General features: G+C 39.0%; 3 protein-coding genes, 1 long non-coding RNA gene and 1 pseudogene across 4 annotated transcripts; 4 read left to right on the top strand and 1 right to left on the bottom strand.

The window, feature by feature from the left end:
• LOC112199559 overlaps positions 1-2,587 on the top strand; it is a 5,838-nt pseudogene extending 3,251 nt beyond the window's left edge.
• Positions 2,588-25,515: 22,928 nt separating this feature from the next.
• LOC112199550 (protein WUSCHEL) lies at positions 25,516-26,298 on the top strand. The gene is made up of 2 exons (XM_024340557.2): positions 25,516-25,692; positions 25,798-26,298. Exons 1-2 carry the CDS (start codon positions 25,516-25,518, stop codon positions 26,296-26,298), a joined length of 678 nt encoding a protein of 225 aa, XP_024196325.2.
• A 23,533-nt stretch (positions 26,299-49,831) lies between these two features.
• LOC112176443 lies at positions 49,832-51,642 on the bottom strand. The gene is made up of 3 exons (XR_002926936.2): positions 51,318-51,642; positions 50,433-50,559; positions 49,832-50,165 (listed from the first exon to the last, which is right to left on the bottom strand). It is a non-coding gene; the product is annotated as an uncharacterized LOC112176443 (long non-coding RNA).
• A 1,816-nt stretch (positions 51,643-53,458) lies between these two features.
• LOC112199530 (putative disease resistance RPP13-like protein 1) lies at positions 53,459-55,699 on the top strand. Its single transcript, XM_024340537.1, has one exon. It carries the CDS (start codon positions 53,459-53,461, stop codon positions 55,697-55,699), a length of 2,241 nt encoding a protein of 746 aa, XP_024196305.1.
• A 79-nt stretch (positions 55,700-55,778) lies between these two features.
• On the top strand, positions 55,779-57,594 carry LOC112199522 (putative disease resistance protein At3g14460). Its single transcript, XM_024340531.1, has 2 exons — positions 55,779-56,529; positions 56,621-57,594. Exons 1-2 carry the CDS (start codon positions 55,779-55,781, stop codon positions 57,592-57,594), a joined length of 1,725 nt encoding a protein of 574 aa, XP_024196299.1.
• The last annotated feature ends 11,876 nt before the right edge of the window (positions 57,595-69,470 follow it).

Genomic DNA, 69,470 nt, shown 5'->3' with positions numbered 1-69,470 from the left:
TATTTAGTAGGGTGAAAAACTGAAAATAGACGCACCCAATAAGAAATGTCTGTTGGAGGGAAAACCAACTAGAATATTGAGAAAAATATTTAATGTGGAAACAAATACTCCAAAACAAAAACACCCGGTATATATCTTGGTTGTTGCCGGACGGAACCAGGCCACGACTTAGAGTAGTTCAGAAGCGACTAGACTCATCGACGAAGGGTTCGAAGTCGAGCCCGATGAGTTTCCATGATTTCCGACAAGCTCGCCGCACACCGTTGAGTTTCAGATCACCTTCGCCTTCACCGATTGATCGAGGCCGTCCGGGATGTCTAGAGGGTGCGTCTGGCACCCGCAGGGCAACGATCGCCTCCTTCTCGCCGCTAGAGGAGGAACGTCCGCACTTTTTTTGGGTTGCGTATATCTGCTCTAGATCGTTCCTGTATACACACACACACACACGGAGTAGTTCCAAATAGGACGTCCGCACTTTTGCTAAAGTGCGGACATTGACGTTGCAGCTCGGCTAGGGGTGCGACGGAGGGGTGGGGCTTGCCGGCGGAGGCCAGGGGTCGGACGGATCGGTCTGCAGTCGGTGGAGTCGCGGGCGACATGGTTGCAGCGATGCCCAGAAACCTACAGTTGCAGGTGAGGTCGTTGCCCAGAAACCTGCAACCTCATCCTCTTCTGACCTCGATCGCTGCTCAGAAGCTGTCTGGGATACCTCTGGCCTCCATCCGGCCCGATTCGCACCGCCGTCGCGGCCTGAAACGCTGCAGAAGATCGATATATATATATATATATATATATATATATATGGGGTTCTCAGAAACGGAGGTTTGTTCCTTAGCTAAGGAATAGATTTCTTTATTTTGACCACTTTTTTATCATAAATTCACATCTTAACCGTTCTGTTTTTAGGTCCTAATGTATAGATCACTTCTGCAAAATTTCAGTCAAATTGATTATCGTTAAGGCATCAAAAACTGCAATTTACCATTATAAACACGAATAGTTCAGGTTGGAAAGATTATGTTCGTTCATTGATTTAATCAAGTTCCATACCTTAACGATCATCAAATTGGCTTAAAATTTGCAATAGACCTTTAACAAGCCTCTATTGCCCCAATATAATTTTTTTTTTTTCATTTTTCTTTCATTCTGGGCCTTCTACCCCCATTTTACCAAAAAAAAACAAAAGGAAGAAAGAAAGAAATAAATAAATTGATTCGGGCACCCAGAGAAAATCTCTGGGCACCTGGTTTATCGTTCTCCTCCGCCATCGGCCTGAGTCGAGCGCCAGAGAGCAGGTTCGAGCACCAGAGGTCAAGCGCCGGAGGTCCTGCGTCGAGCACCTGAGGTCGAGTGCCGAATCTCTCCAGAGATACAGAGTTCGCGAGCATCGGCGTGGAGGTGGAGCTACGATGTTGGAGGTGGAGCTGTGATGCTGGACGATCTGGGAAGCATTCCGGCAAGGATCTGTGATGCCAGAGTTCAGGTTTAGGGCCGTGCCGGAGGTGGAGATCGGTGAGAGAGAGAGGGGAGAAAGACAGAGAAACCGGCGGCGTGGAGAGAGAGGAGAGAGAGAAAATAGTGGGTGGATGCAATTTCTTAATTATTCAAAGGGTAAAATTGTCATTTTATTATAAAATGGGTAAGTGAGAATAAAAAACTGTTGCTGGGGTAAGTGGGATAACTTTGTCTCATTTTGGTGCTTTACGTCAATGACCTTTTAAAAAAAAAGAAAAAGTTTATACCTAGAGGTTGTCGAAGATTTCAATTAAATCAAATTTATGGTAAAAATGTAACAAGTCCAATAAAATCAAAGTTGGAGTAAGCGCGAAGCACAAACTAGAGATAGATAGTAAGGGCGGGAGATCGACCGGACAGTTCAATTGAAGCACTGTTGTACAACGCAGAGGAGGAAAAGCAAAGCATCATCGTTTTCTGCATTGCCATAGCTGCCTTCGAATCCCAGTGCTATGAAATTATATTTCTATTTTCTTTTTCAATTTCTAATTTTTTTTCAATTGGGAATTTTGAAACCCTAGACCTTTGGAGGGGCTGCCAGGGTGTCAGTTGCCACTGGAAGTGCCCTTATGTGATTAGTGGGACAATTGGGCGCAGAATCAGCTTATGGCTGCTGGCTCTGACTTGCTTGGAAAGGTCTATAATATTCAGGTATTCTCTATTTTTTTTTTTCCTTTTCATATTTTGTCAATTTATTTATGCATTGCTCTGATTTTGCTAATATAGGCATGAAATTTGGCATTTCTGAAGCAAAATTATTCAATTAGGTACTGTATCTTAGAAAATGCAATTCCTTTACCATATTAGGAACTTGAGAAGCTTTATTTGGTGGTGTGAGAAAATCAGGGGTAGCGTTATTACCTTGCTTTGAAACAAATAGTTGTTATTCAATCCCAGCATACTTCTCACTTATGGTGATGATGTTGCTCCAATGCTCTACCTATCAACCGAGAGAATGAATCTTGCACGGAAGGCCTTGAGATCATGCAAAAGTCGCCATGAGGCCATGATTTTTGACTGGGAGGCAATGAATCTAGCTGGGAAGATGAGGTCATGCAAAAGGTGGCCATGAGATCATGAATCTCGACAGGGAGGTCTTGAGATCGATCATGCCAAGTAGGTCATGAGATCATGCAAAAGAGGCCTTACATCTTGATGAGGAGGCAATGAATCTCATAGGGAAGGCAATAAGATCATGCAAATGTGGCCACGAGGCCATAAATCTCACCCAGGAGGCCATGAATCTCGCCGAGAGGATCTCAAGCAGGAAACAATAAATCTCACACGGAAGACCATGAGATCATGTAAAGGTGGCCATGAGGCCATGAATCTTGACAGGGAGGCCAATCTCGCCAATAAGGCAATGAGATTTTACGAAGGGTGACCATATGACCATCAATCTTGACAAGGAAGCTCAGAGATCATGTCAAGGAGGCCTTAAATCTTGACCGAGACGCTATGAAATCTCGACCGAAAAGACAATGAGATCATGTAAAGGTGGCCACGAGGCCATGAATCTGGCCCGAGAGATTGACATTGAGTTTTACTGGGAAGCATTGAGATCTCAAATAGGAGGTCATGAGATCATGCAGAGGAGACTTGAATTCCGTATGAGAGGCACTGAGATTTCGCAAAGGAGAGCTTGAGATCAGATAGAGGCCTTGAATTCCGTATCGTAGGCATTGAGATCTCGCAAAGGAGGCCTTGAGATCATGCATAGGTGCCATGGTGTCATGTTAAGGTGACGAAGAGAGCTTAGGCAAGAAAGATGACTTCATGTATGGGATCCCACAGACGGCTGTCATAACACTGAGACTAGGTAAAATGCATGAGAGACATAGAGATAAAATGTATAGTGGTTCACCTTGCTCCTGAAGAGATGTTACGTCCACTTAGGATGTTTCACTATAATAAGTAACCATTGTAGTGCTACAAGTGTGGGGAGATCATGGATCAAGCCCCCTAGATGAGAGGGAGATGGTCTCTTTTATAGATAAGGGAAGTCTCCTCTCCATTACATGTTTCCGATGTGGGATATGTAGAGTAGAATTGCTTTTCTTGAAGACTTTTGGAGAGCATGGGAATGTGGCCTCCCTGTGAGATACCCTCTTATCTCCACTATAGCAAGGTAGCTCGGGTGTCTAACTAGTATTAATTTATAAGTGCGCCTGAGCGGATATCATAGTACGCTAGGGCGCGTAGTGGTGTGTAACTTCCTCAAGCCACGCATTAGTGAGTCCATGTCGCCATTCTTAAGATGACGTTGGGGAAGGTTTCCTGCTTGCTACGAATTCAATTGAGCTGACTGATTCCGCATTATCTAGATTCACCTCAAAAGGATTTCGCCTCAAGCAATTTATCAAATAGGTCGGGCCGCCTCTCTCTTTGCTCATTTCTAGACTAAAACTCGATTTCGCCTTATTCAGATCCGCCGCAGAGGGATTTCCCCTCGAACTTACCAATTCTTCCTTACTCAGATTGAGTCTGAATAGATTTGTTCTTGAGGGAACTTCTAGAATAGATCGGGTTGCTTTTCCTCCAATCACGTACTTCTTGATTAGGAACCCATTATAATATTTTACGCTCCCACACGCACCTAATCTCTTTTTGTCCACCATTCTCAAAAAAAAAAAAAAACAAAAAAAAAAATCTCTTTTTGTCCACATTTAAATGGGCTGCAAGCCCCTAATCTCTTCTTGCCCACATTAAATAGGCATGAAAATTCTCCACATCCGAAAGTTGGCTGAGCCCAAAATCACCCAGTAACTTCAGTCAATTTTTGTTATTTAAAAAAAAAAAAAAAGTTATATCCTTCACATCCAAAAGTTGGTCTTGGCCAAAAATACCCAGTAACTTCAGTCAATTTTTGTTATTTTAAAAAAAAATAGTTATATCTGGTGGTCGCAAAAGATTTCAATTAATTAAATTGTTTTACAGCCACCACAGTGAAAATGGAACAAGACCGGTAAAATCAATGTTCGAGTAAGCGTGAAACACCAACTTGAGAGTTGAGACAGAGAGTGAGGGCGGGAGATCCACCAAATAGCTCAATAACAAGGTAATTTGAGCCAAAAGCCATGAGATCGGCACATTCAGGTCGAGTTTCACAAGGTAATTTCTTTTTGATAAGTTCATAATAGATCCAGAATCAGGTTTCAAAAAAATGGTTGATGTTGGGTGAGGGATTCCAGACTTAAGGTTAAATTATTACTAAATGCTTGATTGGAACCCTGTCATCTACTTTGATCAAGTCGTGGTGACTTTTTCTTGCAAGTGAAATACTGGAACTCGCAATTGAACATGGTAAATTGGCGATCATTATTCATCACATGCATGTTCTTACAGGGCTTCTGAACTGAAGGGCAAACATTTCTTACAGGGCTTCAACAAGTCAATATAAACGCTGATCACCTGCAATTGTGTCATTGGATTTTCCATCAGGACAGTATAAGTAGTAAATTGCATGAAATACGCATGTTATTGGGGGCAGTAATTATTCCATTGGGCCCCAATAATTCATTAAACGGAGCCTTTCATTCAAAGAGTTACATCAGTTTCGACCTTCCCCTTCTGGATTATTACTCTGAGGTCGTACTTGGTGATCCGGCGTAGAAGATCACTACTGATCCAGTACTCGGTTCTGGTCAAACAGAAACATTTGATTCCAAATCAGATGTAATCAGTATGAAATACAGAAATTGAATTGTTGTACCATATTAAGCCAGGCTGTGTACTTACATGTCCTTCACAACAACGTTGAAGAAGTCTTGATAGTGCCTTGCCACTGCCCAATGTCCTCCATGTTGGCTTATCGCAGTTGACACCCTTTATGTTGATCTTGTTCTCCATTTTTCTCTGGGCCTGCGGCATGATTCCAGCTTTCTTCGGTGCAGCTCTCTTCCTTATTTTTGCTTCTTCGGGAGTGTCATACTCCCATTCGTCTTCTCTAGCCTTCTTGGCAACCCTTCTATAAGTCTTCACATTCTTCTCTATTGAATGAATCTCTAGAGTTTTCTTCTGTTTTTGTTGTTCGATTTGGGCACCTACTTTCTCTTCTTCCTTTCAAACTTCTGCCATCACTTCTTTCTCAGTGATCATCCTTACTATGTTATCGAGTTGTTCTTCTTCTTCTTGATTCCCACCTTCTAGTTTCCAGGGTTGTTCTCGGCTTTCTTCTTATTGTTCAGGTACTTCCATTGATAGAGGAAATTCATTTGAGGTCATCGTCTCTATTGAATGTCCCACACTGGCTGCATAATGGGTTTCTTCTCCAACGCTTGGTCCAAAGTTTCAACTTCATCTTGAGGGGCTACTTTAGGCATGAAAGGAACTATTTGAAGCTGTCTTTGTGGTGGGGGGGGGGGGGGGGGGACCTCTCCCTTTTCCTTTCCAAGCCTAATGTACAAAGCCCTAATGAGGTTGTTCTTGGCCTTTTTTTCATTCTCCATCTCTTTAATCCTCTCATCAGCAACCTTTAGCTTGGCCCATAATTCTCTGTTCTGCGCACTCAGGTCATCGTTTGCTTTGGCAAGCCTTCCTAGCTTTGCCTCCATTTCTTTCGTTGGCTTTGTCTCACCAACGGCTGCCTCTATTTCACTGATTAGTTCTTTGATATTCTCGGTTAGCCTTTCATTTTGTTCCTGTTTTGCTTGGCTTGCCTGTGGCACTGGCAAATAATAGAACCAAAACATGTAAGTTATTAGGACCCAAAATTGTGTTTACTGAGGGCCAATAATAATATTATTGCTTCCCAGTAGACCACCATAGATGCACCCACTACATAGATTTACAAGCCAATTTCACATCTAAGACCTAATTTAAGTTATAGCAGAACCAATGAAATAACATTATTGGGGGCCAATAATTTTTCTATTACCCCTCAATAACTGACAGTAGACAACCTCAGTTATGTTACTCACCCAATTATCAAAGCTTGGTGTATCTTGCACCTCATCACCCAGGTCGAGGTCTTCCAATCCTATATTTGCAGACAATGGTCCAGCTTTTATTAGATTATGTTACAATCAAAAAGTCAGTTCGATGTAATAATCAGACATGTAAATGCATGTAAAGTTATCGTGTTTTGCTTACTACTTCCAGGTTCTCATTCCTGTACAGCTGCTCCAGGCTAAATATTTTGTTTATCGACCATCGGATGAATCTTGGAGTTTCATGCTGCTTTCCAGGTATCCAGGTCTTCGCCTTGGTCTTCTCAAGAAACCAGTAGTAGATGAGAAGAAGACATCCATTCATTGTAGCTGGACTGTTTTTCCTATACTTTTGGAGCCCTTCCATCAAGAAGTCCAGAATAAGCCTTGGCCAATTGTACATGTTTATGGTTCCAATTCGTTCACATATGGCAACCATATCCCATGTGATCTGAGCTCCAATTCTGGTGAAGAGATAGGTTATCATCAGCACGGCTATCTTACTGGTGTCTTTCTGTTTTGCCGGTTTTGTTAACTCAGCTGCCAGCTTCTTTTCTACATCTGTTCTCAGGATAGCTTGCTTCTTCAAAGGGCTGCCAAATATTGGGGACACTTCCATCTCATCCCTCACCACCCTCCTGTTCACATTGAACACTTCTCCTTCAGCCGGAAGATGAAATAAAGCCGTGACATCCTCCTCTGTTATTTCCATAAGAACATCCCCAAACTTCCACTTGTTGTCTGTGCGGTCGAAGTGCTTCATGATTATCTCCAGGTCCGCTTCATGCTTGTGGAGCTGGATCTCGGTTATCTTGTCTTCCCAGAATGGTTCGATCATTTCACCAAAATCTGTGTCCCTCAATATTTCCTTCGTTTCTTCTAGTATTCTCTCCTTGTGTGCATCTACCACTCTCCGGAAGGAACTGAGCATGCACTTCTGCTGCTTCCACTCAATCTTCACTTTTTGGACCTCTTTCTTCTGCACTTCCTTCTTATTTGTCCATTTTCTTGGCTTCTTGGCTTTACTCATGTTCGGTTTAACATTTCTCCTTTTCTTTGTTTCTTCTTCTTCTGAATCCTCTTCCTCTTGAATTGTTTTCCTTATCGGTTGTTGCTTGTTTTGATTACAAACCTATTCGTTGTCTGTTCGCCCTCTGATTCTGATTCTTCTTCAATCGATTGTTCTGAATCTTCATTGACGTCCTCATTAGCAGATTCTTCATCGGAAATTACCTCTTCCTCTTGTCGCTTCCTCTTTCTTATTTGGTCTAATTTTTGTTGCAGAGGCTGGACAAATGTTGACTCTGTACCTTGGTCAGAACTCTCTGAACTCCGGACATCTGCTTCGGAGTCACTGATCAGGTTGAACTTTGGTCTAGCCATTCTGCTCGCAAGCAAAACCAAAATGATCATCTTTTAATAAAAAAGAAAACATTACTTACAACTAAAAAACTCATTACGGGGTGGCAATAGTGTCTCTACTGCCCCCCAATAGACCACCAAAAATGCACCATTTTGTTGGATTCACAGAGAATTAGACATTATTACACAAAAAACAACAATTAACTTATCAAAACACCACACTATATTGATCCCTGTCCCCCAGTTCAAAGTCTACTGGGGGTCAATAATGTGTCTATTGCGCCCCAGTAGACCAACAAACAAACACCACATTTACATTGCAATATCAGATTACTCACATTGTTGAACAGAGAATAGATCATTGGCCCCCAATACAAAGTCTAATGTCTCTACTGCCCCCCAAAAGACCACAAAAAATACACCATTTTGTAGGATTCACAGAGTATTTAACTTTACTACAAGTAACTTATCAAAACAACACACTATAGTGATCCTTGTCCCCCAGTTCAAAGTCTACTGGGGGCCAATAATGTATCTACTGCCCCCCAGTAGACCAACAAACAAACACCACACTACATTGCAATATCAGATTACTCACATTGTTGAATAGAGAATAGATCATTGGCCCCCAATACAAAGTTTACTGGGAGGCAATAAAGTAATATCTTTTATGGGTAAAACTCCACAATAGGCTTGTAATCAGTCTGCATGTTCACTCAATTTACACTTTATATTCAAAAACCAACTTTCATAACTGTATTTTGCAAGTATTATCCAGAAACCCTAGATTTCACATATTTCCGCTCATCCAAAGTCAGTTTCACAAAACATGGACCAAAATTAAGCTATTAACAAGTTTACATTGAAGATTTATGTAATAGATTCCGCAGAAAACATGAAATTCTGAAAAACAAAGTCAGAAACCAAAGTTTTACCTGTTTTGATGTCTCCGAAACCCAAAAAAGGGAGAACCGTTGCAGGACCTGGAAGAGTAGTCGCTGTTCAACGGTGAGTATTCAGGTCTGTGTGACAGAGACGTAGCTAGAGAGAGAGAGAGAGAGAGAGAGAGAGAGAGAGAGAGAGAGAGAGAGAGAGAGAGAGAGAATCGGGTATGGAGGGACGAACCGTTTTGAATCAGTTTGACGTTTGTGAGAGAGAGGTAACTGACAAGTCATGCGGTTTTAGTGTAGCGGCACTACCGTAATATCATTTTTTTTGGAGCCTAGATCAGTCATGACACTGTTGAATTGGGTAAGTGGGCACAAACAGTTGAAGGAGGAGTGATTGGGGAAATTATGGCCCAATTATGGGTAAGTGGTAAAATTAGTTTCGATGGGCATTATGGTAAAACCAATACTATATACCTACAGCAGATGTTTAAAAAAAGAAAAAATAAAAGAAAAACTGCCATAGCAACCATACACACGAACTTTTTCACGAATGAAGACTTTGGACATAATGGGAGATGATCCGAGAAAAGATGGATTGAACTGTCATATACAAATTATATAAAAGGAGATTGAAACCCAATGAGACGGAAAAGAGGCATATTCAAACCTGGAAGAAGAAAGAGGAGGAGAGTACAATTATGGGTAGGCCGCGCCTTTACTGCTAATAGTTGGTTCATTGTTAGATTTGTTTGCCAGTTTGGATTAGGGATTTCCTCGGTTGAAACATCACCTTTTCACTATTTCAATTTGGTCTTTATATAGTAATTGATTGTTTTTTGGTGAAGATACGTAGGGAGTTTATTTGTTTGTTCAAATGGAAGAGTGAACAATAGGTATCCCTTAATCTTGGTTCCATATATGTATTCATATTTGTACTGTTGTAGTTTTCTCTTTTCTCCTCTGTTTAATTGGACTAGCCTTCCTGCACACACATGGCCGCGCTCGCGCGTGCGTTTTTTTTGTTTCCAATTGTTATTATGTTTTAGTATTAATTAGCTGCTATTTATTTACAATTTTTTTTAAGATTAATGTTTTTGCTGCATCTATTTTGAGGTTGGGTTTTCGTATCCTAGTTAGGGAAACCTCGACGGTGCGAGAAATTTTTTTATTAATAATAAAAAGAAATAGTACAGTTAGTCATGGGGACATAAAAGCCTTAATCCTTGCTAGAAATTGAAATTAGAAAAAGAAACAACCATCTTAATCGTTCACGAAGTAAGACTACAAATATGATATTGATAATTAAAAGATAGAAAAGTGCAGCCATACTCATAGAAACAACAAACTAAACACAATTACCGAAACTAACTAACGCTCCTTATATAAGGATGAATAATAGTAGAAATGATTATTGTCACCCAAACAGGTAGATTGATTGATGTACATGCATGTTACCCATGGTGTCCTGCAAAATGTGAACACCCCTTCCTCACCTTCGAATGAGCCTTTCTTGACCAAAACTTTGGTGGTAGCCTCTGAAACTCCTCTTGATAAAGCCACATATAACTGCCCGTGACTGAACACATGATTAGGAAGGTAAATACCCACATTTGGTATTGTCTGTCCTTGTGATTTGTTGATAGTGAGGGCAAAACTCAACTTTACAGGGAATTGCTTTCTTGTCATCTCAAAAGGGAGTCCTGAACTTTTGCACTCTTTAGAGCAATTCTTGGTAAGAAGACTCTTGTTCTCGCAAATTGTCCAATTAGAATCTCTGCATCAATGAGGTTGTTATATAATCAACGGCAAGTCAATCTCGTACCACTACACAGCTCCATATTTGGGTCAATATTTCTCAAAAGCATAATAGGAGCACCTTTTTTTTTTATCATCAACTGATAGGGTGGCATACCAGAAGGTGAAATTGAATTTAAGAATTCTTGTTGATACAAATTCCTCATGCCACAGAGTCGAAAGAGTATAAGATGCGCTCTGGTCCCGGAAACCGCTTTATGATAATTTCATTGAGTACATCTACATCATCATTTTTTGGAGTAATTATTGCCCTTTCAACCATATACGAAGCATCATTTACATGATAATCCAAATTAGGAAACACTTCATTAACCAATTGGTTGATTGATTTTTCACCTTCCCATGATATGACTGTAATAACCGCAATTTTCATTTTTCGTCTCGTGAAGTTGTGCGGATTGAATAAAGTGCTTTTGCACGAACGTTGCTCGAAATAATTCATTTTTAGAATTATCGAAGTTCCGAAACATTTTGTTTTAACAAAAAGCTCGAAATATTCGATTCAAGAAATCGACTTTTTATACGTACGGAATTTGGGAAAACTTCCTTCATGAAAGTTGTAGAGCTCGTCGATACGATCTCGTGCATATGTGGTATGCAAAAATTGGAGTTCGTATGAATTAATTATGATTTTTTGAAAAAGTTTCCAATTTAGTATAAAGCTTCCATTTTTGGAAATTTCCAAAAAAATCATTCGGTTTCCCTTTTTGGAAACCTGCAACTTCTTCCATTGGTTTCGTCTGGTCCTTGGCCTCTCAAACCCGACGGAAATGGCCTCAAATCTTCCACCGGCCATATCTTCCTCCTCCGGCCACCAATCCTCACCAAACTTCTTCCATTGGTTTCGTCTGGTCCTTGGCCACCTGTTTGTGGCAGCTTTTCACGGCGGCGAGGCCTGTAGAGGCGGCGGGAAGCTCGGTCCGATTTGAGCTCGATTTTGAGTCAACGCCGATATCTCGAGTTCTAGACCACTAATCTTCAAGATTCTTGGACTGGTGAACTCAAATTGAGGATCTGAACACGTTTCATGAAGGGATCGAGCCGAGTGATTGAGCTTTTTACGTCGAACGGAGGCCTCACCGGTTTCTGGAAAAATTCCGGCCAAACCCGAGTGTTCTAGGTAAATTTCGACCACTTCCTTTCGTTTTCAGACTTCATGCTAGTTAGGAAAGTGGTTGGGCTTGATGAGATGAAGAGGACCAGCCTGGCCCCGACACCATTGGCGGTGGTCGACAGCGGCTCTGCCCCTAACTCCGGCAGCCGTTTCCGGCCACCTCCGGGGGTCAAAAATGTGATTTCTTTACATTTTTAGATTCTACATTTCAATATGATTATTTCGATATATTATACACATTTTTTGGATATCTTATGATTTAGTTATGAATTTTACGATTTCGATTGTTTGATTATTGATCTGTGAAGATCGGACCGTCCGATGGACTTGTAGTTTTGATATGTTGATCGTATGACTGTCCCAGTGACCTTGTGTGGTCATGGGCGAAGATATGACCGTTGGATTTTCTTATAATTACAAAACAGTGATTCGGAATGTGATTCGTGAGAATCCGATCGTCAGATTTTCATAAAATTTTTTGAAAATGTTTATAAGGACGATTCAGGAAGATCCGACCGTTGGACATTTTGTGAACAGTATCTGACTGGTTAAGCTCAATAGTGGAAATACAAGGCAAAAAAGCAGTGAATAGTCTTGACCGGTCAAGCTCAACGGGTGGACTTGCTCTTAGAGCTCTAGTCTGTCTGCCATCATATGTCATGAGAGTAACATGTGGGTTACTTGGGATCATGAATACGAAATTTGTTATTGAGAGGATGTTGAGTGTGAGATATTGTGTGGGAATGGTAGAAATTGACATTGATTGTTTAGAATCGTGTTAAGAATGCTTTGAGTTATTGTTGTTAACTTAAATTGTGCAATTTCTAAATTTACTCATACGAGCTTTCAGAAAGCTTACCGGGTTTTGTGTTGTTGCAGTCTCGGTATACTATTCAAACGGTGTAGCAGATAATCCTGCAGGTAAGGAGAACCAGGGTGGTGATCGTGCGGTTTAGTGTGATAGTATTTGATTTACAGCATTTTATTGTGAGGTGTATTATGCTCATTTGAGCTTTACAATTTGATTTGATGAGAGAGTGTTGTAATAAGTATTTTGAGGATTTGGTTTGTGTATTATTGAGTGGTGTGAGGTGTGGTTGTTTAAAAAAAAAATTTAGGACGTTTTTTGTTTGGGTTGTTTAATTCATGTTTCGGATTTGAATTTATTATTCAAAATACGGGGCGTGACAGATGCTACCTGGCATGAACCGGATTCGAGTGGTCTAGGAGTGGTGATTAGGGATCATGTGGGGAAGGTGATTGGGGGAGGAGCCACTGTAGAATCGCTGAAAATCTGTATGTAATTAGGATTTTATTTAATTAGAATATCCTGTAATTATGGAAAGATTGTTTCCTATTAGAGTTAGACTACTCCTTTGTATTTGTATATATATATATATATCCCCATTGTGGGATGAATACATTTATCGAATTAACCCTGAATTGAAGTATTCTTTTCTACTTGGTATCAGAGCCAAGTTCAATCCTTTGAACTTGCGCTGCATCCTTTGAATCCTGAACCCTGAATCCCGAAGAATACCACAAACCGTTGCGTACCACCACCATTGAAATCAAACCATCCTGAATTTCAAACCACCATCACCCTACCTTTTTTTTCAAAACATTCATATCCATCTTGAAACCCTTGAAAATCCAATCCTGCGAAAATCATGAATTTCTCAATGATGCAATCAGAGAAACAGGCTATGGGGCATTCAGTAACTACCGAATTTTCTGTTATGGCCCAACGCAACCAGGGTCCTCCTCCAGGCTTCTCAGGACCTTCTCCACACCGTCCTCTAGGTAAACCAAATCCATATGCAAACAAAAGGTGCATTATCTGTGGGGAATTAGGTCATAGCAAGGAGTGGTGCTATGAAGTGATTGGTTACCCTGATTGGTGGGACTTCACCAAGAAACCGCGAAAGAATCTGGGCAAGGCCGCTGTTGCTACTAAAGAGGAAGTTTACCTAGACAATGGCTCCGCTAATGTAGCGCAGTTAGGTATGAAGGGTAAGGTTACTTTTAATAGTACATGGATAATTGATATAGGTGCATCTGACCATATGACCAATGACCCAAGTCTTGTGAAAAACCTTAGACTTTCCCCTCAAGACGTTGTCTCTACTGCTGATGGTACTCCAACTCCGGTCACCGGAGAAGGTTCTATTGCTTTATCTGATACCTTAACCCTAGAATCTGTCTTAGTTGTTCCATCACTAGCTTATAATCTCCTGTCTGTTGGTCAAGTTATTTTAGCTCTTGCATGTATTGTGACCTTCTATCCGTCTTTCTGTGTGTTTCAGGACATTCTAACTCGACGGATTCTTGGTTATGGTGTTAGAAGGGGGAAATTATACTATCTGGATCTGACAGAGACTGGAAAGAAACAGAAGCATCTTTTGGGACAAGCTAATCAGATCAACGGGGTAGAGAATGCGAAGGAAGCTGTATGGTTATGGCATCGCCGTTTAGGTCATCTATCCTTTCGTTATCTTAAGAAGCTGCAACCTCAATTGTTTTCAGTTGTTAGTGATTTGGATTTCCACTGTGACATCTGTGAACTGGCCAAGAGTCACCGTATTTCATATTCACCAAGTCTTAATAAAAGTCATGTTCCTTTTATGAAGATTCACTCCGATGTCTGGGGTCCTGCGAAAATTCCTTCTCTTTCTGGAGCTCGGTATTTTGTAACATTTATTGATGATTGCACTCGCATGACATGGGTGTCATTACTGAAGAATAAGAGTGATGTATTTGGAATGTTTACAGAATTTCACAAAATGGTGGCAACTCAGTATCAACAATCCATCAGAGTGTTTCAGTCTGACAATGGTGGAGAGTTTGTGAATGGCCCTATGATTGAGTTTTGCCGGTCACATGGAATTCGTCATCAAACCTCCAATTCTTATACTCCTCAACATAATGGTTTAGCAGAACGGAAGAACAGGCAGTTGATGGAAGTTGTTCGTGCTTCCTTGTTTGGCATGAATGTACCTCGGTCCTATTGGGGCGAAGCAGTGAAATCAGCAGCATATCTTATCAACCGTACTCCTTCCCGGGTGATTGAGTTTCAGAATCCTCATCAGAAGCTTCATACACTTTTGACCATCCCTTCTATGCCTAATTTGGAGCCCCGGGTGTTTGGGTGCACAACTTATGTTCATATTCCCAAGCCTCAACGTAGCAAGCTTGATCCCCGTGCCCGTAAGTGTATATTTGTTGGTTATGCTGACTTCCAGAAGGGTTATCGATGTTATGATCCTCTTACTGGCACTATACATATATCTCTTGATGTCTCATTCCGTGAATCAGAGCCATATTACTCAGGAGGAATTTCTCAGTCTTCCCTTCAGGGGGAGAGAGGTTATGAAGGGAATCATTGTTCTATTATTGATTTTGATGTCGTTGAAGACTTGGAAGATTTGGAGGAACGATTTGAAGGTAGAAATTCCGAAACAGAAAATGCGACTGCCGAACGGAGTAATGCGACTGCCGAATGGAGTGTTGTGAATTCCGAAACAAGGAATGCGACTGCAGAACAGAGTGTTGTAAATTCCGAAACAGAAAATGCTACTGCTGAACGGAGTGTTGTGAATTCGAAACAAGGAATGCGACTGCTGAACAGAGTGTTGTGAATTTCGAAACAGAGAATGCAACTGCTGAAACTGCCGAACAGAGCGTTGTGAATTCCGAGACAGAAGAGAAGACTTTTCTGGATAATTTGAAACAAAATCAAGACGTATCTGAAGCTCACACACAAGATATTCCCCCTTCTGCCTCACCAACTGAAGATCCCAGTCAGAATGATCCACCTCAGGTACCCCTAAACTTTAATGAGACTTCTGGGTTAGAAAGTGTCAAACCTAGGAAATCACAAAGGGTTACCAAGGGAATTCCTAAGAAACAATATGAACCAGATATCAAAGCCAAAGCTAAATACCCTATAGCTAATTTTATGTCTAACCATAGGATTTCTGGGTCACATGCACTTGTTGTTGATCAATTATCTACTGTATCTATTCCTAGTAACGTGCAGGATGCATTGACGAATCCAAAATGGACCAAGGCGATGAATGAAGAATTGGAAGCTCTTCAGAAAAATGCAACATGGGAGCTAGTACCTATGCCGGTTGGAAAGAAGACTGTAGGATGTCGTTGGGTATTTACTGTGAAGCTTAATGCAGATGGAACTATTAATAGATACAAAGCGAGGTTGGTTGCCAAAGGATATACACAACGCTATAGGATTGATTATGAGGAGACTTTTGCACCTGTGGCAAAGATTAATACTGTCCGGATTCTAATCTCACTTGCAGCAAACAAAGATTGGCCCTTGCACCAATTTGATGTGAAGAATGCGTTTCTTAATGGGAATTTGGAGGAAGAAGTGTACATGGATGTGCCCCCAGGTGTTAAGAATTACCCAAGGGTTACAGGAGATGATCCAAAGGAGATAAATGAATTGCAAAAGTATTTGTCAAAGGAGTTTGAAATGAAGGATCTGGGACAACTAAAGTATTTTTTGGGTATTGAAGTTGCAAGGTCTAAGAAGGGGATTTCACTTTCACAGAGGAAATATGTTCTTGATTTACTTGCTGAAATGGGGATGCTGGACTGCCGACCCATTGAGATGAATCACGGACTTGCTATCTATCCTGATCAAGTGCCAACTGATAAAGGGAGGTATCAACGTCTTGTAGGAAGGTTGATTTATCTTTCACATACTAGACCTGATATTGCTTATGCTGTGAGTGTTGTTAGTCAATTTATGCATTGTCCTAGTGAAGAGCATATGGATGCAGTCTTTCGTATTTTGAGGTACTTGAAGAGGGCGCCAGGTAAAGGGTTACTGTTTCAGAAAAAAGATGAATTGGAAGTTGTTGGGTACACAGATGCAGATTGGGCTGGTGATAAAACGGACAGACGTTCTACATCTGGGTACTTCACTTTTGTTGGAGGGAACCTTGTCACTTGGCGTAGCAAAAAACAAAAAGTCGTTGCCAGATCAAGTGCAAAAGCTGAGTTCCGAGGTATGGCACATGGAGTATGTGAAATATTGTGGATTCGTAATGTCTTGAAGGACCTGGGTTACAAGCTTAAAAAGCATATGGATTTGCATTGTGATAATACAGCTGCCATTGAGATTGCACATAATCCAGTTCATCATGGAGGTTGACCGTCATTTTATTAAAGAAAATCTTAACAGAAAGGTTATTCGCTTTCCATTTGTAAACTCAGAGGAGCAATTAGCTGATGTTCTTACTAAAGGAGTGTCTAGGAAGGTATTTGACAGCTCGGTTGACAAGTTGGGCATGATAGACATCTATGCACCAACTCGAGGGGGAGTGTAGAATCGCTGTAAATCTGTATGTAATTAGGATTTTATTTAATTAGAATATCCTGTAATTATGGAAAGATTGTTTCCTATTAGAGTTAGACTACTCCTTTGTATTTGTATATATATATCCCCATTGTGGGATGAATAGATTTATCGAATTAACCCTGAATTGAAGTATTCTTTTCTACTGCCACTTCTTCTCGTGCTTGCTCATCAGATGTGGCTGAAGTCCAAGCTCTTCTCTTGGGCATGAACCTGGCCGAGGAATTGAACCTGAGAAGTATTAGAGTTCAATTAGGTTCTCTCAATCTAATATCTGATTTGAATTCGAATGGTCCCTGTAAAAATTGGAAGACTCACCTGATCATTGATGAAATCAAATGGAGAAAGAGCTTTTTAACCAGGTACATTGGGAATGGATTCCCGGGGAAGCAAATCAAGCTGCTCATGAAGCTGCTATGCTTGGCAATCGGACGTTAGGTCTATGTAGATGGGCGGAAATGCCACCACCGTCTCTCTCGCTAGTACTAAGGAATGATGGACTGCCATGTCCTCATGCTACCTCTATGTGATCGGAACCTTTGGAGTTCTGAGTTCTTTTGAGCCATTGGTCTCCAGTTCCTCTCACTGTCTAGTTTGAGATGGAGGGCCTGGCTGTACTTTGCTGTATCTTCGGGCCTCATCTTTTGATGGGTCTGGTTCTGGGTTCTTGCTCAGTTTTAATGAATTTCCTCAGTCCAAAAAAAAAAGCTGAAGCTTCAATGAATGAAGAAACTTAGACGTTGCCTTGCAAGGTCGGCCCTGAGGCGGGCCTCCATCAATATTTTTTTTAAATCTTACATATTTACATTGTATAGTTTTTTTTTTTTTTTTTTTTTTTTCCGGTTCTTTCCCCATTACTCAGTGGTAACAAGGTTTTGCTGTTGCTTGTAGCACCAAGGTTCGAAACACAGTGGCCCCTTTTTCTTGTCTTCTTTTTTCTTTCTTAATTAGTTTCTTTGTAATTAAACCTTTTTTTTCCCCTTCTTTTTCCAGCTTCTATGAAAAGAATATTTTGGAATTGAATACTAATGTTTTTTTTTTTTGGTTACATGAATACTAATGTATTTGCCTTTGTTTTTCATTAGTTTCTTTTGTAATTAAATATATTTTCTTCTTTAGGGAAATGCTGGAAAAGGTCACATGAGAGTGTGAAATGATAAAAAGGTCACCTAGTTTCCCACTTGATAAAAAGGTCTATTATAAATTGTTAATAATATTAATTTAGTCCTAATTAATAATGAGGTGATGTTAAAAATATCAGTTTTTAATTTTTTTGATTTTGATTCTGCCCTTAAAGTTAATCCACGTTTGGAAAAACTCTATGAGAGAATCTTCATATCTAATTCCTCCTGATCTTTCCTCTCTGTTAATCTCACTGCATTATATCTTCTTCACTTTCCTCAGGTTGAATCAGAGGTCGGAGATAAAATTCCTCAAAGAAAAAAATTCACGGTCTTTTTCTCTCTCACTCTCTCGACATCTCAAACAATTTTGATCGGTTTCTTCTGCCGTGATCCTTCGAAACACGTCGCCGTAGGCGTGAATGGAAGGACTCTCACATCTCTGGCGACAATGCCTTCACCACGATCTGCAACAAGTACAATGGATACGACATCGACAAGTAGAAGGACCCTGACGTCTCCGGCGACGATGCCTTCGCTAGCCTCTACTCCGCTGTCGAGTCTGACATTGAAGTTGCTCTTCAAGTTCAGTCTCTTTCTTAGTTTCTTCCTGATTCAAACTGTGTGTTTCAGAGTGATGAAATCTCTTTGAGAGTTCAGAATTTCGAATTCTTTGAAATTGACTAGAATTTTAGTTATGATTTGGTCCTATTTTTCAAATTGAGACTAAATTTTGAGTAATTTTGATCTGCAGAAAGCGGAGCTTGCTTCAAAATAGAAAAGTAGGGCATCTGCAGTTGATCTGAATGCTGAGATTTGCCGGACCAAGGCTCGATTGCTTAAAGAGGTTCCCAAGTTGTAGAGATTGGCTGTGAAGAAGGTTGGCCTCCACTGTTTGAATCAATTCTATTATCATGCTTCTTCATAATTGTGCATTTCATAAAAAATTTTGAGAAATTGATGTTTAGTGTGCTACATTCTACTCAAAAATGAAAATTGAAAGATGATTGCACTCGGACACAGTATTTTAGTACTAGATAGTAAATTGAAGTGGAAGAACATAAAGTCATTGGCTTCATTAATAGGATCTGAAATCTGAACTTGCTACCATCCTCTTCATCTATTAGATTGCTTTTGGAAATTGAATGGAGATGCAGCTCAAAGGTTCAAATAGTTTGGATTTTATTTGCTATTTGCTTGTGATTGGTGAAACTGTGATATCTGATATTTTGTTGGTTAAAAATTTGCAGCGCACACATTTTGTTTGCTTACAGAAAATGCTATATTTTGATCTTTATATATGCCACATTGTCTTAAGTGTTATTGGAATGACATGGGATGTTAGTAACTTGGCTGAATGCATGATATGGTCTGCCTTCTGATTGGTTTTACTTGGCTGAATGCATGATATGAACTGACAAAACTTGTTTTAACCTAAGACATTGTGAGATGACATCAGTTAGTTGCAATAGTTCGATATCTATGTGAATGAGCCATTTTGAAATTGGTTTTTCTGAAGCAATAGAAGAGACTTGATTGTTGTTTTTTTCTTTTTCCTCAACCATTTGAGCTCTTTAAAGCAAATCTGATCAATTAAATGTTTCTAATTGCAGACTGACGTGTTCTTAGTACCATAGATTGCTATAGCTACAGCAAGGTTCAATATAAACATGGTAAACTCTATTCCATTTCTATATTCTTTTCCTTGGCCGTTAATTTGCTTTTTGACTTTAGAGCACCAATAGTTTCCTCCTGATCATTTTATTTTGAGAATTAGGAGCTTTGCATTCTCTGTAAATTCTATGAAATAACTTCAGGGTTAAACTGAAATAGTAAATTTTGTAGCTCTTTATTAATGTCTTATCCCAGTTCCAACTTCGATGAGGAGACAAGAGGCATCCGTAAGTGTTGAAATTTATCATGAAGATCCAAAGTGAAGCTGTTTTCTTATGAAACAAGATGTATTTGAAGTGGAATGTGTAGTGAATGTTTGAGGCAATCCACCTCAGCGGCTTTACACTACCACATATAAAGCAAGCTTGCATATTTTAATCCTATGTAATTTAGGTTCATTTTATTTGTATTGGTTTTGCTATAAGCTTCATTTGTGATTACTTCCACAACATTTATTTGTATACTAGCTCAACTTTTTATATAAGTGAAATTTCTCTTATGAAATTGCAACAAGCAAAGAATTAGACAGACTTGTTATTATTTTTATTTATAAAATTTTTGGGTGACATTGGAACAATAGAGAATTGATTTCTTTTTTATTTAAAAAAATTGAATTTGCAGCATGCAAAATTGAATTGACCAATGACTTGTCTAGCGACCTGGCCAGTGACCTCACTGGCCAGTTTCATTATATCATCCTATAAAGTATGCATTTGAACTAGCAGCACTACCATTTTAGTAAAGCATACAACCTAAACAGCATCACACACAAGGCATAATGAAATGTGCCTTTGCCTTGTAGTTACATGATCAATTACATACATTATAAGTGATGGTCAGTTACATGATTAGTTACATAATCTGTGACATGAGGTTAACACACGTTGCCAAGGAGTTGGCCCAGTGAAGTCACAGGCCATGTCAATGACAATGCCAGTGACATGATCAATTACATGGTCAGTTACATACATTGTCAGTTACATGGTCAGTTACATAATCTGTGACATGAGGTTAACACACGTTGCGAAGGAGTTGGCCCAGTGAAGTCACAGGCCATGTCAATGACAATGTCAATGACATGATCAGTTACATACATTATAAGTTACATGATTAGTTACATAATCTATGACATGAGGTTAACACACGTTGCCAAGGAGTTGGCCTTTTCCAGTGACTTCTCTGGCCAATGACTTGTCTAGCGACCTGGCCAGTGACCTCACTGGCCAGTTTCATTATATCGTCCTATGAAGTATGCATTTGAACTAACATCACTTATATTTTAGTAAAGCATACAACCTACAACATCACACAGAAGGGATAATGAAATGTGACTTTGCCTTGAAGTAACATGTCATTGACCATGTTACTTCAAGGCAAAGTCATTGGCCATTTATTAAGGCATCACCTTATTAAATGGGGACTTGGCCCGACCAATGACTTCACTAGCCAGTGACCTCATTAACTATGGACTTGAGGTTATGTCACGCCCCGGATTTTGAATAAAAAATTCAATTCCGAAACATAAATTATACAACTACAACAATCAACGTTCTGAATTTTTTTTTCTCAGAAACAACCACACCACTTGCACTCAAATTTCAAATCTCGAAACTTCGAGTTAATTAATACAACTCACTCGTACAAAGTAAAATTATAAAGCTCTAAACGACCATAACGAACCTCACAACAGAAATTCAGAGTATCACAAGCAGCTACTCTACACAGCTCGATCACCTTCCTAATTCTCCTGTCCTGTAGGATTACCCGCTACACCGTTTGAATAGTGTACCGGGAATTACAACAACACAAAATCCGGTAAGATTTTTGCAAAGCTGGTATGAGTAAACAAGAAATCAACGATTGATTTATTAAGTCACAAATCATTTAATTCAAGTAAAACAATCCAATAATCCAAACACACTCAATAACCCTAACAATTAAATCACCAACCCAACTCACGTGGTACTAAGTACTCACGATGCAGTTACCCAGTTACCACCATGACCGTACTTCCACAACAGACTAGAGCTCTATCTGAATCGTTACCTGTCACCTTGGCCCAGGTGCAAGCATCCGATATACTTCGGTTAATACTATAACCGTCGAACTTTGGACATCTCTGCCCGCAGAACAAATACTTCGTTTATCACAATGATAACTGTCGAACTTTGGACATTTCTACCCTCAGAACTAACCACTGGTTATGATAACCATTGAACTTTGGACGTTCCAGTCCGCAGAACAAAATATAACATAATCCCTCCTGATTCGCAATATCAAGTCTCCACCCAAATCACACTCACAACAATACCAATTATCATAATAATCATGGTAATAATTCTTCCATTCAAGTATACAAATGAAATCATCAACAATCTATGTATTTCAAAGTCATACCATTCCTTATAAAATCACGTAAATATATATATATATATATATACGTGATCACCCACTCAGGAATGACCACTAATACCAACTATAGTTCACACAAGAAAATCGTGAAATTCATTTTGTATAATTAAATCATTTTACTTACCTATGGACCGTAGTTGATCAAGCCCATGCATTTCAAAACAAATATTCATTTCTGTAAAACATTTTCAATCCATTACGATATAAGTAAAGTAATTTTGGTTCGTAATATGAACCATGTGAGGTTTACTCACCTCTAATCCAGCTGCATTTTCTTAACAGCTCACCAACGATTTTACGAATCGTCCGCCAAATCAACCCGTCGATCACCTAATCCAATACGATCTTAACTTAGCCAACAACTCATAAACAAAATTAAATGACGATCCAACGGTCGGATCGAAAATAAATGATAATCCAACAGTCGGATTCTCACGGATCGCCTTTAGGATCATCCTCCTAAATTATCACGAATATCCAACGGTCGGATCTTCCTAAATCGCCTTTACTAACATCTCCACAAATTTATATGAAAATCTGACGGTCGGATTCTCACAAATTGCCTTCCAAATCCCTATTTCACAATTATACGAAGATCCAACGGTCAGATCTTCTCCCATGACCACACAAAGTCACTAGGACAGTCATACGATCAACATATCAAAACTACAAGTCCATCGGACGATCCGATCTTCACAGATCACAAATTGAACGATCAAAATCGATCGAAAACGTAAAAATTCATAACTTAATCATATGATATCCAAAAATTGCGTATAATATATCGAAATGATCATATTGAAATGTAGAATCTAAAAATGTACAGAAACCATATTTTTGACCCCCAGAGGTGGCCGGAGTTAGGGGCAGAGCCGCCGCCGACCACCGCCAATGGTGTCGGGGCCAGGCTTCTCCTCTTCATCTCATCAAGCCTAACCAGTTTCCTAACTAGCATGAAGTTTGAAAATGAAAGGAAGTGGTCGGAAATTACCTAGAACAGTTGAGCTTGGCCGAAAATTTTCCAGAAACCGCGTGTGCTCCGTTCGACGTAAAAAGTTCCACCACTCAACTCGATCCCTTCATGAAACTTGTTCAGATCCTTAATCTGAGTTCACCAGTCCAAGAATCTTGAAGATTGGTGGCCTAGAACTCGAGATGTCGGCGTTGACACAAAATCAAACTCAAATCGGTCTCGAGCTCCTCTGCCACGTAGCCGCCGTTTGGGGAGGAAAGGAGACCACCAGTCCACTCATGGGGAGAAGGCGAGCTGATTTGGGCTTAGTTTCACGTCAAAAGCTCGCCTGAGGAGGCAGAAATCGCCCAGAGAAAATTGAGGCGATTTCCAGTCGGGGTAGGGAGGAGAGCCGACAGTTTCCAATTTTGGAAACTGAATTTTATTTTTGAAATTTTCCAAAAGTGGAAGCTTTATACTAAACTGGAAACTTTTTCAAAAAATCATAATTAATTCATACGAACTCCGATTTTCACATTCCATATATGCACGAGATCGTATCGACGAGCTCTACAACTTCCATGAAGGAAGTTTTCCCAAATTCCCAAATTACGTACAATTTCTTGAATTGAATATTTCGAGCTTTTTGTTAAAACAAATTGTTTCGGAACTTCGATAATTCTAAAAATGAATTATTTCGAGTAACATTCGTGCAAAAGCACTTTATTCATTCCGCACATTTTCACGAAATGAAAATGAAAATTGCGGTTATTACAATGTACCCTCCTTAAAGAAATTTCGCCCCGAAATTTAATCGCAAGTCAAATTCTCCCGATTAAGGTTTTATGTAATTCATACAGAATACTAACCAACCACCAAATGTGGTCACAATAATTTCTACTTCAACTATACCACGCTTGACTATACTATCTCCATCGTAAATTTCTTCTTCAGCTTAGGCTCAATCAAAATGCTTCTCCGTAAGGATTCTAGAATAAAAGGTTAACCTAACCATCGAATCTCCATCTTTAACAAAACTGTAGTAATCTACGGTAAAACTGTAGTAATCTACAAAGCTACTGCCCTATGTATAAAAATACATCCCAATAGCAACTAAGTCAATTCATCACTAATGTAAACCCACCCAACAAGAATTCACAAATGAAACCCTCATTTCAACTTAAGTCATCAACATAACATTCCTTCACAGTCATCATTTCTCCAAGTCACAACCAAGGAAGCATCAAGCAACCTACCACTCTCAACAAGTTCTCCATGTATTATAACCACACAAAACAATGTGAGGAAAACAATGCTTCACTAAATCAGGAATTTAAAAAAAAAAATTCAACACCTCCACAACGTCTTCTTATTCAATATGGGCCACTTGGGCCTTCTTGTGGGCTCTGGAAGGGTCCACTTGCACGCGTTCACCCCCAGTGATAATGGTTTGGGCTTGTTCAATCCTTGGGTTAAGCACTAGGGCTGACGATTTGGGCCAAAGAACCGAACCAACCACATTTCGAACTTGCCCGAACCAATTTGGGCCAAAAACTTGGCCCACCGACTTTCGGCTCGGCTCAGCCGTACTGTTTGGCTGTCTTTGGCTCATAAAACTTGTAGGAGACAAGGTTCGAACTCCAGACCCCAAACACAAGGGTTTTGCTCCCAACCACTGAAGCAAGAGCTGCTCCCATTAATATGTGTACACATGTTATATTTATTATGTGATAAGCGAACATAATTAAAATAAAAGGGAGGCAAGGTTCGAACCTCAGACCTCATGTACAAGAGCTTCGATCTCAACCACTTGAGCACAAGCTGATCTCGTTGTTATCCATACAATTCCTTTTATTTAAACCAAACTGTTTCAACAATCCGGCCCAAAAATATCCAAAACTGTTTCAGCAATCCGGTCCAAAAAATACCCAAAACTGTTTCAGCAATCCGGCCTATCGGGCCTCCAACCACAACTACAGTTGAGGGCATTGATCGTGACGTGCCCTTGCATAGTCCACATGCCACGACTTGTCTTTTCCGTGATTTACGGAAATCAGGTTTGCTTTCGACTGAAGCTTGTCGGTCACAGCTCCTCAAGATTCGTTTAGTTCCCTTACGCGCTCCCTACGCGCCAGTAGTCATTACTTTTCCGTGTTTTAGGGCAACTTGAATCTGACGCGTAGTTTGACTCTTCGAGACTGTCCATCCAACGGTGGAGATTTGCATGCCTTGCTCCTTAAATAGGTGCATTCTGGGGAAGAGACTGTTCACGCCAAACAAAAAAAAACTTCCTTAGAGATTTAGCCCTTCTCTCTCAAATCTTCAGTCCTTCTCTCTCACCCATCACCAATGGAACCACAATCCCAGAAACTAATGGAACTACAAACCCAGCAACCAACCGAGGATGGAGGAAGCAACCAAGCAGCCGGAAGTAGTGCCAACATGCCTTTCAGGCAGAGTAGTATCCGGTGGACTCCCACTCCAGATCAGATAAGAATCCTCAAGGAGCTTTACTATGACAAGGGGGTTAAGTACCCAACTACAGAGCAGATTCAAGAGATCTGTCTCCATCTGAAACAGTATGGGCAAATTGAGGACAAGAACGTCTTTTGTTGGTTCCAGAACCTCAAGGCTCGAGAGAAGCAGAAGAAGAGGTTAAATCAGGGTGTTCAGGTGCCCAAGGTAACTAGTTCTTCTGGTGTTGGTGGATCCATCGATCTCAATTTTGGGTCCACTAGTTCTACTAATGCTGGTGGATCCATTGATCTAAATTTTGGGTCCGCTAGTTCTACTGGTGCTGGTGGATCCATTGATCTAAATTTTGGGTCATGGGTCGACTGCAGTGTTGACCCATATTCCTCCTCACCCTTCAACACTAATACTACTACTACTTCATTTGGCACAAAAGAAGAACAAACTTTCATGGAACAACGAGGAGAAGACCACCAGGAGATTGAAACTCTTCCTCTGTTCCCCATGCACGGTGAGGACATCCTTGGTAACCTGAAGACTACTTCCGAGGGAGGTAGCGGCTATGGCTACTATTCCTGTGGCTCAGGCGGCTACAACGGTGGCTCTCACATTTCCCTTGAGCTCAGCCTCAACCCCTCCGGAGCTGCTGACTTGGCTTAGTATAGTGTAGTCCTTTTTTTTTTTTTTATTGTAAAGTAGCTGAATCAATAAGACTGTATGTATGTAGTCTTTTTTTTTTTAAACCAACAACGACACCAAGGATCGAACCTTGGTCACCCATTGCTCTTTCAAAACGTTGGCCAACTCTGCTGCACTCGTACTTCTAGTAATTCCTTGAAGCTTTCTAGATTAGTCTCTACCCCTACGTAAGACATATCTTGTTTCACCAATCGGTACTAGTAAAGCACCTAATATCTCACCCTGACTACACCACAGTTCAAAATCCTATCCTCACAACAATATCTGTTCCAACACCAACACTCATAGGGTTGCAAAACAACATTATCACCTCAGCTCAAATGCTAGGACAATGCCTTTAAGATAACCTTCAACTGTCACGCCCCGGATTTAGAATAACAATTTCAAATCCGAAACATGAATTAACAACTTTAATCAAATAAACATTCTGAATTTTTTTCTTTCCTCAGAACAACCACACACATGCCACTCAGATTTCAAATCTCGCAAACCTCGAGTTAAATTTTACAACTCACTCGTACAAAGTAAATTGGTAAAGCTCTAATTAAGCATAACTCACCTCACAATTTACAAAAGCTGTAACACCAAAATAAATACTCTAACCCGCACGATTTCCGCCCTGATTCTCCTAACCTGCAAGATTTCCCGCTACACAATTTGAATAGTGTGCCGGATTGCAACAACACCAAACCCGGTAAACTTTTGACAGCTCGTGTGAGTAAACAAGAAAGAACTGTTGATTTATTAAATTACAAATCATTTAACTCACGAAATCAACCAACAATAACACGCCTGCAAGGAGACATCAATCAACTCTCAGAAAACCATGAGGGATACATTTTCACAATCCTCAAATCACAATACACCACTTGGGTTCTAGAAACACTCAACCCCACATAACACCACTCTGGTCTATCTTGACCACACGTTAGAGCTCTAACTACATCGCTACAGTCACCTTGGCCTAGGTGCAAGTAAACGACATATTCCCAGGTTAACTTAATAACCCTCGAACTTTGGGCTCTCAGCCCTCAGAACAATATACTCCGGTTAATAATAACCGTCGAACTTCGGACACCCTCGTCCTCAGAACAATATACTCCGGTTAATAATAAACCGTCGAACTTCGGACATCCCCATCCTCAGAACACAAACACTTCGGTTATCCTTAATCGTTGAACTTCAAACATCCCCGTTCTCAGAACACAAACACTCCGGTTATCCTTAACTGTCAAACTTTGGACATCTGTCCTCAGAACCCTACATTCTCCACTCTATACATCCTCCAATATAAATCAAGTTCATCACATATAAATATGGAAAATTACATTTCAATCCATATAGATAAATCATCAACATTTCACACTCTTCAATGTCACACCAATTCGTATATAATCATGCAATTATATATATATATATGTAATCACCCACTCAGGAGTGACCACTAATACCAACTATAGTTCACACAAGAAAATCATGAAATTCATTTTGTATAATTAAATCATTTTTACTTACCTATGGACCGTAGTTGATCAAGTCCATGTGATTTAAAACAAATATTTATTCCATAAATATTTTCACACAATTACCGCAGAAAATAAAGTAATTAAAAGTACTCGGTTCGTAATATGAACCATGTGAGGTTTACTCACCTCTAAATTCCCGCTGCGTCTTCTTAACAGCTCAAACAATGATTCACCATCGTCTGCCAAATTAATCCATCGATCACCTAATCCAATACGATCTTAACTTAGCCAACAACTCAAAAACATAATTAAACGACGATCCAACGGTCGGATAGAAATTAAACGATAATCCAACGGTTGAATCCTCACAGATCACCCTTAGGATTATCCTCCTAAATTATCACGAAGATCCAACGATCGGATCTTCCTAAATCACCTTTACTAACATCTCCACAAATTTATATGAAAATCCGACGGTCGGATTCTCACAAATTGCCTTCCAAAACTCTATTTCACAATTATACGAAGATCCAACGGTCGGATCTTTGCCCCTAACCACAGAAAGTCACTGGGACAGTCATACGATCAACATATCAAAACTACAAGTCCATCGGACGGTCCGATCTTCACAGATCATTAATCGAACAATCGAAATCGATCGAAATCGTAAAATTCATAACTAAATCATACGATATCCAAAAAATGCGTATAATATATCGAAATGATCGTATTGAAATGTAGAATCTAAAAATGTAAAGAAATCACATTTTTGACCCTCGGAGGTGGCCGGAAAGGGCTGCCAGAGTTAGGGTCAGAGCCGCCGCTGACCACCGCTAATGGTGTCGGGGCCAGGCTGCTCATCTTCATCTCATCAAGCCCAACCACTTTCCTAACTAGCATGAAGTCTGAAAATGAAGGAAGTGGTCGAAAATTACCTAGAACACTCGGGTTTGGCCGGAATTTTTTCAGAAACCGGTGAGGCCTCCGTTCGTCGTAAAAAGCTTCACTACTCGGCTCGATCCCTTCATGAAACTTGTTCAAACCCTCAATATGAGTTCACCAGTCCAAGAATCTTGAAGATTGGTGGTCTAGAACTCGAGATATCGGCGTTGACTCAAAATCGAGCTCAAATCGGGCTCGAGCTCCTCCGCCGCGTAGCCGCCATTTGGGGAGGAAAGGAGACCACCAATCCACTCATAGGGAGGAGGCGAACTGGTCTGGGCTAGGTTTCACATCAAAAGCTTGCCTGAGGAGGGAGAAATAGCTCAGAGAAGAAAGGTGTGATTTCCGGTTGGGGAATGGTGCGGACTGCTGGGTTTCCAAATTTGGAAACTAAAGAATATTTCTGGAAGTTTCCAAAAATTGAAGCTTTATACTAAATTAGAAACTTTTTCAAAAAATCATAACTAATTCATACAAACTCCGATTTTTGCATTCCGCATATGCACGTGATTTTATCGATGAGCTCTACAACTTTCATGAAGGAAGTTTTCCCAAATTCCATATGTATAAAAAGTCAATTTCTTGAATCAAATATTTTGAGCTTTTTGTTAAAACAATTTTTTTCGGAACTTCGATAATTCTAAAAAATGAATTATCTCGAGTAACATTCGTGCAAAGGCACTTTATTCATTCCTCACAATTTCACGAAATGAAAATGAAAATTGCAGTTATTACATCAACACTTGGTTCATTCGTTCAATCCGTCCAACAATCTACGGATAAATGCTGTACTTGCACTTTGAGTACTTCATTGTACTTCTAAGAATAGCCTATACTCCACGAATTAAGGCAAGCGTAGATTGACTAATTGATACTAGTATAATACCTTGTATCTCGCCAACGACACACTCCACCACCCCACTTGGATGTAACCCAAGTACTTTTAAAATTGAAAGAGGACCCTATCACTTTAACTGCAACTGTTGATATAATGTCCCTTCGAAGTTATCCTATTAGGGAATTACATGAAGCTTTCCATAGACCAAAACCCTACATAAAACTCTATCACGATATCAACGGATCATCTAATCGCTCCTTACAGGTGTCCTACCACCTTAGAATACAATCAAGATAAAGTCTAGCTTTATCTAGCCCCCACACAATTCTTTGTCACACAAACTACCACTCAAGCACTGCCATAAAAACTGCTACAAAATCACTACTGGCACTTCCACAAAGGCTGCCATATTCACAAGTCTACTAGAGACATCAGGGAAAAACCCATGCTTTTACTCATAACTTTTCCTTCTAAAAGTTCATCGCTTAGTGTACATAGTGTCACCATAAAACCTTCTCAATCTATACTAATAACTCAATCTCACACAAGATTAGCATAGTTACCTCAAAACCGCTTTAAACACATCGCATAAGCTATTTACTAAAACTACACTAAGACATCTCGTTACAAGGCAAGATATCTAACCCTTGGTACTTACATTCCATCCTAAAAACATCTGCAATTCCAACTTAAGAATGCAAAATTACTATCGATTAATACTCACTACTACAAAAAGGTCATCAGACGACGGTGGATTTGTGTTGTGTGATGACCAAGCTCACCGTGGTCTAAGTGAGTGTTGTGTGATTGAATCATCAGATAACGGTGATTTCACCGTTGTGTGATAGTGCTTTGCTCAACAGAATACTAGTTTCCGTTGTGTGAATTCTGCGCAGGCATGTGCCTGGCATGGCATGCGCGGGTATGCCGCGGCACTGTCAGACAATAGAAAAGGAAATTTTCCATTGTCTGAGATTCATAACACACAACAGATATAACTCATTCTTTGTTGTCTGAGATTCATAACACACGACGGATATAACTCATTCTTTGTTGTCCGAAACTAAGAATAGACAATGGATATAACTCATTCTTTGTTGTCTGAGGCTAATAACAGACAACGGATATAACTTAATATTTTTTGTCTGAGGTAAGTAACACACAACTAAAGTAAAATTATCTCCCTTGTCTATTGATTACTCAGACAACAGTGATCATTTTATTTCTGTTGTATGTTATGAATGTCACACAACAGAATTTTGTTTTCTTTTGTTGTTGGTTGTTTGTTCACACAACAACTATATTTGGTTATCCGTTGTGTGAATATTGTAATCAAATTGGGTACCAACCAGTGACTGTTGTAGGAGAAGCCTCAATTTTGAACTCTTTTATCATCATACAACACATGGTTTTGTCTTGTGTTGTATGACTTAACCTTGGACAACTTGGATTGCCTTAACAAATTGTATGAGGTTCTCTCCGACAACATATTCTTTTTATCAACTGTTGTGAAAACATTATAAACCAGTTGTGTGATTATTTGAGGTTGTGTTGTCTGAGCTTGCTTCTCACAACTTCTTGTGAACTGTTGTGTGTTCATTCATTACCTAGCTAGCTAGCTTGGAACAATTTTCCAGAAACAATGCAGCATTACAAAATGAACAGTACATATAAAGCCAAATGAAGAAACAATGCAGCAGTACATATATTACCAAATGAACAGTACATATAAAGCCAATGCAGAAACAATGCAGCAGTACATATAAAGAACAATGCAGAAACAATGCAGCAGTACATATATTACCAAATGAACAGTACATATAAAGCCACATTGATCCATATAATTAGTGTAACTATATAGTTGCATTTGTCAAGTACAACCAAACATCTAACTAGATAATTAAACTACTAGACAAACAAAGAAAGTATTCCTAGTCTAGCTAGACCGATGCATGAATGAATCAAAAGCTAATAATTTTTTCATGTGATATCTATTAGCACAAGCAAAATTTCATCACGCTTTCCAAAAACATCAGCTAGTGATGGCTCCTACACGTATCTATTAACCACAAACCTAGCCCACTCATTCCTTATCTCATCGATATCCACTTGGGTATAAACAAGGCTGCTTCTTCTCTCCCACTGAAAAGAATTCAAGTGACCCATGTCAAAATTACCATAAAAAGCTCATTGGAACATAAATAGAATAAACAAGCTTTATTGTACCTTGTTAACAAATGAAAAGTCTTTATCCTCAATGATGTCTCTCATGTATCGCATGACAAAGTAGCCACACTCCTTGTTGTTCGATTGAGGAGGAATACCCTAAAAGAAGTGAATCCAACATCGCGAAAACAAAAGAATCCAAAATTAATAATCATGGAACCTAATACAAAGTATGAATGTATAACTTTGACTTCAAGAATAACAGCTGAAAAATAGATTTAAACATGAATAACATATTTAAACAAGAATAAACCATCAGAAGGTACAAGCTTCAACCTTGTAAAATTAGAACTCTGAGCAGACCAAGAGCTCCAGTGAGGTTACAGTCAGTCCATCTATTAATCTGCAGAGTAGTATATCTATATACCATAGGCTTTTAGTATTTCTAAAATTAAAGTTAACTATCCAATAACAAAACCACTAGATAGCAATCATTCGAAGACAAAATAAATAACAACGAACAAATTGGGTAACAACTAGTGATGCAAACCTTTATTATCTTGGTTTTGATCTAGGAGAAGTTCCTTTGCCTTGGTCCTAAATGCTATCTGCAAGCATCATTGTATATATGAGGATAAGAGGATATATAAAGCAAACAAACAAACAAACACAAAAAAGAAATAACTCGGTTACTCTATGAAGCTCTTTTATGACTATCAGAGAACCATACTGTGATTACTACATACATCAGCCCTTCTATTTTCAAATCTTTCATTAAGAGGGAAACGATTGTTTTCAAGAACTTGTAAGTAAATATAGGACCATAATCTCTCTCTCAAGAAAATAATATTTCCCAACTTGTCCTATCAGGTCTAGATGCATGATAAAGAAATAGCACGTATGGTTAAAAGTTTCGCTGCATTAATTTAGTTTAACGTGCCTAATGAGGTACGTAGTAAATCAATATTGCTCTCAGTGCAAGTGACCAAAATATCACATGGAAGATGGTATATTCACCATCATATGTAGGATTCCAAATCAAAAAGGGCATAGGATGTTGACAAATAAAAACTAACATAATAGAAAACAAACATAGGGAGACGCTAATTAAACAACATATGATAACAAAATCTCAAACATAGATGAAGGACACACTAAACTTCTCTGACTAGCATTCTTCAAGCAAAAGCAATATGAGTTTACATTTTGAAATGAATTCTTAGCGATAAATCCTCAATGCTCAGCTTTAGTATGAAAGAAATATATCCATCAAGAGTTGTCATAGTTTATTGACCAAGTCAATAATGCAATCAATTGACATCCTAAAATATGGAAAGAAAAATGTACTTCACGATGTATATTGAAGTGATTACATGTCATCCAACAAACAAACATGCCAAATAAATAGTTAATCCTTCAACAAACTAATATCACCAGTTCAATCAATCAAAGACTATCCAATTAAAAGAACAAAATGTAAGGCATACACCTTACCACTCCTCTATTGATAATTAAGATAATCCACAATGTCAAGATGACCATTAGCAGAAGCCACGGGTAGTGCTGCATTCAGATGTCAATGTAACTAGGTCAAACATAGTTAGATAGATAAGCTTGTATAAATGTCAACCATAAGTATATAGTTCATTCATATAAAGATTAATATCACCATCTGAATTTTTAAATGTCAACCATAAGTATATAGTTCGTGCATGAATAACTAAATGTTTATGTTGTTTCTATGCACAAATATTGTAATGGACAAAGAAGAAGCTTGATGTAAACCCAATAGAAAAAACATACCACTTAATCCTTGAGCTACAGATTCAAACTTATTTAAGATCCAAATAAGCCTATAGAAGCCCATATAAGTTTTAAATGGCAGCACAAGTCCTTAAGACTTATTTCATATTCAAAGAAGCTCAGACCAAGCAAAAAAAGAAACTAAGGAGTTGCTTCTTCAGTCCAGACCATACTCGAGAGACAAGAACAACAAATAAAAGTTCTTGAAATTTAAAAAGCATCTCAGAAGTTGATTACTAAGTTGTCTGGACTCACATTCTTTATCCCATATCTGCAAAGGTTTGCTCCTAATTATCCAGAAAAATGCACAGCTTAAGCATCAAAATTACAACAAGTATGATAAACGAAAACTAAAAACACAAGAGCGAAAGACGATGAGGCATACCCAAGGCTACATAGAATGGAGAGAAACCCAGATTGGAATGTGTTCTTGAACATATTTAACTTGCTTCTAAGTCAAGCTGCAATCAAAGCCATTTACACAATGAACCATTTGAATGATAGAAAAAGGGTAAATAAAACTAAAATAACAAGGTAATAGTTTGATCTAATATCCAATCCATCTCATTAGAAACAAAAAAAAAAGAAAAGAAAACAAACAAACAAAGCCATAAAAGGTGTCAAGAAACTGCCTTTGGCGTAAATTTTTGCCAACCTAGTCAACTATGGACAACGAAAAGCACTAGACTCCTTTTGCTAGATAGCACATTCTATGTAAATTCATGTAAAACTATAATATAGTTTAAAGATAGAACTCATCACACAAATTTTAATGGCCCATAGCATTAATACTCTTATATAGTTATGTGGCAAAATCATACAGCTTTCATTTGTGTTTTCTGCAATGTAAAGTATCAAATTATCACTGCAACCTAAGGGCCTGAATGGAAATGAGGTAATATAGTTTGAAACAAACCCTAAAAGCTTAACAACTAGATTGAATGCAATTCCTAAGTAAAGCTCCACCAATTCAAATTTATGTAATTGATTAAACAATTCCAATCTACCTCTCCTACAATGGCAGAACGATCAAACACGAGTTATTTGACACAAAAAACCTACAATTGACCTCATAAAAAGTAAAACAAAAAAGAAAAAGAGAGGTACCATCATCCGAAGAACCATTGCAAGGAGAAGAGCCCTGTGATTTTGTTGAGTTTTCAACATGTCCTTGACCAATAGAACAAAAGCTCATTAAGTATTCAGATACAATCTCAATTCAAGTAACTGCAATGAGTTCTGATAATGCATATATGATCAGCTTTTTGGTTAATGAAACTACGACTGCTCCAGATACTTATATATAAACTAAACAGAGGACAAAAATGAAGAGACAGCACCATCTATTGAATGCTATCCAGGCATTAAGCTTTGCTTCTCTATAGCAACACTGAAATCAAATTAAAATTTTAAGTCTGGACTTTTTTCTTTTCCTGCAATTATTGGCAATTAAACACGACATTAAAGAAAAAGAGTGAGTGCCCAGAAGAGGAAGAGTAACGAAGCTTGATGAGGGAAGCGCGAGACTGAAGGTAAATTCTAGATTAACTAAAACACATCTTCAATATCATTTCCTCTCAATTCCATTAATCACAACACAAAATCCAAAATGAACACATCAATTAAAACTTGACCAAAAAAGCACCATACTTTGAAAAAGAAGGAAGAGATAAGCTAGTACATACCTTCTGGAGGTGGCCTTGCTAATCCAGTTTCGGCATCAAAATGCTCTCGTAGGCCTCGTTCCCGCCGTCCTTCACTGGCGATGCCTTGTCGTTCAGCCCAAACTGGTGGAGCCTGGACGACGACAGGCATAGAATGAATCTGTTGCTGCACATCGAGGTCTTCAACGAAGATGACCAGAGGCTCGAGATTCCCCAAACGAGTCGAGTCGCAGATGGCTAGACTCAACCCATCTCAACGCTAGAAGAATCGGAAATTTAAACTCTCCGGGTTATTGCTCATCTCACTGCTACTCGATTACTTGGAACCCTAGAACGTTCAATTCGCAATCCGATTTTTTCAATTGAGGAAAAATTTGGTATGGATTTCGAAAAATTGAGAGGAAAATGGGGAAAATTGAGGGATTGAATTAGTGGTTTGGATTAGAAGTGAGGAGGGCACAGGAATTTCATTTTGTATAAGAAGCGGAAGAGAAAGTGGTGAAAAAGATGACTGAGAGGGTTAAGAGCTGGTCGAGAGAGGTTTTGTTTTCTTTCTTTCTATAGAATCGGAGAAACTGAAGAGTCTTCTGCATCTCTTTGGATTTGGAGGTGAGGAGGAGAGATAAAGTGGATCTAGGTCACTCTATCTCCTCCATCGCTAAAGAGGATTTGGATTTCAGGAGATAAAGAATAGAAGCAAGGAAGTTGGGGTAGGCGGACCTAGGAGTGGAGGAGGCGGTGAGAGAAGGCTTGGCGAGGGACGACATCTTCCTGGAGAGGAAGGTGGCGAAGGTGTGAGGGAAAGGATAGAGTGAGAAATAAGGGAGTATTGAGAGAGAGGGCAAGAGAGAGAAAGTCAGGGAAGACAGAGAAGTTTATTGAAACGTGGTTGTGGGTAAGCTAGTGATTTTTTTTTTTTTTTTAAGTCTGTCAGACAACGTATGGTTAAGAATCTGTCGTGTGAATGTATATAGGTAAAAATTTAGACAAACAAGGGGAGGGAAAATTGCCGCCTATGCCTACATATGTTTGATTTGAGTGAAACTTTGCCGCGCTCTGCAACCAAGTTCCATGATCAGACAACAGATCTTTAACAATCTGTTGTACAAATTTGTGCATCTTGCACAAGGTACACCTAGTAGGATTTTTCGAACTTCATACAACATTCAATTACACAACGAATAAGAAAAAACTGTTGTGTGTAGAGTTCAAATTCCATATTGGTGAGCTTGTTCTGAGAGGGAATTATGAGCTCAGAATGGAGGGAAATCAGCTTCCCATTTACACAACAGAAACGTCTTAACTCAGTTGTGTGATATCTTCCTAATTTTTTTTTTCAATTTGCTTACATTCACACAACAGAAACAGAATTGTACCGTTGTCTGACAGAGTTTGTGTTAACACACAAAAGTGGATTTCTGTTCCATTATGTGATGAGTGTTGTGTGTTTCGATTTTTGTAGTAGTGACTTGTATCCATATTAGATACGTGCATAGGTCAACACCATACCTTCAACCAAACACTTCAACATACAAAAGAACCTCACTTCCATAAACAATCCTCATTGACTCAACAGAGTTAAATCCAGAGGTTCCCATTCCTCAAAGATTGTAACTCGCGGCAACTAAACTTATTCTAATACGAACCTACAAGACAACTCTAAGGTTCTAAGTACTACCCCTTCGAATGCCCATCACCTAAGATGTATAATATGCTTGGTTAATACACGTATAACACTTAAAACACAGTATAAGTCAAATACAAGTCCACATTAACCAAGTCAATACTACAGGGAAGGTATTCATATTCCTAAAATGATTTAGCAGCCTAAACAACTCCTAACACTCACACATACCCAATGACATTGCCAATACCGGAGAGCACACGATGGGGATCCGTTGTAGATAGGCCATCACTCGGTAAGTATTGACATATCACCAAATATGTACCTTACGCTCTAATACCAAACTGTCACGCCCCGGATTTTGAATAAGAAATTCAATTCCGAAATATGAATTATACAACTACAACAATCAACGTTCTGAATTTTTTTCCCAGAAACAACCACACCACTTGCACTCAAATTTCAAATCTCGAAACTTCGCAGATGCAGTTACCCAGTTACCACCATGACCGTACTTCCACAACAGACTAGAGCTCTATCAGAATCGTTACCTATCACCTTGGCCCAGGTGCAAGCATCCGATATACTTCGATTAATACTATAACTGTCGAACTTTGGACATCCCTGCCCGCAGAACAAATACTTCGTTTATCACAATGATAACCGTCGAACTTTGGACATTTCTGCCCTCAGAACTAACCACTGGTTATGATAACCATTGAACTTTGGACGTTCCAGTCTGCAGAACAAAATATAACATAATCCCTCCTGATTCGCAATATCAAGTCTCCACCCAAATCATACTCACAACAATACCATTATCATAATAATCATGGTAATAATTCTTCCATTCAAGTATACAAATGAAATCATCAACAATCTATGTATTTCAAAGTCATACCATTCCTTATAAAATCACGTAAATATATATATATACACACGTGATCACCCACTCAGAAATGACCACTAATACCAACTATAGTTCACACAAGAAAATCGTGAAATTCATTTTGTATAATTAAATCATTTTACATACCTATGGACCGTAGTTGATAAAGCCCATGTATTTTAAAACAAATATTCATTTCCGTAAAACATTTTCAATCCATTACGGTATAAGTAAAGTAATTTTTGTTTGTAATATGAACCATGTGAGGTTTACCCACCTTTAATCCAGCTGCGTCTTCTTAACAGCTCAACAACAATTTTACGAATCGACCGCCAAATCAACCCGTCGATTACCTAATCCAATACGATCTTAACTTAGCCAACAACTCATAAACAAAATTAAACAACGATCCAACGGTCGGATCGAAATTAAATGATAATCCAACGGTCGGATCCTCATGGATCGCCTTTAGGATCATCCTCCTAAATTATCACGAAGATCCAACGGTCGGATCTTCCTGAATCGCCTTTACTAACATCTCCACAAATTTATATGAAAATCCGATGGTCAGATTCTCACGAATTGCCTTCCGAATCACTATTTCACAATTATACGAAGATCCAACGGTCGGATCTTCGCCCATGACCACACAAAGTTACTGGGACAGTCATACGATCAACGTATCAAAACTACAAGTCCAGCGGACGGTCCGATCTTCACAGATCACAAATCGAACTATCGAAATCAATCGAAAACGTAAAAATTCATAACTTAATCATACGATATCCAAAAATTGCTTATAATATATCGAAATGATCGTATTGAAATGTAGAATCTAAAAATATACATAAACCATATTTTTGACCCCCGGAGGTGGCCGGAAAGGTCCACCGGAGTTAGGGCCAGAGCCGCCGCCGACCACCGCCAATGGTGTCGGGGCCAGGCTGCTCCTTTTCATCTCATCAAGCCTAACCACTTTCCTAACTAGCATGAAGTTTGAAAATGAAAGGAAGTTGTCGGAAATTACCTAGAACAGTTGATCTTGGCCGGAAATTTTCTAGAAACCGGCGGGTGCTCCGTTCGACGTAAAAAGTTCCACAACTCAACTTGATCGCTTCATGAAACTTGTTCAGATCCTTAATCTGAGTTCACCAGTCCAAGAATCTTGAAGATTGGTGGCCTAGAACTCGAGATATCGTCGTTGACTCAAAATCGAACTCAAATCGGTCTCGAGCTCCTCCGCCGCGTAGCCTCCGTTTGGGGAGGAAAGGAGACCACCAGTCCACTCATGGGGAGAAGGCGAGCTGATCTGGGCTTTTTTCACGTCAAAAGCTCACCTGAGGAGGGAGAAATCACCTACAGAAAATTGAGGCGATTTTCCGGTCGGGGGAGGGAGGAGAGCCGACAGTTTCCAATTTTGGAAACTGAATTTTATTTTTGAAATTTTTCCAAAAATGGAAGCTTTATACTAAACTGGAAACTTTTTTTAAAAATCATAATTAATTCATATGAACTCCGATTTTCGCATTCCGCATATGCACGAGATCATATCGGCGAGCTCTACAACTTCCATGAAGGAAGTTTTCCCAAATTCCGTACGTATAAAAAGTCGATTTCTTGAATCGAATATTTCGAGATTTTTGTTAAAACAAATTGTTTCGGAACTTGGATAATTCTAAAAATGAATTATTTCGAGTAACATTCGTACAAAAGCACTTTATTCATTCTGCACAATTTCACGAAATGAAAATGAAAATTGCGGTTATTACAGGTTAACAGTGACTTGACCAGAGATTGACAGTGACATTTAGTGACTTGAGGGTAACAATAACTTGATCAGGGATTAACAGTGACTTAGCCAGTGATTGACAGTGACATGGCTAGGAATTGACAGCGACATGGTTAGTGACTTTGCGGCGACTTGAGGGTAACAATGACTTGATCAGGGATTGATAGTGACTTAACCAGTGATTGACAATGACATGGCCAGGAATTGATAGCGACATAGTCAGTGACTTTGCCCTTGACTTGAGGTTAACAGTAGCTTGACCAGGTACATAGCCAGTGACTTGTCTACTGACTTGTGATCAACATTGGACATTGTCAGTGACTTGACTATTAACTTGAAATCTAGAGAGACAATAGGGATTTACAGTGACATTGTCAGGGATTGACAGCTATTTTAGCTTTGTGGTCTTCATCTTAGGTCAAATGATCAAAATTACTTTTACAGGTAAATTGGTTCAATCCTTGCTCCTCACCCAGATTCCTTTTGAGGAGATTTCTACTCACCTAGATTCGCCTCGAGAGGATTACTTCTCACCCATGTTAGCCTTAAGGGGATCTATCCTCACAATCCTCATAGAGATTCATCTTTAGGGAATTACCTTACTCCTCATCCAAATTTACCTGAAAGGTATCACCCAAATATCTCCTCAAGGAGATTACTCTTCATCATATTGGCATTGAGGAGATTTCTTCTCACACAGATTCCACTTTAGGGAATTACTTACTCCTCACCCAAATTTGCTTTGAGGGGATAGCTCCTCACACATATTTCCTTTGAGGAAGGAGATTACTTCTCACCTATATTGGTCGTGAGGCTTTGAGGGGATAGCTCCTCACACATATTTCATTTGAGGAAGGAGATTACTTCTCACCTATATTGGTCATGAGGTGATTTCTCCTCAAGATGTGGTTAGTGACATGTGTATAACAGTGATGTGGTCAGTGACATGTGATTGACAGCGACTTGGCAAGTGACTTGAGTCAGTTACATGGTCAGTGACTTGAGACAGTTACATGGTCAGTGACTTGACCAGTGACTTGAGACAGTTACATGGTCAGTAAGTTGACCAGTGACTTGTGATTAATATTGGACATGGTTAATGACATTGACTAGGTGAATTCGAAAGATGCCTAAAACTTAAATGTGAAAGACCAGGACTGGACATTCACATTGACACGCGAATCACTTACTAACAACCCAAAAAACGTAATGTTACAGAATTAATGGTGCGTCTCATGGAACTTTTCCATTTTATGCTTCCTTTTTCTAATTTTAAGAATCAAGTTTTGAAGACATCAAACAACCAAAAAGAGAGATTCCAACATATAAATCAATAAAGAGATTAAAAAGAAAACAAATACATTTACTGTTCGCAGGTTAAAAGTGACTTGGCCCTGATTGACAGTAACTTGAGGTTAACAGTGACTTGGCAAGGGATTGATAATGACTCGGTCAGTGACTTTATTGGTGACTTGAGATGGACAGTGACTTGGCTATGGATTGACAGTGATATGGTCAGTGACTTTGCCGGTGACTTGAGATTAACAATGACTTGACCAGGAATTGATAGTGACATGGTCAGTGACTTAAGACAGTTACATGGTCAGTGACTTGAGACACTAACATGGTCAGTGACTTGAGACACTAACATGGTCAGTGACTTGACCAGTGACTTGAGACAGTGACATGGTCAGTTACTTGACCAGTGACCTCACTAACTAGGGTCTTGGCTTGAATAATGGCTTCACTGGCTAAGGATTAACAGTGACATGGCTAGTAACTTGGCCAGTGACAGTGACCTCACTAACTAGGGTATTGGCTTGAATAATGGCTTCACTGGCTAAGGATTAACAGTGACATGGCTAGTAACTTAGCCAGTGACATAGCCAATGACTTGAAGTTAATAGTGACATTACCGGTTACTTGAGGTTATGTGACATGGCCAGGGATTAACAATGACATGTTTATAACTGTGACATGGCCATTAACTTAGCAAGTGACATGTGATTGACAGTGAGTGATCAACATTGAACATGATTGGTGACCTAACCAGTGACTTATGGAGTTTAGCTATATTCAACCATTCATTGTATAGGAACATGCCAAGAGAGAATACAAGATTCGAAAAAAGAGTAAGGCATGAGAACTCAAACACTATATTGACAATAGTTCTAATAAGTAATAACCACAATATCGGCCCACAATGGAAATCACCACACATCACTCTCATAAAATATAATAAATAACCCCCACAACAACACAACCACAATTTAAACACGAACAAAGTTACTGTTTTAAAGAGAACTAAAAAAAACTCCTCGAATGAGTTAGAATAACATTAAGGCATCTAGGTAATGACCGATGCTCAGGGGGAATGTTGTGCCATGTTTTTCTGCCCATTATAATTGCATTCTTTTTTTTTCAGGATCTGATGTGGTTACAGTGACATCCTTAAGAACTTGACATCAGAAGGAAGTCTCCAAGGCTGTTTCCCATCCTTTCCAATACCCATTTCTCGAGTTGCAACCACAACAACTTAGTAATTCCTCTGTGGATTCAGCTGGATGTTGTCATTACCATTTTCATTTGCGGTCACTACTTCACCAGCCATTGTTGAATACAAAGAATGACACAAGCTCAAAGTAGCAACTTCAAACAAGGACTGCACAGCCAATTGTTATGGAAGTGGGGTAAAGCCTACGATAGTAAGATAAATGTCAAAATATGAGTACACATGTGGTTGGGTAATCAAGACAGAGAATGAGATTAGTGAATTGAAGTATTAATCGGGAAACCCTATGTTATCATTATATTTATGCACCAACTCATGTCATTTGCATGCTGGACATAATCAATAAGAGATACAAAGTTAATATTATATGCTACTTACTTAAACGTAACAGATATGCAGATATGTAAAACTTTAACATGGCATACCTTTGTAATTGTCCAGAACTTTGCTTCTTAACCGGTGACTTTCCATTGGCATTTTCAGCAAGCTCCCTCTGCTTTTCCTTCACTTTAAATAGCTTCTTCATTATTCCTACAGTACAACATCAAAATAACCATATACAGCTCATAAAATAGTTACATATTCGACATCTTGCAAGTTAATATGATAAGACAGCAACCCAGCAAAGCTTCAAACTTGCTCTAAAAACCGATTCAACAACCTTGAAATATGAATAATTGTAACAATTAGATAAGAAAACCTCAAATTCGTGATTCAGGGGAACAGAGTTGATACATAAGAATCAAAATATTGGGATAAGTATGCACCTAAACACATACGAACCAATAGAGATTATCAGTCAATTCAAGTATGAATTACACGTCACCAACACAATAATTAACAACAACAACAAGCAAAAAACAAGTGCGTTTAAGAAGCAAACCTTGACAAAGTTTCGAGAGTCTTGGTAGACCCCCTGGATGAAGTGAACACATCATCAATACCAGCAAATTGGAACACCTTCTTGGGAACCCTAGCCACCACAATACCAAAACCACGAGGAGCAGGCACCATCCCCACGATAACAGAGGCACACTTTCCGGTGACTTTGCAATGCATGGTGTGGGGCTTTCCAATCTTGTAACCCCTCCTCACAAGAATCACCCACAGCTTAGCCACAATAACGGCTCCACGAATAGCAGTAGCAACCTCCTTGCTGCACTTGACGCCGAGTCCGACGTGGCTTTTGTTGTCGCCAACGACGACAAAGACCTTGAAGCCTTCGATTTCGCGGCCGAAGCCTCCACGCTTGCCAGTGGCGCCGCCTCCTCTTTCATCCATAAATTCGAGGAAGACGCCAGCTTGAATCGAACAGACAAAGTCGTTTGCCTAGCTGGATGGAGTTGCTGCCTCTCGAACCTTCCACCTCCGCCATTGTTCACAGCGGCTGCTGCCGTTACCGTCAACGAAGATCTCAACGACGAAGAAGCCATCAGTTTCTGAGCTCCGCGAACGAACAGAAAATCCAGATGCAGAGAATTTGAGAGAGATAGAGATAGTTTTCGGTAAGGGTCGAGAGTCTGAATGAATAGGGGTTCAGACAGGCTTAATTAATGGGAGGCAGAAAGAAAGCTGTCGGTGGCAGTTTTTGTAATTAAGTTTAACTCTAGTGGCAGGTTGTAAAGGGGTGACCTTAATTATCATGAGAACATTTGTGTTAGTGGAATTACATTAAGACACTTCAAAATGACCTCTTTTATCATTGACCCTTATTCTTTGTTATTTTTTCAACTTATGAGAGAAAAATTCTTCTTTATCAAAAAAAGAGAAGTTTTACACACCCCTAATTACTTAATACACACTCCATACTTAATACACCACCCATTTAATTTCTCATTATAATACTTTACTAAATACACAACCCAAAGTACTTAAAATACCATTAATCTCAAAAATCATGAAATATCCTACTTTTTGACTATATTAAGGTTACTATTTAATATGATTAGTATATTCTAGTATATTGATGTTTTGTAAATGACCATATTGATTACTTGCGTTAGTTATTGATGAGAAATCCATAAAAATTTATTATTGTTCCCTTTAAATAGATGCATATAAATAGGCCGGGTTTTGTGTTATTTGAGCTCTCATCCACCAAACACCATGTTAATCAAGTATAAAATTATGAGTTGAACATTCAACCAAAACTATACCAATAGTTTCTCAATCATGGCGGAACTATAAAGTTGTTATTAAAGGGGCCAAACAAATTAACAATTACAAAGTTTTTTCACCTGTGATGTTTTATATTAAAAAATAAATTGATTAATCATAACTCTTAGAACAAAAAAGGAAATTAACTAAAAAATGGGAGTAAAGCGATATGTTTTAAAAATATTTAATGCAATTGAATTTGAAATTCTAAATATTTTGGTTTCAAACCTCATTTAATTACAATTTATTTAAGAAAAAAAATTAGGTTATAAAGTTTCTAACTTTATTCTTGTATTAAATTGGGAGGCCATGTATAGAAATTTGTTGTGTTTATCTAACTATTTATACATAAATAGAATAATATAAGGAAAATATGACTATTTTTTTCTTCTTCTAATGCATAGATGTCTGTTTTGGTATTTTAACCTACCTACAAAATCTAATTTGAAATATAAAATAATAGGGATATGTATTAAGTGATTAGGGGTGTGTATTTAAAATTGGGACAATGATAAAAGAGGTCATTTTGAAGTGCCTTATTATAATACAGTTAACACAATTGTCCCCATGATCATTTAAGTCACCTCTTTACAACCTACCACTAGAGTTAAACTTAATTACAAAAACTGCCACCAGCATCTCTCTCTCCCGAGATGTCCAAGCCCATTTGAACCCTTATGGCCTTATCCATACCAAAATATATCTCTCTCTCCAATGGCTCCCAGTACGTCTCTGACCTCTACACTGTCACCGCCGGGGCCACAACGAGTCCAGGCTCAACTTGCCACAAAGGAATGTCGCTCTCTTCCGCAAGATCATCCCTCCGCTCACCAAGTACTTGCCGGAGATCATTTTGCTGATTGTGTTGAATCCGGTACTTTGCTGAGGTCATAATCCGGTCGACCGTCCATCAGTTCGATTCGCAACCATGTTCGAAGCACATGTAAGGCTCTTTCTGATTTTTGCTTTCTCAATTTTGATGGTTTAGCGTTGAATTTGACTATCTGTGTTGCTTTGATTGTTGAAATTTGATGAAAGCCCCTTCGGCACTGTCCTTTGCTTGATTGTTATTGTTTATGTGTTATCTCTCACAAATCTCACTCTTTCGCTTTACGAAGATCAAGTCGGCCTCGTCGATTGGTAAATTTCAATCTCGTATAGCTTAAGCGATTTTGATTTTCGATTCTTACTTGCTCGATTTCTCTAAATGAAATGGAAGTTGATTCTTCCCTTATTGAGCTTTGAATTTGATCATTTTGGAGTTGAATATCTATTTTGTTTTCAATCCGAGCTTGAATTTTATGAACTTCATTGAATATGCTTGGAATTTGAAGTTGATTGGTTTGTTATCTTTTTCTATGAACAGTTGGTGTGTTGCCTTTTTCTATGAATCCGAGTTTGAAGCTTGAATTCAAATGTGAAAATATGTATGTGGATCTTTCAAACCCTGTGAACGATTGGTTTGTTGCCTTTTTCCATCTATAAGAATATTGTTCCAAAAGCTTTTTCAATTGTTGCCTTTTGGACTTGCATTAGCTCTTGATCACCAAGTAGGATCATCTTCATATTGCAGATTCAGAACGTAAAGGCTAAGATATTTAAGTAATATGAAGATAAAGAAACTAACTCCTATCTCATAAAAAATGTCTCATGCAGATCCATTGGCTTTTCGATTCCAATCTCTCCAAGGCTCCAACTCTCTCAATCTCTTCAAAATCTTAATCCAAACTCGATCAATTTCTAAGTTTTTTTTTTTTCTTGTAGACTCATTGGCTTTGGCATGAAAACTCATAAAGAACATTTCAAAGTTTCTAGTTTCTTGAAGTAATGAACTAGTGAACTGTACTGTTGCTGATTTGAAATTTTTATAATTATGTTATTTGATCTTTTGTGCCTTTTTGATAGTTGGAATGTGATATTTAATAGATTATATTGCATTGACATTCCATTGAAGCGGGGCAGGGCGATTGTGCAGGCTGTGACCCATTACAATGACCAGAATATACTTGCTGATGTGAGCTGTGGATTGGGTGAGGCTATGGTTGGACTGAATTTGAATGATGCCAAGGTCGAAAGGTTTGTGAATCATTCCAAATAAGTGTGAACTTTGTTTCTTTGTTCACCAAGTTCTTTTTCACATTTTGTTCTTAGTATTACAGTTCTATTAGTGGTGATCAGGGAATAGTGTTGGGCTTGGTGGGTTTTACTAGTTTAGTAGTTTTACATGTAAAACAAAAAAGGAAAATTATGGTTATTTGAATTTGTTGCTAAGAATATGAAGTTCTGTTTCTTCGTCCATCTGCTTTTTTGATTTCGAATTTGATGTTTTGAACATCATTTTGCACTATCCATGCTTGAAATTTTGGATAGTCTAACTAGCATAGCAGCAAGTTTGGTTCACTTTGTAGCAATTTGTTTGGTTCATTTGTTCTTATCATAATTATAGTTCTAGTTTTCTGGTAATGTTAATTAGTTGGATGTGGATGGTTTTTCTGCAGCAGGAATCAATTACATAAGCATTTAGGTGACACTGGACATGCTTCACTGAAGAGGTGAAGAGCCAATGATGGAACCTTGCTGAATATTGGATTGATGCGAGTAAACTATGAACCATGCTTCAACAGATTATCTGTCCTAATATGCTACATGAGATGACACAGGCCTTGTCTTGCTCCTCTTGTATCAGTACCCAATCTCGTTTGTCTTGTTACACCCCATTCTCGACATAGAAAATGTCTGTTGAAGATGATTGCATAATAATCTGTTGAAGATGAATTTGTAATAATCTGATGGAACTTGTAGCCTTACTTCTTATTTTTCTGGTCAAACTACTTTGATAGGCAAGTATTTGATATTAAGGAAAAAATAAAAATGAGAAATGAATTCGGCATAGATCAAGTTACTGTCCAGGTCACTGGTCATGACCAATGTTGATCACAAGTCAGTAGCCAAGTCATTGTCAATTACATCACTCGCCAAGTCACTGTTATATCCATGTCACCGGCTAGGGCACATTGCATGTCACTGATCAAGTCACTATTATATACATGTCAGTGACATTGTCAGTAATGTCACTGACAACTGACAAGTAATGTAACATGGTCAGTTACTTAGTTAATGACATGTGATTAACAATGACTTAGCTATCAACTTGTGACTTAGTCAGTGACATGGTCAGTGACTTAGTCAGTGACATGGTCAGTTACTTAGTCAGTGACATGTGATTAACAGTGACTTGGCTATTAACTTGTGACTTGGCTACTGACAGTTACTTCGTCAGTGACATGATCATTTACTTAGTTAGTGACATGTGATTAACAGTGACTTGGCTATCAACTTGTGACCTGGCTACTGACAGTTACTTCGTCAGTGACATGGTCAGTTACTTAGTGATATGTCATTAACAGTGACTTGGCTACTGACAGTTACTTGGTTAGTGACATGTAATGTGACATGGTCAGTTACTTAGTTAGTGACATGTGATTAACAGTGACTTGGCTATTAACTTGTGACTTGGCTACTAACAGTTACTTGGTCAGTGACATGGTTAGTTACTTAGTTAGTGACATGTGATTAACAGTGACTTGGCTATTAACTTGTGACTTGGCTACTGACAGTTACTTGGTCAGTGACATGGTCAGTTACTTAGTTAGTGACATGTGTTTAACAGTGACTGTCAGTAGCCAAGTCACAAGTTAATAGTCAAGTCACTGTAATCACATGGCACTAACTAAGTAACTGACCATGTCACTGACCAAGTAACTGTCAATAGCCAAGTCACAAGTTAATAGTCAAGTCACTGTAATCACATGTCACTAACTAAGTAACTGACCATGTCACTGACCAAGTAACTGTCAGTAGCCAAGTCACAAGTTAATAGTCAAGTCACTGTAATCACATGTCACTAACTAAGTAACTGACCATGTCACTGACTATGTCACTAGCTAAGTAACTGTCAGTAGCCAAGTCACAAGTTAATAGCCAAATCACTGTTAATCACATGTTACTAACCAAGTAACTGACCATGTCACTAGCCAAGTCACAAGTTAATAGCCAAGTCACTGTTAATCACATGTCACTAACTAAGTAACTGATCATGTCACTGACCATGTCACTAACCAAGTAACTGTCAGTAGCTAAGTCACAAGTTAATAGCCAAGTCACTGTAATCACATGTCACTAACTAAGTAACTGACCATGTCACTAACCAAGTAATTGTCAGTAGCCAAGTCACAAGTTAATACCCAAGTCACTGTTAATCACATGTCACTAACTAAGTAACTGACCATGTCACTGACCAAGTAACTGTCAGTAGCCAAGTCACTATACTAACTAAGTAACTGACCATGTCACTAACCAAGTAACTGTCAGTAGCCAAGTCACAAGTTAATAGCCAAGTCACTGTTAATCACATGTCACTAATTAAGTAACTGACAATGTCACTGTCCAAGTAACTGTCAGTAGCCAAGTCATTGTTAATCACATGTCACTAACTAAGTAACTGACCATGTCACTAACCAAGTAACTGTCAGTAACCAAGTCACAACCAAGTAACTAAGTAACTGACCATGTCACTAACCAAGTAATTGTCACTAGCCAAGTCACAAGTTAATAGCCAAGTCACTGTTAATCACTTGTCACTAACTAAGTAACTGACCATGTCACTAACCAAGTAACTGTCAGTAACCAAGTCACAACCAAGTAACTAAGTAACTGACCATGTAACTGATTATGTAACTGATCATGTCACTTCCAATGTATGTGACTGACCATGTCACTGACCAAGTAACTGTCAGTAGCCAAGTCACTATTAATCACATGTCACTAACTAAGTAACTGACCATGTCACTAACTAAGTAACTGAACATGTCACTGACCAAGTCACTGTTAATCACATGTCACTAACTAAGTAACTGACCATGTCACTGACCAAGTAACTGACCATGTCACTGACCAAGTAACTGTCAGTAGCCAAGTCATAAGTTAATAGCCAAGTACTGTTAATCACATGTCACTGACCAAGTAACTGACCATGTCACTGACCAAGTAACTGTCAATAGCCAAGTCACAAGTTAATAGCCAAGTCATTGTTAATCACATGTCACTAACTAAGTAACTGACCATGTCACCACCAATCACATCTCACTTGCCAAGTCATTGTAAATCACGGCACTTGCCAAGTCACTGTTAGATCCATATCACTGGCTAGGTCGCATTGCATGTTACTGGTCATGTTACTATTATACACAAAGTCACTGACCAAGTCACTGGCTATGTTACTGCAGTCATTGTTAATCTTAAGTCACTGGCTATGTTACTGGCCCTGTCACAGTCATGACCATGTCACCAATCATGTAACTATCAAAGTCACTGACTAAGTCACTATCAATCACATGTCACTTGCCAAATCACTTTTAATTACATGTCACTTGCCAAGTCACTGGTTATGTCACTGGCCATGTCACATTCATGATAACAAAGGGAAGAAAGCGACTATAAGAGGTATTAAAATGGACAAACGAAACAATAGATATTATTGGAAAGACTACAAGAGGGCTTAATGCAAATCAAAGAAGGCTTGATTGCGAAAATCATAACTATACTCCTCTGATTTAACAAATATACATACAAAAACGAGAACAAGTAGGAAAAAGACTGCTAGATTTTCAATCAAAACCATATACCACAACATTGGCCTTATAGATAGTGAAATGACAAACTTTTTAAAACAAAATCTAGAAAAATCTGAATCACAATAGTTTCTCATGATATAGTTATTTGCGGTGGCCATTGCTTCAAGATCATTTTCTTGAGAGAATAGGCGCATCATAAGCTCCTGTAGATTTGCCAACTTCTCAGCAGAATATGCCAAGTCCAAGTCCACTTTTGTCAAAACTTTCATGGAACTCTCCAACTCTTGAGCGCTGGATTCACTAACTGACATCCATTGATGTGTGTAGCCTATCTCCAACTTTGGACTGCTAACATTAACATCACAGATAGCTTAGTCTTCTACCCAAAAGCTCGGTAGTACTTATCTCTTCTAAGACTCTACAATATTCCAAAAAGAAAAGGGTGGGAATTTGTCTCAAAGTTCAGTTCTCGGTGGTACATACTATCAATCCATATAATTGCCACCAAATATAGAATTCAAATAACTAACTACTGAAACAATGTCTGACATGAATGTAGACTAAAATCAAACGTGAAACTATACAACTCAATGAAATACTATCATCACTCACATCAAAGGAATGCCAGTCCATTATATTGTGAAATGAAAAGGGCACAGGCAAGAGCTACTCTCATTCTCCATGCTCCAGAAAATGTTTTAGTTACTTTTTGCTACATCTCTGGAGAGTAACTAAGACCCTGTAAAATTCCTCGTCAGTAATAATCAGAAAATAATAAGTTGAAATTCCATACATCATGCACCCAAATGATAAACACACGTCCATAACATCTTATCCATAGAGTATTAATCATTTGCTACTACAATAAAATTATATTTTCCTCTTGTATAACTTAAATGAATAACCGAGTTTTAGTAGTGTATATTGACAGAGACTCGGAGAGTGATGAATATATAGTAATATACAGATAGTGACTGAACTAACTAATATCTTATTGGGGAAGAAATAATAAGGCTTAACAATATATCTGAGCTTTCAACTTAATCATCCGACAACAATGCATCCTTTTAATGTTATGCCCACCTAACTATATGAAGCTCAAGTCAACAAGACATGCAATCGTTTCTTCCAATTTACAGCTGCTCCTAACATATAAAGGATGAAGTCTAGGCATTAGCATACAAAAAGAAAAAGATGGTTTCTAGATATTACCAAATCAAATTAGTGATAAAAATTCTTGAAAAATAGATGTTACAAAATAGTATAGTTCACGGGCATTGACTTATATATCAGTCCATATGTTTTACCCAAAACTCAGAATGAAAGCAGAGTAAAGAAGACAACCAAGGTGTAGCTTGAAAGTAAGTATTGTCTTAAAAAGGGGAAGGGGGACTGTCATCGCATTAACTAAATCCTATATTTTGTCCTTCTGAAACAAACTCTAAATATATCAAAGCCATACTGAAGTCAGCACTAAAGAAACAAATGAGTACTTACTTTCAGTTTAAACCATCCGAGCATTCCACGTCTTCTGTTTCTTTTGTAATCCTTGACCAACTCATCAAGATTAGTTATATCATCTCTTCCTTCCACTGAAAGCTCGGAAGCATGACTTAGAGCATCATCATCAATCACATATTCCCGTTTTTTATCAGGCAGATATGCTAGCTGCATTGAAAATGGATCAATTAGTAACCTAACGAGGAAGATCACAGGAGTGGTTTACAGTTTATAGTTTGAGAAATCCAAATCATAAAACAAGTTCTCACTCAAAACAAAATTCAATGAATCTGTAATCCATCCTAACTGCTGAAATACTAGACCACCCACCTCATCTTCAGTAGCCAAGCTATCAAGCTAACCCACCCTACAGGTGCTCATATCTTATATCTGCAGCCAGATGCATTCATTAAATCAGAGCCTTTAGGAAGAAGCAGAAAGTGAAAATTTTGCCTAGTGACATATATCAAATGCTTCTTTATGCAGGAATATGCTTCACATGATAACCTATCATTTAATGACATAGAAAGAAGAAAGCAGAATGACCTTAAATTCCATAAGTATTAAAGCATATATCTTCAATATACAAGTTTTCACAAACCACACAACACTAACCTAGTTTTCGTTACAGATTTCTATCTACTAGTCCAACTTTGATCATTTCAGAAATTACTGACAATACTGTTATAACAAAAGTGAAAGGGGTGCCATACCAATAAGTTACCAAAAACTTGAATTGCAGCAAAACAAATTGCATAGATAATCATGTATAAGAAGCAGAAAAGCATTCAAATATTTCCATATAAATCAAGGCTCAGAGAAACAAGAAAAATATAACAATACAAACTTATGCCATCCAATGTAAGCAAAACACAATTATTGTATATTCAAGACAATGGGGATTAAGTCCAGGAGCCATACCTCTGCATTCGACCTCTGTGCAGCTAGTGCAGCATTAGCTCAATCTCCCATCAAGATCATTCCCCAGTGAATTTTGCAATGCCCTAACCACATTGGAGCCAGATCCATTCAATTTCTTCATCTCCACCGTACAATCCAAGCTCCTGGTCATACAAGTGTCCGGCCTCAACCTTAGTGGCCACCGGTACTGCTCCATCAGTCTGGAATTCTCGCTCTGATCCGGCCTCGCCTGCGTCGAAGCCCTTCCTTCTCTCCGGCGTCCCTTTCCTCGCAATCGGAGACGGTGGTCGCTTCGCTTTACTCACCTGGAGCGTGTACGACTCGCCCTAAAACAAAACCGATAAACTCCTCATCGAAGTGACCAACAGCTTCTGAGCCGCTGACATTTCACCGCCGCCGGTAGCTCCATTCCCAGCCCTCAAATCTAAAGAATTAGGTCGAGGAGTGACCGTTTTTCTCCTCTCCACCTTCTTTACAGCCAATCTCTGCAACTTGGGAACCTCTTCAAGCAATCGAGCCTTGATGTTCTGAGAAGGCTGGCTTGAGAATCTGACTGGAATTGGAAATTTTTTGCTCCTTCGCTTTGTCTCTCTCCGAAATAGCCAAGAACAAGAACAAGATAGAGAAAATTTGAGCTTTAGCATTTTTGACTTAAGGGCAGAATGGGAATCAAAAAAACTAAAAACTGACCTTTTTTAACATCACTTAATTATTAATAAGGACTAAATTAATATTACTACCAATTTATAATGGATCTTTTTATTAAGTGGGAAAGTAGGTGACCTTTCTATCATTTCACACTCTAATGTGACTTTTTCCATCATTTCCCTTTTAAAATTTCTCTCAAAAAAACAAATAAAAACTTCTAAGAGAAAAATTATTTTGGAATTGAATCCCTTATTTTTTTTAATTACTATTAATGTATGGATTTAATTTATATATATAGATATAAATAATTTATTCAATTATATAATTATTTTATGTGAGGTCACGTTTTAATTATTCGGTTCATAATTCTAAAATGTCAGGACCGCCCTGTCGCCTTGCTCTGTCGAAGATATAAAGCCACATGCTTCTTATCCCCAGTTAATCACATGCTTCTGCAATGAATTCTCAGTATATATCCTTCTTTGCTTCATTTGCTTTGCTGCTTTCTTCTCTATTCTCTTTCCTCTTTCCTCTTTACAACTAAAGTTGTACTTCCTTTCAACAAAAGAATGGCAGTGGGAGAGATCTTTCTTGCGGCATTCCTTCAGGTGCTGCTGGACAGGTTAACGCCTCGGGAGTTCCCAGGCTACTTTGGAAGCTTGGGAGGAGTTCGCAAAAAGCTGCAGAAATGGAGAGGAACACTGTCCGCAATTGCAGCGGTTCTTTCAGATGCGGAGGAGAAGCAGCTGACGAACATGGCAGTGGATCTGTGGCTGAATGACCTCAGACACTTGGCTTATGATATCGACGATCTACTCAACACCTTTTCTAATGAGATGTTGGAACGCAAGCAGCTCAAGGTTAACCAAACTGGCACAAGCAAGGTACGAGGCTTCTTTACCAAAGTTCCTCATAAAGTCAAGTTCAATTTCAATATGAACTCCCAGATAGACGACATTGCTAACCGCTTGCAAGACATATTTGACCGGAAAGAGAAACTCGGTTTGAAATATATTGAGCATACCTCTACTTCAACATCCTCATCGCAAAGGACACCAAGTTCGTATGTGTTGGATGGACCTGTGGTTGGGAGAGATGAAGACGCACGAAATATTGTGGAATTGTTGTCCAGAGATGCTGATCCTTCTTCTTCCACAAATTATAAAGTTGTTGCCATTGTTGGTATGGGAGGAGTCGGCAAGACAACGATTGTGGCACAAGTCTTCAATGATGTAGCTGCGGTGGAACAGTTTGATCTCAAGATCTGGGTTTCAGTATCCGATAACTTTGATCTTCAAACGGTGACGAGAACTATTTTTAAGGAAGTCACATCTCGGCCATGTGATGTGGATGAGTTCAGTCGACTTCAAGATAATCTGAGCAAGGAGATCGATGGTAAAAGGTTTTTGATTGTTTTAGATGATATCTGGAGCACATGTGATTATGATTCATGGAAAAAATTGCAAGCTCCCTTTCGTAGGGGAGCTAAGGGAAGCAAGGTAATGGTGATAACACGTGAGGAAAAAGTTGCTGCATTGATGGGAGCCCCAGCCGCTGAAGTTTATTATTTAAAGACTCTATCAGATGAAGGTTGTTTACAAGTATTTGAGCAGCATGTTAGCAATGACAGGCCACCAAATTTCGAGTTGCTTGAGAAGAAAATTGTTACGAACTGCAATGGATTGCCATTGGCTGCAAAAACTCTTGGTGGTGTTTTACGTTGTAAAGAAACTGACCAGTGGGAGGAAATACTGAATGAAAAATTATGGAGTACATCAGATGGGAGTAAAATACTCCCAGTACTGAGATTGAGTTATCATTATCTCCCTTCAACTTTGAAGAGGTGCTTTGCCTATTGCTCAATACTTCCAAATGACTATGAATTTGGGAAAACCCAATTTATCCTTCTGTGGATGGCAGAGGGTCTCCTTGAGCAACAAGAAGGGACTAAAGCAATGGAAGATATCGATGAAGAATATTTTGCGGAGCTACTGTCTCGGTCATTATTTCAAAACTCGGGCAGAAACAGTTCATGCTATGTAATGCATGACCTTGTTGGTGATTTGGCACGATGGGCTGCTGGAGACACATTTTGCAGATTGGAGGATAAACCGCATGGTAGATGTTCCGCAAAGACTCGTAATCTGACTTACATTTCTGGTAAGTTCGATGGGGTAAAAAGATTTGGGACATTTTCTGAAGCAAAACGGTTGCGAACTTTCCTACCACTTTCAGTTTCCAATGGTTATGAGAATTATCTAACTCGTTATGCTACTTTTGATTTATTGCCACAATTGAAGTACTTGCGGGTGCTCTCCTTCAATGGCTATAAACTGACCGAGCTGCCAGATTCCGTAGGTAAGTTGAGACATCTACGGTACCTTGATCTTTCTCACACATTAATAAAGAGTTTGCCTGAGTCAACATGCATGCTTTACAACTTACAGACGTTAATTCTAGAGAATTGTTCAAAATTGAAGACACTACCTTCAAACATGAGCAATTTATCTAATTTACGTCATCTCAATAATTCAAACACGCCTTCATTGGAAGAAATGCCTCCCCAAGTAAGTCGGTTGACTCATCTGCGAACTTTGCCTAATTTTGTGGTGGGGAAATGTAGTGCATCAGGGATTGGAGAGATACAGTCATTGCATCTTTGTGGGACCTTGAGGATTGGAAAATTGGAAAATGTGATTGATGTTGGGGATGCGAAGAGGGCCCAAATAATGAACAAGGAAGGGCTAACTACCTTGCAATTGGAATGGAGTGGCACAAGTAAGAAGGAGTCGCAGTTTAGAACCTCATAAAAAGCTTCTACAGCTCACCATCAAGGGCTACAATGGTTTTGAATTTTCAAAATGGATTGGATATCCTTCATTCTCTGATATGACGTTTGTGAAGTTAGAGAATTGTAAAAATTGTCGATTCTTACCTCCTTTTGGCCAGTTACCTTGTCTGAAAAGCCTTTGGATAAAAGGACTGGCCAGTGTTGAAAGTGTGGATGCTAAGTTTTATGGAGAGTGTAGCTTGCCTTTTCCAGTGTTGGAAGACCTAAAGTTCGAGGATATGCAAAATTGGAAGGAGTGGCTTCCTTGCAAAAGAGATGAAGAAATTCAAGATTTCTCGTGCATGGAAAAGCTTTCCGTCCTTAGTTGCCCCAAATTGAAAGGTTGGTTGCCCAAGAACGTGGATTCATTATCAGAGCTGTATATTGTTGAATGTGAAGAGTTAGTGGTTTCAATCGCCAATTATAAACATGTACATAAGTTGTGCATCAACGGTTGTAAAAGGGTGGTGCACAGAAGTGGAGTTAAGTTTGAGTTACTGGAGGATATTGAGCTCTCAAGTATTCCAGAGTTCATACTCAAAATAGATGGGTTCATCAGAGGATTAACAAATATTCAAAGATTGCGGATTACTGGTTGTGAAGAGTTGACATGTTTATGGGAGAATAAGGATACATGGCTGCAGTGTCGGATTTCTAATATTATTGGAGGCAACATCTCTCACTCCCCTTCTCACTTTATTCAAGAGCTAAGAGCACTCAAGTCACTTGTGTTAACTGGATGCTCAAATCTAATTTTTTTTCCAGAAGCTGGTTGGCCACCTTGTCTTGAATATGTAAAGATGGAGTCGTGTAATTCTTTGACGCATTTTGTAAGGCATCAGGTGCCACCACAGCATAAAATTAATAGAGATAGCAAAATGTCAGAATTTGAAACTATTAGTGAAGGATGCTGGGGAGCTAGAAAGTTGTCTGGAGGGCTTGGAGATTACAGAGTGTGCATCTTTGACATCCTTATCAGGCAAAGGAGGCCGACTACCCAGAGCATTCAAATATCTTTTGATAAGTGACTGTGAACAATTGGAGTCAATAATCGAAACATTCCATGAGGACACTTGTCTTGAAGATCTTAGGATAGAGAAGTGTGCAAATCTCAAATCCTTACCAGAGGGGCTATGCCATCTCTCCACTCTTCGCAAGTTACTTATACTCGAATGTGGAAGTCTCGTTTCCTTCTCGAGAGGAGGGTTGCCATCCAACCTGATAGACTTGGATATCTTCATTTGTGATAAATTGGAAGCCCTCCCCAAAGGCATGGACAACCTCAGCTCTCTTCAGACTTTGACGTTGGGATACTGTGGAGGTTTGGCATCCATTCTAGAAGAGGGTTTCCCACCCAACCTAATTAATCTTCAAATTGTCAATCCCAAAAGCTGCAAGCCTCTCTCAGAGTGGGGGCTTCACCACTTGGACAGACTCACCTCTCTTATAGAATTGGATATCTCCGGTGTAGATCCAGATCTGGTGTCCTTTCCGCCAAAGGAGGTGCTGCTCCCTAAATCTCTCATTAAACTCCACATTGGAGAATTCCCAAATCTTAAGCGCCTGTCATCATCTTTTCAATCACTCACCTCTCTTGAATCCCTTTCAATTTGTTATTGTCCGAAGGTAGCATCTATTATTCCAGAACAAGAGGATCATCTGCCTCTTTCACTTACACAGCTTCGCATCTATGGGGGCTGTCCGCTGCTCACAAAGAAATATCAACCTGGTAAAGGACGACACTGGCCCAAAGAAATAGCCCACATCCCTTATGTTTATGTTGGATACTTCAAGGACGAAGCCAGAGCCGACCGGTGCCAACAGCACATGCCTATGGAGTTCATTTCCCATACACCACCATCGCCATCAAACTAAGGAGGGTGTATTGTATTTGGATTTGTGCAGACTTTTTTTAAATGATAGACTTTTTAAAAAGTCGACAGACTCTTTAAAAAGTTGATAGACTGTTATGGATTTCTTAAAACCATTGATTTTGGCAATAGACTTTTATTGATTCATGAAAATCTATATACTTTATTATGAATGACTTTTACAGATTTCTTAGGATGTACAAAATATAAACAAAAAACAAAAAACAAAGCCCAAACACAAAACAAAATAATAACTTGTTGTCTCTTCAATGCTCCAGTATCTTCTAATAGAAATTGACTCAAATAAATAATTATTAGTCTGTCTAGGAGTTTGTTCTCATTCCTAATCTCCCAACAACATAAATATATAATATAGATCACTTGATGTTTATAGTTAATTATTCTGATCAATTTTGTTTTCGCCGATTAACATATATTGTAGCAATATTGGTCAATGTCTTGATCTATAATCAATCAATTGAAATTCAATTGTTCAACATTTTTTTGAACCATAATATAAATTCAAATTAATAAGATAAAATTTAGTATGGTTCAAGATCTTAGGGTTAGACCACAATACTTGAGTTTTAGGTTTTCATAAATTATTTTTATTGCTATTAGGGTTCGAAGTATCACAATTGAAAAAAAAACAAAACAAAACAAAAATCACATTCAACAACTACAATGAACATGTTGGGTATCAAAAAAGGTTGATATCATAAAAGATTAGAGAAAAGACAAAAAATTAAGAAAGAGAGATGATGAAGGACAAACTTCTTCGTGCATAGAGAGAAGAACTTTGATAGACCTTTTTTTTTTTTTTTGAAGAGAAAACTTTGATAGACTTTTTGAAATCTTTGATTTGGAGGTTGGAAAATTATTGGAGTTTGGTATGTATAGTTAACACTACAAAGTCTATGATTATCCATGATTTTCTAATTCCATAAGTATGAATGATATTTTGAATACCTCTGTACTTTTATTCATTTTTAAAAGTCCTAATTGAATACCCCTAGATTTTGGTGGAATGCATGAAGTCTTTAAAAATCCTAATTGAATACCTCAAGATTTTCATGGACTGTTAAAAGTCTATATTGAATACACCCAGACTTTTAAATTCCATAGATTTCTTTAAAAGTTCTACTAATTCCATATACAATACACCCCCCTAACTTTACTAATTGTGGTAAGCAATTGAAGACCTTGAACCTGTACTCTATGATGCGGCTAGTCAATCCTTACTCTTAAGTTAGTAATCTGCTTTTTTAATTGCAATAATGCTGTTAATTGGTAGCTTTATATATTTTCTTTATTTTAGCTCAATGCCCTTATTCAAATATGTAAATATTTCCTATGTCAATGTTAATTCTTATTTGAAGTAGCGGATGTGGGCTGTTTTATCCCTTAACTAATGCATACAAATCAGGTATCTCAACTTTTACCAAAACCTTGATCCAATCTATTACCGTGTTTTAAATGTCAAAAAAGAAAAATGCTTATAGTTGTTTTACCCATTTCCCGACTTCTGTTGTGCTTTTGTCTCATTATACTTCCACTCATTGCCAAAGCAAAATCACAACTTATTTTCACTCTTTTCCAGTTTCAGAGGTCGATGAAAAACAAAAGTGAAAATATTAAAACAGCTTAATTAATTTTATGTTATATTTATTTTTTTGAGGGAAATGAATTAACTTCATTGACGTCAAATGTCATTACATTAAGAGATTATAAGGTCCTCCACACTTGGAGGAGATACAGTGAAAAAATTCAAAGAACCATGTTTGGCCTCTTGAGCGAGGGTGTGAGCAACCCTGTTTGCACTACGGTGAACATAACGAATCTAGGCATAAGAAGCAGCCCTCAACAACTCCTCAAGATCATGCACCAAGAAACCCAGCTCAGTCCAGTTCAAGCTAGAGCTCCCAATTGCAGTGACCAAATCTTGGCAATCTGTTTCCACCATCAGGGGAACAAAATGATGGGCAACTGCCAGCTCGACCCCATACAATAAAGCAAGGAGCTCCCCAGGCCTAGCTTAGTTTGAGACCAAGACAGAGTGCCTGAATCCTCCTAGACAAGAGCCACTGAAATCTCGAAAGATCCCACCAACCCCAGTACAACCTGTAACACTATCAAATGCAGCGTCAACATTAAGTTTCACCAAGCCCACAAGAGGCTTCTTCCACAGCTCGTGCCTTACCGGTCTTGGTACCTTTGTTGAAGCATGAACTACCTTATATTCCTCCCACCAACCTAGAGTAATGGGTACCACTTCAGAGGCTGGTTTAACGTCCCCATCCCACACTTTTGCATTCCGATTCCTCCATATAGCCCAAATAATCGTCAAAAGTGTAGCAAAAGTAGTGGAAGATTGGGAAAAAGAAGAGACTAACCAATCAATGATACTTGTTGCTTGAGTTGAAGATAGAATATGACAGGACCCGACCCAAGTATCACCCCGAAACCTGGATACGAGCCTGCGGGGCCCACGTTAGGTGAAATCCTACCGAAAAATAGGCAGAAACTCCCCTAAAATAGGCTACCCAAATATTTGACAAACATGGACATAATTAATATTAAGCACCTGCTCACATGCACAATCCAATATTTACATTCCACGTGTATAAGTTACATTCAGACAGTACGAAATCCACCTTATCAAACAAAACGATAACAAATTCTCAAGCATTAGCATTCACCAAATTAAAAGGTTATCAGAGCAGTGCTACATAACTAAGCCGATATCATACAAGGTAGGTTAAGTTTTAACCTACAGTCAAAACGGAAGCGCTGATTCCTGTGCCTCAAGTTCCTGGACGCGATCTCTGCCAAACTGAAATCTGGGCATTTAAAACCAAAGGGCCCAGGGGAAAATATTTAAAAACCGTTAGAGTGAGTGGACAAAACTGAAACAAAATCTGAAACAATTAATGGAATGCCTCCCCATTTCTCTTTTCAATAAAACCAACATGCAGCGAGACCCATAATGATTCCAACTTAATCTTTCCCAAGAAAACTCAATTGATGACTAGGAAGGACTGCTTCCTAGGCATCTCATGCCATTTAGGAGGGACTGCCACCCAGATGACGCATCGGAAGGGACTGCAAACCGGAATAGGAGGCGGTGGTTAATTGGGACTGCCAACTAGCCACAAGTAGTAGACGGGACTACCGACTAACCACCTCATGTCATCTGGAAGGGACTGCCAACCAGATGACGCATCGGATGGGACTGCCAACCGAGCTGTAGTCTGGGAGGGACTACCAACCAGACTATTACGTAGAAGGGACTGCCAACTAGGTAACATACACATGCACCAAAACTGGCCTCCTTGTCAACTGCTTCCTTTTAAAATCCTTTTCTTTCCATAAAATCACATTTACTCAAATAACAATCTATTTCAAAACTTAATACCATGCTGCATGCATTATTTAAATAAAAATAAGGTCCACTCACAAGTGAGTCCCGCAGCTAAACCTGCTGCCTGCCCGTGTCCCCCTCGCTCGAGGGCTCAATACATCCTGTAACAATTGGCAGGATATAATTAACCATAATGAGGAAACAATCTAAGAAACAAAGCTTAATCCTTCGGAAATTAATCTCATTACACATAATTCTTCTAACGACCAAATTCTCCAATTTAGGATTAAATTCTCGAATTTCAGAATTTCTTAAAATTTCAATGCCCTCAAAACTCTTTAACAACTCAACCGATTTTTATTTCGTTTCCTCAACCATAATTAACCACTAAAATTATAAAACAATTCCCTTTCCGAAATTCCAATTCCTTCTTAATTTTCCCTTTTCAATCCACAATTTCATCTCCAAAAATCTCAATTTCTTTCTAAATTTTTCTTTTTCAAATCACAATCTCCTCTCCAATTTCGCAACAAAATAATTCAACAATAGCCTTTTACCAAGAGATTTAACCCAAAACATTTATAAACCATAATCATCAAACAACCATATTCAACATCAAATTCCAAAGAAATCTCAATACCCAACAATCTCAAGTTTAACACAAAACTCAAAGATTAAATCCAATTCCAATCAACCTATTTAATCCAAAATCATCTTCATAACACACCCAACCATCTCTATACCTGCAATAGCAACAAAAAACAAGCAGAAATGTCCGGAAAAATCAAACAAGAACCCAAGAATTCGACATTACTATTCACGGTAATGTTCACAGTCTCAAACACCTTCAAATCTTACTCCACCGATCAAAACGAGCTGCAACAAGGTTAGGAACACGTTGAGCACTTCTCCAACAACCAAAACCCCCAAAGAATCCGGCCGGAAATCGCCGGAAACCGAAGATCAAAGCAAAAACCAATTCTTTTCCATTTCTGCAAATTCCTCTTCAAACTCAAAAATCCATGGTACCCAAGAGGAAAAACTTACATGACTAAGTAGAGAAGGAGGAGAGGATCACACCAAGCCGAACGGCCCGTCCTGGGGTGGCCGGACGGCGGTGAAACCGCCGGAGGGAGTGTAGCGGCGAAAAAAAATAAAAGGGGGAGGGTGGCTCGGTTTTGTCCCGTTCTCTCTCTTCTTTTCTGTTTTGTTTCCTCTTTCCAAAAATAAAAACTCACCCTTTTATTATAACCAAGCTATGAATAGTAAATTTCTGTTTTTGGTCAAAATTTTCCCGAAAAAACTCCAATTTAAACAAACTACGTGTCCACGAACTCGATTCTACGTATACTACGACATTCACAAGGAAGTTTCCTAATTTAATTGATTAAAGAAAAAGTCACTCTTCGGTCAATTATGGTAAAATGTAACTAGTAAAACCTTTGAGGTACGGGGTATTACAGAATATGAGCTAATTGAAGAAACGAATCTGCATGGCTGCAATCATGAAGGGCATGAAGGGGGGATTCAATCTCTTCATCACAGAAAGGGCATTGGGTATCTAAATCAATACCGCGTTCACTGAGCCTACTTCTCGTGGGAAGAGTATTTGAGGCCACTCTCCATACACAGATCTTAACTTTGCCAGGGACAAGAGCTTGCCAGAGATGCTTCCAAAGCATGGCACTAGGATTTGATGGCCCTGGTAGCTCTTCCAAGACTCTGCTCCTTGCCACATGATATGCTGATTTAACGGTGAAGACACCTTTCTTGTCACCACTCCAAATCCAACAATCATTATGAACTCGAGCACTAAGAGGTAGAGCTACAATTTTCTGAACAATATGTGGTGGAAACAACTCAGTAAGAAGAGGAAAGTTCCACGTACCCGGAGATGATAGGAGATCATAAACTAGCTGAAACCTCGGAATATCGAAAGGCTGCAAATTCTCATTCAGTAACCAAGGATCAGTCCAAATACTAGTGGACCTGCCATCCCCAATATGCCATCGAATACCAGCCCTCAAGATATCCCGACCACGAAGTATGCTACGCCAAGCAAATGAGGGAGACGACCCCAACTCAGCTTCCCAAAAATTACAATGAGGGAAATAAATTGCTTTCAACAGTTTAGAAGTTAGCGAGAGTGGATTTTAAATCAATCTCCATCCTTGCTTTGCTAGCATAGCTAGGTTGAAAGCAAATAAATGTCGAAAGCCCATACCTCCACAGGCTTTAGGTTTACAGAGTTCATCCCAAGCACTCCAGTGCATACCTCTCTTTTCATTAGAACTACCCCGCCAAAATTGGGTGCACAATTGATGAAGTTCCTGAATTAAACTTTGAGGAAGCAGATAACAATTCATAGTGTAAAGAGGCATTGCCTGAGCAATTACCTTTATTAGAATCTCACGCCTAGTAGCACTAAGCAATTTAGAACGCCAACCGATAAGTTTCTTAGACAAGTTGTCTTTGATATAGTCGAAGGTGTCATGCTTAGAGCGTCCCACAAGTGTAGATACCCCTAAGTATTTCTCATGTTTCTCTACCAACTGAACACCAAGAGTAGCTGCCATAGATTGTCTCATGTGGGGGAGAACACTACCACTAAAAACCACATTACTTTTCTGTAGGTTGATCTGCTGCCCTGATGCCCTTTCATAAATGTTCATGTACTTACATAGGCATTTGCAAGCATAATTAGCTATAATGAGCCACGCTCATGCTACCGCCAACGGTACCAACTCCCACCAAAGGTGTGACCTACGGAAACACAGCCCGAAGGGCTACCGCCTGAGCCCCGGCTCACCCCCATATCACCGTTGACGTGACGCCACGCGCCGCTCCAAGACAGCGGCAGAAGCTTCAAAAGCTGGGGACTGAAGCACATCAGTCCCACATTGAAAACATAGAGAAGCTCAGCTCATTTCCCACCTATAAAAAAGGTTCTCTCTTCTCTCCTTATTAATTATGCATTTAATACTTACCTACTGTTACTTTGTCAACATAAATACATTGACTAACTTAGGCATCAGAGAGTTGAAGACCGCCCAGCGCGCTTTGTATTTCACTTGACAGGTAGCGGAAGCTTTGAGAACATCACAAGTATCGATCCGCCCCTTGGATCAGCGTTAACAAAGGTTTGGCTACCGCTAAACTTTTAGACATTAACAGTTCAAAATATTACGATTCAAAGAACAATCCTGGGGAGAGGCATTAGAGTATAGCATACTATCATCTGCAAACAAGAGATGACTAACAGAAGGAGCACCATCACACGCACGTAGCCTTTGCCATTGTCCAGTAGCTACGGAATGAGAAATAAGAGCAGACAGGCCTTCAGCACAAAGTAGAAAAATATACGGTGAAATTGGGTCACCCTGTCTTAATCCACGATGTGGTGTAACAAAACCTTTAGGAACTCCATTAATCAGGAAAGAGTACCTAACAGTAGATAGACAAATCATGATCAGCTCTACCCACTGCACATCAAACCCCATTTTGATCATGATCTTCTTTAAGAAATCCCATTCCAATCGATCATAGGGCTTGCTGATATCCAATTTAAGAGCCAAAAAGCCTGTCCTTTACGCAACTTATGCATATAATGAGCTAGTTCTGACGCAACCAGAGTATTATCTGACATCAATCTGTCCAGTACAAATGCACTCTGCTGTGGGGAGATAATATTCGGGAGGAAAGATTTGAGTCGGTTAGCTAAAACTTTTGAAGCTATCTTATAAATGACATTGCATAGGGCTATTGGTCGCAACTGAGACATATGCTAAACTTCCTTCACCTTTGGGATAAGCACCACATGAGTAAAATTTAAATCATGAGGAATCTCCTTAGTAGTCAAGAAAGAGATAACTGCTCTACTAGCTTCCATTCCCACCAAATCCCAATATTTTTGAAAAAAGAAGGGTGACATACCGTCCGGGCCAGGTGCCTTAGATGGATGCATCTGAAAGAGGGCAAGCTTCACTTCATCAACACTATATGGCGCCAACAAGGTCTGATTCATACTATCCGTAACTCTAGGGGTCAGAGTTTGTAGAAATAGGTCCTGAGCTTCCAGGTCCCGTTCTTGCCTGTCAAAGATTTGTTGAAAGTACCTCATCACTACAGCTTCAAATTCTCCCGGAGTTTCCTGCCATACCCCATTCTCATCGAACAAACCTATGATTTTGTTTTTCTGTTTGCGATTTAGAATTTCTATCCCCTTCCTTGAGCCAAATGGCCCGAGACCTTTGCCTCCAGAATGTTTCATCCATAGTTATCAGTTCATTCAGCCTTTGGGACAACCGAAGCTTTTCAGTTTGATCAGCAGGATCAAATCGTTTCTGAAGAAGCACATCCAGCTGCCTACCAACAGCCTCTAACTCTTCCCTACACCCCTTGAAAAGTAGTTCGATCCCAAGCTAAAAGAGTGCTCCCCGTGTCTTTAATTCTCCGGCATAACTGCACCATCGGACTACCATCTTGTGGTATCGCTCAAGCCTCCTCTACCGCCTGTGAAAATGACTGATGAGAGCACCACATCTCTTCAAACCGTAACCACATCTCTGCCACGAAAATGCACCAGTTGATCCTTTCGAACTTCCAATAATAAAGGCACATGATCTGATCTGCTTGGATGTAGATTAATAACTCCAGAGAATCCAAACTCTGACAGCCATGCAGGTGTAGACACACCCCTGTCAAGAAGTTCCTTTGTGTGTGCGTCACTCCAAGTAAAGAATCCCCCTGCTGCCCCTAAATCTGCGAGATTGCAGTCCAAAAGGGCTTGACGAAAGACATCCATTTGTTGAAGACTCCGAATCCTTCCTCCATATTTCTCCCCTAACCCTAGGATCTCATTAAAATCACCTACCAATACCCACTTCTCCGACGAACGTCTGGCCAAAGAACGGAGGAGATCCCAAGATAAATGGTGCTGACCGGTTTCCGGATGTCCATAAAAGCCTGTGAAGCGCCACTGCACATCAGACGGCCCCTTCATATCAGCATCAATGAAAAAGTATTTCACCGTTTGTACCGAAACAGATACAGAATCGTCCCATAGAAGAGCCAGACCACCAGATCGCTCAACCCGATCAAAATGAGCAATGTTTGGTAGCCCTACAGCCTTAGGGAGAGATTGGTGTTGTTCTTTGGTGCAATGTGTTTCACTAAGAAAGACAACATGCGCTTGGTGCTTCTGGATGAGAAGTTTGAGAGCATGGCGAGTCCTTCGATTCACTATTCCTTGGCAATTCCAGATCAGGATATTCATGGTCGCAAGAAGACTAAAAGTCTTCTCCCTCTCCGCCGTGTGTGGCGTATACAGAAACCCTAGAAACTAGGCGGTTTTATGTTATATTTATTTGTTTGTCCTTTTCATATTATATGCCTGCTGTTTTACCTTTAGTATATATACATGCTGATCCCATTTCTCTCTATCTGAATCCTACAACGAACGTGAAAGGTCCCTTGATGCACAATGAAAGTTGAGACAAGTGTATATATGCACTACAATGTAGTTGATGCACTTCAAATCTAGAGACACATGCAGAACAGTCAATCATTCATCTTCACGTCCGCACAGCCTATGGAGTCCATTTCCCATACACTGCCATCATCACCAAACTAACTGTACAACTTATTGTGGTAAGCAATTGAAGACCTTGAACCGCTACACTCTCCGCTGGTCAATCCTTACTTTCCAAGTTATGTGGTCATGCTTCATCCATTCAGCAACGGTTTGTGAATGTTCTTAGCAGGCTATAAAGCCGCAAGAAGTACAAGATTGAGAAAGTAAGTTGAGCAATAGACCGCCTCAAGAGTCCTGAATTCTTGATCCAAGCACCCTTCTAATTCTGGCTTAAGGTACTGTGGCTCATAGCACTTCAAATCTCATTCCTTACATGCACCACGCTGGCACTTTCTTGCCTAGTGGCCCTGCTGGATATTAATCCTTACTTGCTAAGCTATCTGATCAAATCTTATCTAGGAATTGCTCATGAATCTTGTTTTAACTTTGTAGATTATAGGGCAGCATCAAGTACAAGGTGGAGAAAGATGTTTGCAATAAAGCACCTCAAGAATCTTGATCTGCCCTTCTAATTCTAGTTTAAGGTATTGTGACTATTGCCCGCTGAGTAATTCCAATTAATGTGCATTGACATGCTTCAGTTACGAGTGATGTGAACAATAAATTTGCTGCATGTGAGGACTGAAGTAATCTGGTATGACAGATAAATTTTCTTCATTCCCTTTTGTCTTTGCAAGTCTCTATAGTGTAATAATCAAGTTCGATGCTGGAGCTGTTTTTTATTAGTAGAACTTTGATGTGTTAGAGCACATTGCATGTTCTCCAGGTTCCTTTCTACATTATTCTGTTATAGGTAAATCAAACGAAGCTAACAAATAACAAAAAGTTTTTTATTTGTTAATACCCATTTTCCGACTTCTGTTGTGCTTGTGTCCCATTATACTTCCACTGATTGCCAAAGCATCGAAACTTGTTTTTGCTTTTCACTCTTTTCCAGTTTCAGTGGTCGATGAAAAACAAAAGACAAAAAAAAGCTCAGTTAATTTACCACATCAGAATGTTTATGTTAATTCATTTGTCCTTTTTATATTATGTGCCTGCTGTTTTTATCTTTACTATATACTAATATATACATATATATAGATAGTCCATGCTGATCCCATTTCTCTGTATCTGAATCCTAGCTACAACAAACCATAAAGGTCCCTTGATGCACTACAATGCGCTTTTCATATCTAGAGACACAGAGCAGTCAATTTCTTGACTAAAGTTCCGAAGCCAATCAATCATTCATCTTATGTTGTAATCTAGATTATCTTCACATCTGCACACCCTATGGAGTTCATTTCCCATACACCACCATCATCATCAAACTAACTTTACAACTTATTGTGGTAAGCAATTGAAGACCTTGAACCTGAACACTATGTTGCCGCTAGTCAATCCTTACTCTAAGTAATCTGCTCATGCTTCATCCGTTAAGTAACTGTTTGTGAATGTTTTGCAGACTATAGAGCTGCAAGAAGTACAAGATTGAGAAAGTAAGTTGACCAATGGACCAGCTCAAGAATTTTGATCCACGCACCCTTCTAATTCTGGTTTAAGGTACTGGCTCATCCCTAACAGTTTCTTGCCTAGGAGCTTTGAGGCCTAGTGGCCTGGTTGGATATTAATCCTTACTGGCTAAGCTATCCAATCAATCTTATCTTTGAATTGCTCATAAATCTTGTTTTGCACTGTGCAGGGCAGTAGCAAGTAAAAGGTGGAGAAAGTTGTTTGCAATGAGAGCACCTCAAGAATCTTAATCTGCGCTTCTAATTCTGGTTTAAGGTATTGTCTACTGAGCAATTCCAATTACAGTGCATTGATATTCTTTTTGTGTGATATATGCTTCAGTTATGAGTGATGTGTGAACAATAAATTTGTTGCATGTGGGGACTGAAGTAATCTAGTATAACAGATAAGTTTTCTTCATTCATAAAAATCTCTTATCTTAATCCTAACCATCATTCCACGTTCAATGATGTACATAATAACAACTACATTACTGAAGTAATTATCGACTTTTTCTTTGGTGAAAAAGTTAGGGATCTCCTTTTTTAACTGCAATAATGCTGTTAATTGGTAGCTTTATATATTTTCTTTATTTTAGCTCAATGCCCTTATTCAAATATGTCAATTTTTCCTATGTCATATTAGATTACTATTTAACTAAGAAAAGAACAGAAGTAGCTAGCCGAGGTCCATGTGAAAGATTCCTTCCATTCCCCAGTTTATAATAATTGTTTCAAGTCAGATCACCTTAAAGTCCTTTCTTTTCTGAAAACTGATAACTCCAGTTTCATAAGGCTTTAGGCAAAACACAACTTAGTGTTTGTTTTTCATTATATATTTGTTTTGTTGCCCAGTAAAGTCTGGTGATGGAGCTTTTGACGTCAATGTGCACCAGAGAAAGTAGCATGTATAGTTCACTAGGCATACTAGATTTTTGTGTTGGCATATCTTTGGAACATTAAATTTTTCCGTTTTCTAGAAGTTCTTGAAAACTTCAGCGTCTTACCATAAGAACATGATAGTATCAACTGTTTTCTGAAATTTATGTATTGCGTCTTCTTTTAAAACCATGGTACAAGAGGAGCATAAAACCATTGATTTCATGGGACTTATATGTGCAACCCTCATAGCTTATCCAGTGTGTTCACACATAGTAAATATTCAATAAAATGTCAAGACATCGGTCATGCATTTTCTTACAGAGACTGCCTTGCTCAACTAACTGAAGACATCTTCACATTATCTCTCTTTTGCAGGAACTATAGAACAATTTGTTGATCACAGCGAAGCCTCTTCGTGTTTCAATATAGCATTTGCTAGTTCCTGAAGTGACACTATTTTTTGTCTTAACTCGTAAGTATCACTAAACACTAGAGAATCCACATGTAAAACCCGTGCTAACCACTATTCTCTCTCTTTTTTTTATTTTTAT

This window comes from Rosa chinensis, chromosome 1 (genome assembly GCF_002994745.2).
Source record: "Rosa chinensis cultivar Old Blush chromosome 1, RchiOBHm-V2, whole genome shotgun sequence".
NCBI classification, from domain to species: Eukaryota; Viridiplantae; Streptophyta; class Magnoliopsida; order Rosales; family Rosaceae; genus Rosa; species Rosa chinensis.
The sequence above is the reverse complement of the archived record's forward strand: the minus strand, read 5'-3'. Positions and strand labels throughout refer to the sequence as shown.

Coding starts and splice junctions, on each gene's coding strand:
- LOC112199530 (XM_024340537.1), top strand. CDS start 53,459: ATGGCAGTGGGAGAGATCTTTCTTGCGGCATTCCTTCAGGTGCTGCTG.
- LOC112199550 (XM_024340557.2), top strand. CDS start 25,516: ATGGAACCACAATCCCAGAAACTAATGGAACTACAAACCCAGCAACCA. Junction 25,693..25,797: donor AGCTTTACTATGACAAGGGG/GTTAAGTACCCA, acceptor CAGAACCTCAAG/GCTCGAGAGAAGCAGAAGAA.
- LOC112199522 (XM_024340531.1), top strand. CDS start 55,779: ATGACGTTTGTGAAGTTAGAGAATTGTAAAAATTGTCGATTCTTACCT. Junction 56,530..56,620: donor ATATGTAAAGATGGAGTCGT/GTAATTCTTTGA, acceptor TGAAACTATTAG/TGAAGGATGCTGGGGAGCTA.